Raw genomic sequence first — 72,089 nt, 5'->3', positions numbered from 1 at the left:
TGGTGAGTCCAGATTATGTAAGGGATTGGCCCAGGATTGATCCCAGATTAAAACAGTACTAAGAACAAGATGCATGTGCTCTGAACAGAATACTGCAGCCGGGGCTGAAGAAAGATTTTTGAGTTTTCATTATTACAGAAATGTGGCTGTGAAGTCTTATATTGCATTTTAGAAGTAATCATGGGCACTTGGTGAGATAGTAGGAAAACTTCTGGATTTCTAAATGGCAAAATGAAGATTTATTTGGTCTTTATGCTGGCATTTCTATTCTATTCTATTCTATTCTATTCTATTCTATTCTATTCTATTCTATTCTATTCTATTCTATTCTATTCTATTGCATTCCATTGCATTCCATTCTATTTACATTTCACTTTTGAACATCTGAAGAGTCCTGACTAAGTTTGAGGAATGATTTAGGCTTATCACTCCAGAGCCTAGTCCTGTATTCCTTGCACACCCAACCACCAAATTTCTGCTGAGATGGCTGAGAGTTTCTTGTGTATAAAGAATGCAAAATTAGGTTCCAAAGAAATGTTTGGACAGAGCCACTGTGAGCCTTTACTCCTTTTGTAAAGACTTTTGTCTTGGTTTCAACCTAATGCCTGAATTCTCTTCTTCCCTGACGTTCATTATTAATGAAAAATGCATCAGGATTCATTTGCACTGTTGAGCAATTCCAAGAGATTTTATTAGACATTTTTATGTGCAGGGACTATTTTGGAGAATATATGAGCTCTTATGTTCAGTGCTTGCTCTAGTTTCTCTTTCTGGCAGTTATGAAAATTATTTACCGTAGTCTTCCAGACTGTGGTTAGAAAACAGGCAACAAAAACACAGGGTGAAATCCTGGCTCCATTGAAACAGAAAGGAACTCTGCTACAGACTTCAGCAAAGCTTATGTCTCCACAGCACACTTTTCTTTGGTTCTTGCTAGAATGAGAACTGCCTCATGTACTCTTGTGCTGTCAACTTACTCAAAGTCTAATTCCTTTCTGAGGTCTTTTTTATTAGAAATTCAGGTTAATTAAAAAATTACATTTTAAAAGCAATGCAAAATACACCCCAAAACGTGGCAGAAAAATCTTATTTGTGTTTAACAGCTTTTGAAATATTTTCAGTACTGCACTTTTCAAGCTATCAAATAGGAATTTGATACTCACTCCAAAGAGAATTTGACTTACCCTGCCTTGGTAAGATTACTTATCTGCAAATCCGTTGTAGCTAATCACATTTACCCTTTGTCTCAACCGGTGGTCAATGATGATGTTTTTGACTTTGCTGCACAGCATATTAAGCTGCATTGCACCTCAAAATCCCTAACATATTAACAGAGCTGTCCCCAAAGAACTGATACCATCCCCACGGATGCTGGTCTCAACAAAAATCACAGGTACAGCTCTGCACATGGGATTCCTGTGAAGTAGCAAACAGAAAAGCATGTTGTCTGTTTGCAGAGAGTCCTGGCCCTCAAGAGAAGTAGAGGCGTTAACCCAGATTACAACATATATGAGACACCGTGACACTGTGAGCAGGCACAGTTTAAACTGAAAAGATTCAGAATTTTTGGTTTAGTTCAAGAAACGCAAATATTTTAAGTCATTCCAACCCCACACCCCCCACTATTTTTGCTTTTCAATTTTAAATTGATTTGGTATTTGGATTATTTTTTCATCTTGTGAAAAAAAAAGTTTAGGATATGCAGTTCCCACTAAATAATGCTTAGGTGGAAAATCCCCAATCAGTTTTACTGACATTTGACACTGCAAGTTGACTGACATGACTTAACATATCTATATGGAACTGTTCAGCTCCTGGGTTTTTTTTAATTCAATGCAGTCACTCCTTTACTTCTTTGTCTGTGAGTGTCCTGACAAAGCCTACTCTAAACAGTGAGATTTCAACTAATCTTGTCATGTTCAATCTTGTCATGTTCATGTCTCACATCATTGCTAAATTTAAATCATATTATAAATGGTAAATATTTTGTATTTTATTAATCTTAAGCTGCCAGAGTTACATAGGAATAGCTCCAGAAACCTGCTGTACAGTTGTACATTAGATCTTCTTGCCTTTCCTTAGTGATCACCAAGTTGCTGTCAGGGAACACGTTCAGATAATTTCCATCGAATGGTTTGATACCCTATAAAGAAGAAAGGAAAGTTGCAATGAATCATGAAAAACATTTTCATTATCCAAGAATAAACTGGATTCAGTTATTGAATGAGACAGTTCAGTGTTATTGTATCCTGCAAAATTTCACTGAATTGTAGCTAACAGTATCTTATGCCCAGAACTAAGCATGAGGAGGAATGTGATTTATGAAGCAAAAGCAATAATAAATATTCTGAACTTTTTGGATTTCAAAAATGCATTGAGATCAACATTGGATTCCATTTACCAAAATAATTGCAGCCCTAGTCTATCTGACAGCACCTTATCTCTTATATACAGAGGGGAAAGAAATAACAATAGAACTAACAGGTATGGTTTGTCATGGAAGACCAAATGTATTATTTCTATCCTAGCTTTAAAAGTGAATACAGAGCTGTGACACAGGCATTGCATCTAATCTAAAAGCAGTGACTTATATAGCTGCAGGCATATTGTTAGAATTTGGCCTTTTATCACATCTCCCCTTTCCATTTTTTTCAATCCCAATCAAAAGGCTCATTGATTTTGTTTGCCTATGGTAGGGAGACTCCAATAAACAATGAGGAAAAAAATGCTCTCTTAAAAAAATAAATAATCAGCTAGTGCAGTGCAGTGAGGTGAATGCTTAAAATGTTAAGACCATCAGTTCTTCAAGGGAGTAATTCTGTAAATATTACTTGGTCAATGAAGTCAACAGGACCTTTCAAATAAGTAAAAATTTTGTTTGAATCCCACCTTTGAACTTGCCATCAAAGTTATTTTCTTACCAGCTATTCAGTAACAATTATTAAATTCACCCATGAAGCTGTTTGCAAGTTGAGTGTAGTTACCCAGGTACAGTATTTTACAAGAATACATAGATCAGCAGCCTCTTCTCAGATGAGATTATGCTTATTAGAGTGAAGCATCTTGGGGAGGAGAAAGATAATAGTTTAGGAGAAACAATAGGGAGGAATTTGGGCAATATTTTTGGTATGAAACCAATATTACATAGTTCACTGTTGGATTTTCTTTTTCATTACACTGAAACTTGCAAAACCCGTACCTCAAGATCTCCAAGTATATCGCTCAACTCTAAAGATTTCAAAAGACATCCTTTGACCTTATCAATGCTGCTTTTAACCATTGCATGGTTGCAAACAGAGGCGGTCTTCATTTCAGGCACAGGTGCTATGAAAAAGGATTGTCTCAAGGCTCATGTGTGTGCTTTTCAGCTTGCCTTGAGATATCACATACAGGAGACCAAACTAGTTACGGAAAACTCCCGAGAAGTTGCAGTCACATTGTTTCCATCTACACTGGTATAAGTGACCTTACAAGGTGCTGTAAAGTCTCTCCGCTCTTCATTCCATTTTCAACCTTGGAATATTATTATTTAGCCTAAGACAAAAATAATTTCATTTTTCTGGTTCTTCTTTCTCCTTCTGTAAAGATGAGATGGATCTAAAATACTTAAGTTCCCTTTAAATGCTTATAAAATCATAACTACAAAATAATATTTTATTATATGCTCAGCATTATTTATCCTTATAGTATATTATTTCCTACCCATAAACCTGCTCTGGCTGATCTGGGCAAGCCAGTTATATAGGCCATGAATGAAAACCATTTTTCATACGTGGGAAGTGAATGATTGTTTTTTGCTCTGTCTTATAACGGGTGACTCAGGTCCAGTTCTCTCACAGAAGTGTTATGAAGTTTGTTCTGGTAGGAGTGCTCAGATAGTCATATCTTACCAGTTCAGGAAGCATGGATGAAAAATGTTTAAATTGAAGCCATTGCATCCTGGAAAAATGATCTCAGAGGCAGAATACTGGTATCAGATGGATAACAGGTCTTATCCTGTGTAACAGTTTTTATCTTTCTTTGCTCTGTTGCACAAAATATCGGAAAAGACATAAAATCCATAGAGGACATAGTTCTGTCTTTTTATTTACTCTATGAAGTGCTATTCATACATATGACACTAATATTAATGAAATGACTCACCAGTAAATAGGCAACATAATTTTGAAATCAGCATCGTTCTTAAAAATCCCAGCAATACAAAAACCAGAACTATATCATTGTTGCAAGGGATGAGGGAGAAAAATAAATGCTATACTCATAGCTGTTTAAAATTATAGGGAGTTGTTTGACATGATAGATGCTGTGCTTACTATGAAAAAAATAGCCTTTTTAATTCATAGGCATCTAGTAGGAAAACTGCATAAAGTGTCTGAAAGAATAAGATAAAAACTTTTTATCTCACTCCTTCTGAAGTCTCTTGATGTATTGATTTGGATTAGATCCTGAGTATATTGCATGATAATCAGATTTGTGTTTATTCTTTCATATACTATGCAAGTCATCAGAATTCAAAATCAGCTATGCTTAGTTTTAAGAACATAGTCTTCTAGTAAACCAGCAGCTACCCTAAACCATTTACTGGAGAGAATTGTTACTAAGGAGAGATCCATTACATTTTTATAGAGAGAAATCATAAGTCCATACTTCACACTTCTGGGAAGGCATTAACAATAAACTAGATAGGAAATCATTCAAAATGACATGAAGGAAAATAATGATCACTAGAAAACCTTGAAGAGGCTGAGAGTTACACTTGTAAAAATTACAATAAGAATACATCCTTTACAAATGTCTTGTAAAAGGAAAGGTTTATTATCTTTGTTGTATTTTGAGCACCTCGTTTTTCTGGTGATCGTTTGAAAATGTTCAAGATTTTTAGCAACTCTGCTCCTACTGAAAGTTCTTTTTTATTATAAATTTTTTGAGCTTGGAGGAAATAATAGGTCATTTTTCACATTTTTGACAGGGACACAGGAAAGAATAGGATAATAAAAATTGGGAAGTTGCTTTTTATTGATAACATATCTCATATTTACATCCCACTTTCTTTATTCTTTCAGTAACCAATGAAAGAGAGAGACATGTTTACATACACAGCTATCATCCATTTCTGTAAAACTCAACAGCTGTTCAGTACTACACAGCTATTGTGCTTTAGTCAGGGGCAGGAAATAAATGTTTTGACTGGATCTGCCAAATAACTTTAGTTAATTAAAATATGCATATCTGAGATTTAATATGGACAGGTATATAACTTCTATTTGCGCTAAAAATTCAGAAAATTCTTTCACAGCTTCAGGAGGATAGAAGTGTGTCCTTATGTCTCAGTCGAGATGACACACAGCTATGGGAGAGGTTCATGGCCAGCTTCCATCTTACTGTTTGGCTTGCCATGACCCTTTCTAGCTTATGAGACATTCATAGAAGAAACTGAATACCTGCAGCTGAAAAGAGCACAAGACTTCTGGAAAAAAAAAGGAAAAGAGTCATCTTTGTATTAATTCATTTATATGAATATACACCAATATATTCCTCCTCTATTTATGTGCAGGTTGCCCCTTACTGTCAGAGGGAACTCCATAAGAGAATATGCCCTTTGGTGTCTATAGTGCTTTTCCAATCACAAAATCAGCATGTGCATAAAACCACTTAGCTATAGTATTCTCAGTTCTTATAACTTTCAAGGAATATTCAGAAAAATTGTTATTTACGTGTCTAAACGTAATTTGCCTACCTAATTAAGTAATTGTGAGTAAGTTTCAGGGTAGAAATTATAACTTTAGGGCTGGGTAAGAACATAACATAATCTGTTTGAAAACACAAAAGGAATTTGTATAGAGTAGCTAAAGCTCATATATAAATATCTGTAGTACCCACTTGGTAGATGAGTTAACAAATCAGCAGGATCCAGGGGTCCTGTTCTTTCTCACGGACTAATACGCTTGCCCTCACTTTAACCTCACGACACTCTAAACTAGAACTACGAAAGTCAATAGCTCTGAAGTCAATAGCTACAATGAAGTGCACTGAGGTCAATAGCATCATACTACTGTAAAGTTGGCATGATCACGAGAAGAATCTGTCTCAGTATCTTTAACTGTCAGCTGTCTCTTTTCTTCTACCTCCTTCAGCTGACAATGACTACATGAGGCTTAGACTCCCAGGAAAAGCCATCTAGCACAGATGGGGACAAAGGAAAGCCAGAAGGACAAATGTTACGGTCAGGCTGATAAATCTCTGCTGAGACAGGTGAATAAGAAGATGATCTACCAGAGAGGTGATCATAAGTCAGTAAAGAAACTTTTTTGAGGCTACATAGAGAGTATCTATTAGTTAATTGCTGAAGAGATTGTATGATGGAATTTCCAGTTGTGGTTTTATAAATACACATGGGTGCTTCCACTCTTCTTAGACCACAATACCTTTCTGAGCAACTTCTCCTTTAAATTGTAGTAATTCTAGTCTGCAAAAATAAAGAAAAAAATCTAAGAATACAATACAAGTCATATTCTGACAGAGTTACGAGTAAATTGGCTCCAGAAAATAACTTTTTAAAATGTTAAAATCAGAAGTAAGACAAGAGAGAATAAAAACACAACAAAATTATAATCACTTATGTATAAAGGATAGTTTGAGAAAAGTAATTCTGGACAGCTTACTTTGGTAAATGTCACCTGTCTACAGAATGGCTGATGACTTTGAGCATCTCCATGTGATTTAAGGGCAACTGAAGGCTACTGGTTACATTAGAAATTTAATACTTCACAGCATTAAGTTCGTAAATTTTTCTCCATCTATTTCTACTCCCCTAACTCTGATATAATTAACACATTTCGCCAGATATTGGGGATATGCTGATGGTTACTCTCTTTTTAAGTTTATAATGGGTACACTGCAAGACTTGAAGGGGGCAAGTCACTCACTATGCCAAGTATTTCTTGTGAAGATCTTTACAGTGACTCAGCTAACACTGCGAGCAAACCTCAGTTCTGGTATATGGATGAGGCTACATGGACTTTAGTGGAGTCAGAGTTACGTAGCTGATGGTCTGACCATATCTGTTAACAAGAGGTGCATAAGAATCATAATATCTTCGCTATTCTGGATCTTCAATAGACTTTCCCATTACTATATACTGGGAACATTAGCAATTTTTATTGTATATTATCACACTATAAATTACAGTTAAGCAGGATAGAATTTCACAATGAAAAATATAAAAATTGCTCTAGTCTGACAATAACTTCAATGATATAAAGAGAAGTATGTATGAAACTTTCACAATGTCTATTCTCTGTGTGCAATCAAATTATTTGTGTACTGTATAATTAATATGTTCGGAGATTTTGGTAAAGAGGCTTAGCTTCTAATCCTTTTCTAAAGATAAGAGATGACAGGAGTGAAATGCAGATTTGAGGTCTTATTTTATGTTTGTACAACAGTATCAAGCACTTTTCACTGTGGATGAATATTTTTTAAAAAAACAGAAACCAACAAAAAATCCAGAAATCCCCATAGGGTAATGATTACATTATCAATGCAAGCAAATTCCTCAGCACAGTGCTGAAATAATTCAGCATAACAGCAGCTCAGTACTGTCTGAATTCATGGTATAGCAGATGAGGTGTTGAAATACCTTATTTTCCCATAGGAAATTTGGATATCTAATAGATGCAGAACTAAATGCTCAAAATCCATTTATTTAAGGAAAAAACTTCCCAGTTTCAGAGGCTGCAAAGGCCCCAGATACTGCTGAGCTTCCAGTGGAGATAGTGAGAAAGACAGACAGACCCCAGAGCCTCTCATGGCCTGTGGCATCACACTCTTCCTGCAAAGATGAGACGTCACGACTGTGGCCTGCAAAGTGTGTGAAGCTAGGGGCCATAAACTCAGAGATGGGATAAGAAAAGGCCAGTGCCAGAGAAAATCCTGAGAGCTGTGAGAGCTGAGGTCTGACTGATTCTTGCATTTCCACCTATACATTTACTCAGGTTTTAGAGTGGTGTGAAAATTTCTAACAATGCTATACATGCATTTTTCTGTGAAGTGCATATAGATATATTGGGCTCTGTTGTTGGAGCTCACATTTTCATAGTCAAAATCAGTTTGTAGAAATAGGCAAGCTTCTCAGTGAATTAATGAAATCTGATTTCTTACTGATTCACTTACTACATCCTTCTACTTTCTCTTATCATAATAAAGCAGCTCTCTCCCAAGCTCCCTCTGACCATATTTTTTTTCAACAATTTCCCTTGACAAGCATATATTCTGAACTATACCTCCCTGCCCACCATCCCTTTTGCAGGGAACCTGGTGATCACAATTCAGGCTCGTGCTGAGAGGCTCCCAGCTAACTGCATGCCGCCTGGGGAGGTGGAGAGTAAGCCAGAAAGAACCCCTATTTTCTTACCCTGACTGGAGGGTGAACATGGGTCCTACTGCTCTTGTTAGCTGCAGATTTTCTCTGTATCTCTGTAAATCTAGACGCAGTTGGACAATAGATGTAAAGGTTGTTTGGTAGGGATTGACAGACTAATGTGCAGATGGACATCTAGCCTGTATAAACCGTATTTCCATAGGGAATAGCTCTTAAACTTTTCTCAGGTTTTGACTGTCTTTAAAAACAAGCCACTGATTCTCCCCAGAAAAGTCTAGTTTAGTTTTGAACATGAAATAGGAGGAAAGTCATAGGAAAAGTATCTATTCTATGAGATTTCCAAAGCTGTTCTCCAAACTCAAAAAGTATTGTTTGGATAGCCCCAGGTGATCACTGAACTTCAGTGAATTTGAAGGTTGCCCATCTTTGAAATATTGCCTGCCTTTAATGAAGGCGGCATTTAACAACCTTTTTATAGAAACTCTCCATAAGTTTTAGTCAGTTAATAGTTCCTTTTTCCCATGATCATTTGAGTATGAGGAAGGCTGAGCAAGACACATTGCATTTATTTGGTAAATACAGATCCACAGCTACAGTCTACGTTTGCCCCTTAACCTCTGTCATACACTGAAAAAAATATTACGTGGCCTATTCTATGTAATTGTGACAATGCTGAATATTATTATGTTTTGTGTAAGTTTCTGTGTAAAAAAAGCCTATTATCATTGCAGCCAAGTTCTGAATGGCCCTGCTGAGCTTATATCCCACAGGTTAATATATAGTTCATTTGATTTGACTGTTGCAACCCTCATTCCATCAATCTATGAATTAGTCACCCAATGGCTATATGCCACTAATTAAGACACGATGGGATAAAGCAAGAAGTTTAATAGCTGAAGGTAATGGGAGCAACCAAGATTCAGCCAAATGACGGAAAGTTTACTCAGTTTGCATTTGGCTGTACACTATAATTTCTACTATCTAAAAGCTATATTTGCAATACTAAATGTACCTACATAAAACAAAAAAAATCTCAATACAAAAGCATAAAGTTGTTGAGAACAATGAATGCATTAATTAGATGCACAGAGTCCACACTAATATTCTATTATCTGAAAATAATCTATACCATAGAAGAATTTTGTTTTACAATATGTAGGTGAAAAGTTACTATACTTTGTCATTCTAGAGAACATGCCTCCCCAAAGAGCTTGAATGAGAAACAAAACCAAGCAGCTGTCCACATTTTGGCAATATTTGTCTGAGAGGGATGAAACTTATTATAGTTTCTTTTGAAAAATTTACATCCCCAGTGTTTACTTTGAGGTTGAGACTCAAGAAGACAAAGAAAATCTAAGCACTGGACTGGAAATATTTAGTAATTTCAGGTCAAAACACAGTGGTGGATTTTATTCAGTCTTTTTGCTTATGCTCATTGAAATTACTCTTCAGGATCTAGCAAATGCCATAACTTTCTACAAAGCAAATCTCAGTCATTTGCTAAAAAGACTCTTGTTCAATGAGTAGCTGCATTAAACTAATTTTGGAGAATGTCCCAACCATGTCATTTTCATTCATTGCTTCTGTCTTTACAAAAAAGTCTATCATGGTACTCTGAAAAACAATTGTGAAATTAAAGTTTTTCGATAATTCTGAAAATAAGAGAGAAAGAGATTATAAATTCAGGTTTGTAAACACTGTTACTGTTGGAGTGCACTATGTCCTGTTTTAAACTCAGTAAGATATCTTGTCACAGCAAATGATACTTTATTTTGCCTATTCACGTGTTGCAAATAACTACATCTTTCACTAATGCACAGCAGTAAGTAGCTGCATATTTCTGTTGAATTTCTGCCCTGTGCAGACCAAAACCCATTACTTTTCTGGTACCCTCTCTTTACCTCCCTGTTTCAGCAAGGCTGCCAGATTCATAGTTCTTTCCAAGTGCAAGAAAACAAGTATCTGCTGTTTGAGATGACAGTGACTTCTGTCTGGTCCATTATCACATCATAAATTGTGTCTTCCTTAGGATGCCAGAAGAATGCCAATCATTATGAGAGCTGTTTGATTTCCTTTGCTTTAGACAACTGACTTAAGAAACGAGTCTCTTATGTAAGAGTATTTCTGGACAGTACAGTAACAGTAAAATTAAGGTAAGTGATTCTTTTTATCATGAATTTCACTCAAATCTCAGCACTAAGAACCAGCCTGCAAACCAGGTGAATTGTGCTTGATAGCAGAGTATTAAATATAGATTTCACACTTTTGCCAATACACTGGCCTTTAAAATTATTCTTTTGATTTGCCCCACTTTCTTGCATCTAGTCTTTAGCACTACCTAATATCCAAAATACATTTAGTTGTACTTTAGAAAGACAGCATGTTCTGTGCACTTTTGAGGTGAAGAACTCTCATGAGGACCACAGGAGTGAAGTGCTGACAGACACCATCTTGTGAGATGTCATTTTGCCCACCTCCCTGGGCTGAGGTGCCATAACTACATTTAAGCTATTTGTCCAAACTCTGTTTTAAAATTTGTAGTCTAAGACATTTGATAGAGCACCTTGGTAGCCTCGTTCTCTGGTTCACTAATCTTCTGATGAGAAAGCTTTTTTTGGATATCAAATATAAATTATTTTTGCTGAAAATTAAAAATGAAAAGAAATTAATAAGTGCTTGACATAATCCCTAAAGATAGTGTCTCCTTATTCTATCACCAAAGTCATTAATGAAATGTTGACTAGAATAAAGGAAAGGACAGGCATCTTTAGGGACCTCCACTTGAAAGTCCACTTTACCAATGAATTGGTCATATCTACTCTAAGTTTACTATTTGTTTTTTTTCTTTTAGTCGTGCACTTACAGGATGGCAATTTCATAAAAAAGCATTTCCCATTAGTTGTTTAAAAACATTACTAATGGTAAAAAAAGGGAGTTTTTATCACCTCTTCCTTCTTATCCAGTATATTGTATATTGGTTACAGTGTCAAGAAGCAAGAACTTGTTTTGACATAATTAGTTCTTCATATATCTCAGCTGTTATCACCTAATTATCCCCCAGCTACTTTGAAATCAGTTGTTAAAAATCTATTCTTCCCAGATAGCAAAGATTTTTAATTTTATTAAGCGAGTTTTACCAGATGTATATATAACAGCACATCAGGAAATTTTATGCAAAATTTACACCACATTACAGAATACAGCTTTCTGGAAATATATTCTCTCTTAAAATTTGCATTATGCGGAACTACATCACTGTGTACAAAGGCCATTAATAAAATAGGAGAATTGTTGTGGCGGTTTAATGTGTGTTTTATTTTTACTTTTTCTTTTTAGGACTCCTGTTAGTACATTTCCTTTTAACAGGTGCTAATGTACTAGGCTTTCAGCAAAACAAATTAGAGAGGAATTCTTATTACTTTTATGGGATTGCTGAAGACTTTTTTTCTCATTTAAGAAATGACATATTTAGTCAATTTAAAATTATCATCAGTTTGTTACAAAAAAAATATGCAACTGTGATGTCAAGCCAAAGGTTGGGTGAACACATGGGAATTGTATATGTGAAGTTTTCATCAAGGCGCTGTTCATTAAATTTAGTATTTTCTTCCTTGTATTTATGAGGACTCTGAGCCTTGTTTTCACTGGACTCTGTGAATTTGCCATTGACTTCCCAGGTAGCAGGAGTGGGGCCTTAGTATGTTAGTGTAAGTGGTTGAATTTCAGAGATGACTGCTTCACATGCTGAGGACCACTGTGAGATTTAAACCTCCTTCACTCCCACTTTGGATTTCTGTGAAATGTACTGCAGTTCTAACAAGGGACATGTTTCTACCACAGCATTTTGATCGCTTGTGAGCATTTCAGCAAGGATGTCTTCTCAATAGCTGGTAGCACAATAAAGACCACAAATAATGGTCAACATTTCTTGAAATGTGTAATATTTCTTTCTCAATGATCCTTTCTGGCCGACCCCTTCCTCCCCTCCCCCCCCTTGCTTACTGCAGGGAAATAGTATGGTGTTCACCAAGTTTCATATCTCTTGTTATCTGCACACTTACTGATGTCCTTGCCTTCTGTTCAGGCTCAAGGACATTTTCTCACTGTGTTCAAATGTCTTTCTGGCGGCTGATTACTTTGGCATTTTCCTATTCCGTATCTGGCAGGGTTTCAGTGTATGTTTTTGCAAGGATAAGTGAAGTTTCAATGAAGTTAAATGAAAAGAAACACAAGTTAATGAATTGTGCAGCTTTGACTTCGTGGTCATCCAGTTAAGTATTAAGATGCAAATGTTGTCTGGAATATTACAGAACAGCTGAACTAAAATGATGCAAATTGCTCTTGTGGTTTGTCAGGTACAGCCCTGAATTATTTTTATATTCTGTCTCTAATATTGCAGCATTTCTGCACTTCCTATACGGTAAACTATATCATAAATGCAAGACACAAAAAAGGTATAGAATCATACAATGTCCTGAGGTGGAAGGGACCCACAAGGATCACCAAGTCCAACTCCTGTCCCTGCACAGGACAACCCCAAGTTCACACCATGTCTCTGAGAGCCTTGTCCAAGTGCTTCTTGAATATCATCAGGCTTGGTGCCGTGATGCCTCCCTGGGGAGCCTGTTCCAGTGCCCCACCACCCTCTGGGGGAAGAACCTTCTCCTAATATCCAGCCTGACCCTCCCCTGGCACATCTCCCTGCCATTCCCTCGGGTCCTGTTGTCGGTCACCAGAGAGAAGAGATCAGCGCCTGCCCCTCCTCCTCCCCTTGGGAGGAAGCTGCAGACCGCGATGAGGGCTGCCCTCAGCCTCCTCTTCTCCAGGCTGAAAAAACCAAGTGACTTCAATTGCTCCTCATACAGTTTCCCCTCTAAACCCTTCACCAACTTCATGGCCCTTCTCTGGACACTCTCCAGTAGCTTTATATCCTTAATGTCCTGTGGTGCCCAAACCTGCACCCAGCACTCAAGGTGAGGCCGCCCCAGCGCGGGGCAGAGCGGGACAATCCCTTCCCTCGCCTGGCCGCGATGCAGGGCTCGATGCCCCCCAGGGCACGGTTGGCCCTCTCGGCTGCCAGGGCACGCTGGTGGCTCATGTTCAACTTGCCATTGACCAGAACCCCCAGGTCCCTCCCTGCAGAGCTGCTCTCCAGCCCCTCGTTCCCCAGCCTGCCTGTGCATCCAGGCTTGCCGAGCCCCAGGTGCAAAATCTGGCACTTGCCCTTGTTAAACTTCATACGGTTGGGGATTGCCCAGCCCCCCAGACTGTCCAGTTCCCTCTGCAGGGCCTCTCTGCCCTCGAGAGTGTCAACAGCTCCTCCCAATTTCATATAGAAATGAATTGGAAGAATCTGTTACTTTAAATTCTCTTGCCAAGTTAGAATTATCTGTTAGATCAAATTCTATTGCAAATTTATAATGATTACCTATGATCTTTCTTTTGTTGAATTAAATCTGAATTTTCACAGCCATAATATGTTCCATAAGTCCACAATCTAACAATTTGTCAAGTTTTTCTTGATTTTCTCGTGCCTGCCTGTAATTTATTTGCAGCTTTTACAGTAATTTCTCTTGTAAAACCCAATCAAATCATGCCAGCCCATGGTGTTTGTAGACCACAAAGTTTTCATGCTTACTCTTCATCCTGTCTTAGCTACTAATTTAGTTTGTTTGTTGTTGTGTATATACATGCATATATACAGAACCACAAACATATTTCAAACATTTATTTCTGTTTTCCTATAATATGAAGATATCCATATATATTCTTTTTTTCAAGGTGCTGGTATGGTTGTCATCCATAGAGTATATGACCTCTGTTTCTAAGCACAGTCTCAGTGAGATAAGCATAGTTTCATACACAGTTTCTCTTTCCTCATCCGCACTCAGTCCAAAATGGTCATTAGACACATTTCAAATTGCTGCATATTTTCAACCCTGATGTTCTGCAGTATTGTTTATTTCTTCAGGGTTGAAAGACAAAATTCATTACAATTTTTTTACTTTTCTGATTACTTGTTTTGACTGATTGAAAATTATCTGTTAACTCAAGGTTTAGTTGGAAAAGATGACATAAAAAGCAGCAACTAGGAAAGATGCTCTCCCAGACTTGCTATTTACGAATGGAGAAGGACTCATGGGCGGTGTGATGGTAGGTGGCTTTCTTGGCCACAGTGATCATGAAACGGTTGAGTCTAAAATTTTCAGTGTAATAAGAAAAAAGGACAGCAGAGTTGTTACCCTGGACTTCAGAAGAGCAAACTTTAAGCTATTCAGGGAGCTATTTAGCAGTGTACCCTTGGAATCTGCTTTTGAGGGCTTAGGAGTCCACAAATGCAGGTCAGTCTTTAAGAACCACCTTTTATAAGCACAGAAGTAGGCAATTCCACTGTCATAAGTCAAGCAAGTGGGGCAGAAGACCAGCTTGGCTGAACAGGGAACTCCTTGTGGAGCTCAAGAGGGAAAAAAATATATATAAACCCTGGAAACAAGGAACTCGGGCTTTGCAGGAAGAGTAGAGCGCTGTGGTTTGTTTGTACAGGGAGAAGACACAAAAGACCAAAGCTCAATTAAAGTTGAAATGTTGTTTCAGGTATAAAGAAGGGCTTTTTAAAGTATGTTAATAGCAAGAAGAGGTCTGAAGAAAACATTGGACCAACACTTCTTGAAGATAGTAATCTGACTAACAGGGATGAAGAAAAAGTCGAGGCATTCAATGTATTTTTTGCCTCAGTCTTTAATAATACTGATAGTCCTTGGGCTGCCTGGTCCCGAGTCAGAGGACCATGACTGTCGGAACAGTGACTTTCCATTTGTGGACACTGAAATTTTAAGGGAGCAGCTGTACCAGCTGAATGTTCACAAGTCCATGGGGCCTAACGGGATTCATCCCAGAGTACTGAAGGAACTCGCAGATGTTATGGAACTCCCTCTGTCATCTACCAAAGGTCTTGGGAGTCTGGGGAGGTTCCTGCTGACTGGAAGCTAGTCAATGTTTTTCCAGTCTACCTAGGAAGACCTAGGGAACTACAGATCTGTTAGTCCAACCTCAGTTCCTGGAAAAATTATGGAGAAGATTATGCTATTGAAAGGCATTAAAGAATAATGCAATCATCAGGCACAGTCAACATGGGTTCACAAAAGAAAAGTCCTGTTTAACTAATTTGGTGTCCTTCTATGGTAAGGTCACCCACCTTGTGGATGAAGAGAAGGTGGTGGATGTAGTTCTTCTGGATTTCAGTAAGGCTTTTGCTACCATTCCTCAGAGCATCCTATCAGACAAGCTGTCCAACTGTGGGATGAGTGGGTTCATGGTGTGCTGGGTGAAGAACTGGCTGAAGGGCAGAGCTCAAAGGGTTGTAGTGAATGGGGCTACCTCTGGTTGGTAACTGGTCATCAGCAGTGTTCCTCAGGGTTCAGTTCTGGGGCCTGTTCTGTTCAATATATTTACCAACGATCTGGATGCAGGGGTTGAATGCACCATTAACAAGGTTGCTGATGATACCAAACAGGGAGGTGCTCTTGACTCTTTTGAGGGACAGGAGGCCTTGCAGAGGGATCTAGATAGATTGGAGCAATCTAGATAGATTGAAACTTAACAAGTCCAAGTGCCAGATTCTGCACCTGGGACAGAGTATCTCCAGGCACAACTATAAACTGGGGGAGGAGTGGCAGGAGAGCAGCCCTGCGGAAAGGGACCGGGGGGTGCTGGTTGACAGCAGGCTCAATACGAGTCAGCAGTGTGTCCTGGCAGCCAAGAGGGCAAACAGTGTCCTGGAGTGCATTAAATACAACATAACCAGCTGTCAAAAGATGCAGTTATCCCTCTTTATTCAGCATTGGTGCGGCCTCACCTCAAATACTTGTGCAGTTCTGTGCCCCACAATTTAAGAAGGATCTGAAGGTCCTTGAATGTGTCTGGAGGAGGGCAACACAGCTGGTGAGTGGGCTGATAGGAATGTCCTATGAGGAGTGGCTAAGGACTTTGGGCTTGTCTAGTTTGGAGAGAAGGCGGCTGAGGGGTGACCTCATTGCTCTCTATGGCTTCCTAAGGAGGAGAAGTGGAGAGGGAGATGCTGATCTCTTCTCCCTGGTATCCAGTGACAGGACACAAGAGAACAGTTGAAAGCTGTGCCAGGGGAGGTTTAGACTGGACATCTGGAAGCATTTCTTTACCCAGAGGGTGGTCAAACACTGAACAGGATTTTGCAGTGGGTTGACCCTGGCTGGATGCCAGGTGCCCACCAAAGCCCATCTATCACTCCCGCTCCTCAGCTGGACAAGGGAGAGAAAATATAATGAAAGGCTCATGGGTCAAGATAAGGACAGGGAGAGATGGCTCACCAATTACCATCATGGTCAAAACAGACTTGACTTGGGGAAATTAGCTTAATATATTAACAATCAAATCACAGTACGGTTATAAGAAATAAAACCAAATCTTAGAACACCTTCCTCACACCCCTCCCTTCCTCCTGGGCTTAATTTTACTCACAATTTTCTCTACCACTTCCTCCCCCCAGCAGCACAGGGGGATGGGCAATGGGAGTTGCGGTCACTTCAACATGTGATGTTTCCGCCACTCCTTCCTCCTCAGGGGAGGACTCCCCACAGGCTACAGTTCTTTACAAAACTGCTCCAGTGTGGGTCCCCCGTGGGGTCACAAGTCCTGCCAGCAAACATGCTCCAGCGTGGGCTTCTCTCTCCACAGCTGCCAGGAACCTGCTCCAGCACAGGCTTCCCATGGGGTCACAGCTTCCTTCAGGCATATTCACCAGCTGTGGTGTGGGGTCCTCCACGGGCTGCAGGTGGATATCTGCTCCACTGTTAACCTCCCTGGGCTGCAGGGCACAGCCTGCCTCACCATGGTCTTCCCCAATGGCTGCAGGGGAATCTCTGCTCTGGCACCTGAAGCACCTCCTCCCCCTCCTCCTTCACTGACCTTGGTGTCTGCAGAGTTCTTCCTCTCACATATTCTCACTCCTCTCTCTGACTGCAATTGCACAGGGGTTTTTTGTTCCCCCTTCTTAAATACACTATCCCAGAGGTGCTACCACCATCGCTGATTGGCTCAGCCTTGGCCAGTGGCGGGTCTGTCTTGGAGCTGTCTGGCACTGATTCTATTGGACATGGGCAAAGCTTCTAGCAGCTTCCTGCAGAGCCACCCCTGTAGCCCCCGCCACTACCAAAACCTTGCCACGCAAACCTGATACAGCTTCCTATAAAGGTGGTTGATGCCCCAAGCCTGTCAATGTTTAAGAGGCATTTGGGCAATGCCCTCAACAATATGCTTTCGGTCAGCCCTCAATTGGTCAGGCAGTTGGACTAGATGATCATTTTATGTCCCTTACAACTGAAGTTGTCTATTCTGTTTTAATGACATTTTTCATTCACTCATGAAAATTCTAAATTTCCAGATTTCAATCAAAAATTCAGAATCTGGAAAATGTAGAGCAACCTTTATTTAGGTTTTTTGCTCTTGCTGAAAATAGTTTGGTGTTGTGTGATTCAGTATTTTTATTCTTTATAATCTCATTTTGTTGTTTCATTATTGACACTGTAGGCTCCTTCCAAGGGTTCCTCTTAAGAAGAGATACAGAACATCCAAGTAATGCACCTGCAGATCATTATCCCTTTCTTTTTGAAACATGAGTGACAAAGAGTCAGCAGGCTGGATCAAGCATTAAAATCATATAATAGTCAACCCACCTATATTCGGACAAGTCCTGTGGGTTTTCAAGCACTTTGAAGGGGATATGGACATCATTACATTGGGAAAGTGGTAGATATTGCTGGTACTTTCACTCTGGATGTATGCTGTAATAGCAATTCTGTGCAAATTTTTTTGATTGTTTAAGTCCCTAGAGGAAAGGACTATTTACATTTCTTTCCCCAGCATGAAGATGGACAAACGGTAATGTGTTTTGCTGGTTTTAATCAGAGCTACTGAAGTTTCATGGATTACACACTGACTAAAACTGCTAAACTAAAATTATATAAATGAAGGAAAATGGAAATTACTTTCCACAGAAATTAAATCCAGAGCCCGAATATATCCAAGGCTGAGGTGGTGATAGAGATATGTATTGAAATTTCACAATAATAACAGAAAAGTAGTAATAGCCTGTATTTTTAAAGTACAAGAAGAGGCTGGTTGCCATGAAAACACACTGTTGTGGGGTTTTGGTTTGGGTTTTTTGTTTGTTTTTTTGGGTTTGGTTGTTTGGTTGTTGTGTTGTTGGGTTTTTAAAATCAATATTGTGCATAGCTAGGTAACTTTCAACTCTTTTTATTTGGAAAGGGTTGGTAGACAGGAAAACAGTTATTTCCTCAGTGGCTGGCAATGGCTGTGTTTGGTGTTCGCAGTGATTTCAGCAGCACCCCAGTGTAGTAATCCCAACGGTGACCATCATATAAACGTGTTGAGATAGAGACGTAAGATCTGTTCAGCCTATCTTAGAGAGCTCTGTTAGGTCTCTAATAGAACTAGTAGTTTCAGATTTTAATACAAGGATTTATCTACTTGATTGTAACCATAACTTGGATCTACCATGTACACTACATTTGTGTGTACACCAAATAATAAAACATAAATTGGATTTGTACTAATTTAACCACTGTATTTAGGGACTGCACTGGTGCATATGGCTTTCTTCATTCCTCTCTTTCTCATCCATTCCCAACATCAATATGGTTTGCTGCTGTCTTGCAATGCAAAGTGATTATTCTGCAGTGAAGCTCCTGGGTTTGATCTGTGATAGCTATCTGCACGTACCAGCATTGTCTGTTATATAATTCCTCCAATTATTGGCATTGTCTTTGAAAATAAATGTGTTTTTATTTTCAAATGTGAGCTATTTTATGGAGTTATTTTATGGAGCTATTTTAGCATAAGCAAGATTTCTTGCTTTAAAAAAAAATATGGGAAAATATGTGAACACTAGATAAAGAAATTGAAAATATAGGATCATGGAAGCATTTAAAATTAAGTCAAATTAACCCAGACAGAGTGAGTCTGTATCAAAGACTGCATAAGGGAACCTCATTAATTTTCACATTTGTAAGAAGTTCTCCATTATCTTTTTTGAAAAAAAAAAGATGCAGTCATTTATTCAAATATGAAGAGCCCTATCTAATGGGTTTAGTTCCCTACAAAGTGTTTATGCCCTTGTTAATGTAAAAATTAAAAGAAGGTAGTAGTTCTGAGAAGCTCCAGGGATGAGGTGATTAGGGGATATATGATCTTGCAGCTCCAAAGTCATAATTTGCCCTGGATGCTACAATCATCACCTGAAAGCCACCCACTGACTTCATGCCACAACAGCAGCATTTGTTCAGGGCAACTAACCAGTAGCAAAGTTGTAAATGATTTTTCACATTAAACTACCCTGTTTTTTTTTCTTCTGTTGCAACCTATGGTTATTCTCAAAGGGTCATTTCATGGGGGTGGTCACTAGGGAAATGCTCTATGGAGAACCTGAATGAACACAAATTCAGGGGCAAGAGGAAATAATTTGCTGGCAACTTGACGCAGCAGTAATTGTAAGTATTTGAATGATAACTTGAGTTATGATAGCCAGCCTACAACACTTTTGTAGAAAGATTAATGCTGGAAAAAGCTACAAAGGTAAGATCATATGGATACAAGATTCAAGGGAAAAGTACTTCATATGCATCATGGGGAAAGAGGAAATTTTCATCAGGGATGTTAAAAATGCATAATGTTTGCCTTGTATGGGAAACCCCTCTGTTATATCCTTTTATACCTCCTCATACTTTCCAGTATACCTTGCCAGCTCAAGATATCATAGGTTGTCCTAAGCAGCCTCCACAATTCCTCCAGGTAAATACCTGCATCCTGCTGAGTGGGCGGTGACCAGAGCTACTACAGAAGATAAAGTTTGACTTTGATGAAGAGCCAAGCCCCCAGGTAGTATTATAAAGAGCTCATCTAAATGTAATAAGGTCACTGTGATGGTCAAATCACTCAGGCTACAATTATAAGGCAACAATTTGAAGTCCATCTTCAAGTACCTCAAAAATGTCATGAATTTCCTCCAGCCTGTGATGCTTTCTTTCAGGATGAATGAAATGGAATATAAATACAACCTGGGGCTACTTTGGCTGCTTTGCTAGCAGAGTTTGTAGTCATGACTGATGGCAGCCTGGATGATGTTACTGTATGTAGTCCCTTTGAGCTTGAAACCTTAATTCTTCCCAAGGCAGGATCTGGGGTGACAATGTCAGAACACAATCACTGCTAAGACCATTCATCCCTTAAGCAACAAACTCTTAAGTTAGGCCTAGTGAATGGTCTCAGGTAGCTATATGCTCAAGAAAATCTTGACAATTAGCAAGCTTCAAATGACACACACTAAATAAGAAAAGCCAGAATTAGCCAGGACATACATGTATCTCTCAAATCATTTCCCACTACCCCTCATGAGTCAGTATTGCCTTCAAGGTAATTTAACTCACTGTCTTGTCTTCCCTGTTGATAAAAAAATAATCTCTTCCTCTGAGACACCTAATGGATGATCCCCTGAAATACATGCCTAAATAATTATCTGTCTAGGAGACTCTTATACAGTGAGTCATCATTCACTGTCACTATAAAGGGCTTGTTCTAATTTTGAGACCCTCATTAGAATTAAAATATCAAACAAAGTATATGCCTCTGACAGCTAGTCCACCAGAATTGCAGGAGTAATTCTGTAAAGCAAGGAGAAAACAAAAACAAGTGTTTTGAAGCCACAAATCTAGAATATCCAAAATTTCCAGCACAGAGCAAAGTCAGAGTTCAAGGCACAGAACATTTGAGTTCAACCCTCTTGGAGGAATTTTCTCTTACTAATTCTCTGTAAGCAGAAGAGAAAAATGTTGAGAAAAGCAAAGATGCAAAATATATTACTCTAGTGCAAACTTCAACAGTACCTCCAGGGAAGGAACAGAATGTAAGTTACTAGATACAAAAAGCAATAGTTTTTCTTTTTTATTATTGTTGTGGAAGAGAAGGTAGGTTTGGGATTACAGGAGTTCTTATAGGATAATTTATTGGTTCCTATGCAGACTAGCAGGGAAGAAAAAAGGTGGAAAATAATCTAACAAGAATGTTGAGTGCTTTCCAGCTTCCACAGGCAGCTGAAGTCAGCTTCTCATACTCTTTCTTCTAACCATCTTTGTATTGGATTTTTTTCAGAAGACACATTTGTAGTAGGCTAAAATTAGAAAAATATGTCTTGCAACAAGCAAAAATGGAGCTCAGTATGAGATTAGACTCCAGAAGTCAAAGTCAGAGCAGGGTAGGGGGAAGAAAACAACAAACTCTTGAGGGATTGGAATCTCCATAGAAGAAAACTGCTATTTGTGCCTAATTCCAATCACTAGGGAGCAATGCTTGGTTAGTAGGATTTGTTTAAACCATACATCAGAACAACTCTTTGAAAGCAAATATGGCTTTTGACTAAAAAAAAATTTGTTCTGGAAATGTAAGCGGAAAAGTTTTCAGAGCACAAATCTCAGTCTGTAGATGAGAATAGTTGTTACTTAGTAGAGTTAGACAAGTCAGGGCTTTTCCTCAGAATATAAGGGAGCAATGCAGAGGAAGGTTAGAGTACAACTTGAAGATGTTAAATGTGTGGGTTTCCTGCTTACACAGCAATTGTGAAAAAGGAATTACGCCAGCATAGTTCTGAAAGTCAGTTTATGCTAAATATATGCAAGCTGCATAACCTAGTTTATATATATGCTGCTGTTCTCATTGACTGGATTAATTGGTTGCGCAGAGCTTTACATGAGCACAGCTGCTCCTGCCACAGAGGTACCTGTGGGAGCAGGCAGGACCTCCCTGCCACTGTGGGAAGAAAAAAACACTGGTTCTTTGTCAGAGTATGTTTTGGATTTAGACTGAGCTGTAAGTCAGATGCCATCAGCAGCTCATGGTGCTGATTTTCTCCCAAGTTCCCACTGTTTAATCTCGGTGTGAGAAACCCCCCTGCTTCATGTTTGTTACCCTGTTAGCTGCTATTTGGCAAGGATTTACCCAGTGTTCCATCACCTGCTGACTGTGGGTCAAGAAAAAACAAAAAAGAACAACCCGTACTCCCAAAACTATCATACTTATGTCCCTGTCTCATGTCTCTGTGCACTGCTTTGATCTGAGGCTTGGCAGGCCTTGTTTCAGTGTCCCACACCTGTAACTCTGCCTCCACATTACTTCTTTGATTACTCTCATTCTCTTCCTCAGCTGTAACCATCTTCTTTCCATCTCCAGAAGAGGTTCATGTGTACCAATAGTCAGTGAAAGAGATACAGGAACAGTTGCTAAGACATATATAGCTTGGTTATTGGAAAATAAAAATACTTGTGCCTTTATTGTCTTTATACCTGCCTGTAATGTTTTCCTGCTCCCTCTTTGCATTCTATATGTGACGCCCATACACACAGACCCCAAAAAAATACATTAAAGGTTTAAATAAGTACAAGAAATTTGGGGAACCTCCCATGGATGTTTAGCACTGCAGCAAATTACTGTCTCCTCTGTATCATATTGCAGATACTGATGTAGCTCTACCATGGCTTTGCTCAAAGAAAGAAGTCCCTGTTTTAACCATGTCATATTTAGGGTGTATCCCTCTTGCAGTCTGCACCTGCTCCCAGCTCCATGCACAGCAGCAGCAGCTCAGCGGTTTCTTTTCTGCTACCTGAACAACAACTGCTCACAGTTCCTGACATTTTCCTTCCCATCAAGAAAACCGTTCTTTGCTTTGACGACAGGTACAGGAAAAGATGGGCCCGCACTGTGGCATTGGGGCTCTAGAAATGGTTAGCTGCAGCATGGAGGGCACCAGGGTTCGGGCATCCATACAGGGGGCAAATGAGCTGGCACTTTGCTTAGACATCTTGTCTAACCCAAAGCCTGGAAAGATGCCCTAGTGCTGTGAAAGATGCCTGTCAGCAGTGGAAGAGTCAGGGTGTGCAGGGGGGTGGCTGTTCTTGGTGACTTCCCCCATCCCAGTCCTCATCACCATCCCTCCCAGTCCCTCTGCAATACCCTCCCCTGGAAGTCCCAGTTCACAAACCCACCCAGCCCATCAATCCCATCCTGTGGCAGCAGCCATCAGGCCCTCATCACCAGGCCCTCCATGCTCATCTCAGCCTGTCCTGCTGAGCTGCTCTGCCATGGGCATACTGCTGGGGCTCTGGGCTTCCTTCCTACCTGGAAGGGCACAGGCTGTACCGTGAGTGACTCTGCATGAGGTGCCTTCCCAGGAAAAGTCATTATGTAGCACTTTACCCCAGCAGCAATTGCTGGCAGGATTATCATTCCTGATATATCAACATTGTCTGTTGCATAAACACTGCCCCTTTGCATGCGGAACTGGCCCCGCCGTGCCCAGCATCGCGCCAGCATCTGCCATGCTGCCATATGTGGAACTAGGAATCACTCAGGAGTCACTGTACTCCGGCAAGGACAAAACCCCTTGCCTAGGGCTCATCATTTTTGATGTTGTGAATGAGACATCTGCTCTGTAGTGGCAATACAGTAGACAATACTTTATTATATTTTATACATATATGCACATGTATATAATAAATATCCATTATATAACAAAGCAGCCAGTATTAGCTACTTTTTAACAAGTTCCGTTTTCACCGTGGTGCAAAAATTAGGTTTACATAAAGATTATCAATTAGTATGATCATCAGAGAATGTGTTATTGCTTTAAAGAATACTGTAGAGGTGGTTGTAAGTTTGTCTTCTGTAGTATTTGGTTCAATGGATGCATGATGCCACCAGGGTCTTTCAGACATTTTATGACATTTCCTTTCCTTTTGGAGGCTTCTGTAATATCTTATATTAAAAAATTAGCTCCTAAAATATTTTTATTACAACCCAGACTAATGTCACATCCAACTATCCCTGATTGTTATCAAACAGTACGAGTTGCCAGCTCTGCTGAAAGGTATGTGAAGTTTCAGCAACTTCTGAGTCAGGCTGTAAAATTTGTGGGGTTATGTGGAGATTGTGCCCAATCAACAATGAATGTGAATGCGCAGCTTTGGGCAAAATGTGAACATCTAAATGTATCTGCATTGACATTGAAGAAAAATGTCCACTTCAGTCCCTTATAAGGTGAGTTTGATACAACTGAAATATACAGCTATAAAAATGATGAGAAATTACTTCTTCTTTGAATAAATTAAGAATGAAAAGAAACATTATTTTTCTGTATTCTATGGCTGGATTTGTTTTCTACTGTTATACTTCATCTGTACTCAGTCCTGTCTAGTACAGAAGTGGCAAAAAGAGTGCCATCTCGTGGATAAAGAAGACCTGTACTCATAATAAAACATGAGCTCGAGTTTTCTCGGCTGGTTTGAATAGAATCATTTACAGTGTACAAATATGACCCAGTAAAGCACACTGCACGCAAAAGCATTTGGTGTTTTTTTGACACTTCTTCCATTCTGACAACAACAACCCTACTGGGAGTGTACCAGAGGGCAGGTAGAACCCAAACATATATTCCCCTGGTGTATTTTGAATTATGCTTATGGTAATATGTAGTAGATATGCACTTGGTTGGTTTATTAATAGAGAACAATTTCCCATAGTGGAAAATGTACCATTTTTATCATGGTATGTTAATTATAATATTTTGGATGCCAGTAAAGATCAGTCACAACTTATATTTAGAGAGAGTCTGAATGATTAAGAACATTCCTGTAGCTTATGTTTTAATCCAATTTTGGAACAGAGACAAAATCAGTAATGCCTGCCTATTAATAGATGATAACAAATTTAAGGCATGTTTCTGTGCAATCTGTCCATAAATTTTGTTTAAAAAAACAGAGATGAATTGCCATACCATAACATTCAGTACACTCTATCTGTAGAATCATGAACACACAGATAGATTTCTCTGTGCTCTCTAAATATTGGCCAGCTCCAGTAAATGGCTAAACTATAAACTGAAATATGATCCTCTCCTCAGATTTTGTCTGTGGTTGCACCCTTATCAGTACTATATTGGTTCCATGTCAGATCACAGAATCACAGAATCATAGAATAGTTTGGTTTGGAAGGGATCTAGTCCAACCCCTCTGCAGTGAGCAGGGACATCTTGAACAAGATCAGGTTGCTCAGAGCCCTGTCCAGCCTGGCTGTGAATGTTTCTAGGGATGGGGCATCGACCACCTCTCTGGGCAACCTGGGCCAGTGCTTCACCACCTTAATTGTAAAACATTTCTTCCTTATATCTAGTCTAAATCTACCCTCCTTTAGTTTAAAACCAATTCCCTGGTTGGCCAGGCAGCACTTGCCCTTGGTGAAGCCATGCTGGCTGCTTCAAATCACTGCCCTGTCCTCCATATGCCTTAGCATAGCTTCTAGGAGGATCTGTTCCATGATCTTGCCAGGCACAGAGGTGAGGCTGACAGGTCGGTAGTTCCCTTGGTCCTCCTTTCTACCCTTTCTGAAGATGGGCACAATGTTTCCCTTCTTCCAGTCACCAGGACTTCACCTGACTGCCATGACTTTTCCAATACCATGGAGAGTGGCTTGGCAACTGTATCAGCCAATTCCCTCAGGGCTCTGGGATGCATCTCGTCAGGTCCCATTGGCTTGTGTATGTTCAGGTTCCTCAGGTGGTCACAAACCTGATCTTTTACAGTGGAGGGGCCTTTGCTCCCCCCGTCCCAGTCTTGTGACCCATCCACTTGAGAGGTGGGGGAAGAGAGGTTGCCAATGAAGACTGAGGTAACAAAGTTGTTTAGTACTTCAGCCTTCTTGTACGTTGCTACCAGTTTGCCAGTCTTTTTCATCAGGGTGGGTACACCTTATTTGACCTTCCTTTTCTGGCTGACATACCTGTAGAAGTCCTTCTTACTATTCTTTGCATCCCTTGCCAAATTCAGCTGCAGCCGCACTTTGGCCTTCTTGACCCCATCCCTACACAAGCAGGCAGTGTCCCTGTACTCTTCTCAGGATACTGTCCCTGCTTCCACTGCCCGTGCATTTCCTTCTTGCTCTTTAGTTTGACCAGGATGTCTCGACCTTCCCTAACAGGAGGGTCTGTCCAACATATTGAACCCTCTGTTCCTCTCAGAAGGGAATAATCTACAACTATAACCCATCTTTTCTGCCTCATGGAGGTGGTCATGATACAGGGCATAGGCCTTTCTGACCCTGGCAACACCTCTGGTGTAGATGGACCGTCACCCACATCATCCATTGACAGGCCTTTCACATCTAGAACCTCATACCTGTTGTACAGAGGCACCTGGGAAGGTGAGGTGGGCAAGGAGGGAGTTCACCTGCAGCCCTGAGAGTGGACTTGCCTCCATTCACTCCTCCCCAAAAGTACAAAACAAAGATCACCCAAAGGTACAAAAACAATCCAGATCAGGTGTACGCAGAGTTGTATGCATTTCTCTTAAATTATGGCACATGATACAGAGCTTATGCTGGCTCTGAGATTTTATTTTGGTTCATGCTGCCTGTGGGAAGACAGACGACACCTGATCAGGCATAAAGTTAAAGAGGCATGGATGGTTAATGTCTGAACGGTCAGCATGATGTTTAGTCTAATGGAAATGTCCTGAGCAAACTTGAACCAGCAAAGGGAGCCAAACACTTTGCAAGGTGGGAACAGGACTCTGCATTCTGTTGCTGCAGTGTTTCTGGATGTTTGAAGGTCTGAGGCTGTACTATCAGACCATGGCCAAAGGAGCATCTTAATTTGCCATTTCACATGTACATCCTCTGAGAACTTGTTAAACATCATATTTTCCTGTCACTCACTTTGCCCCTTTGCATCAGTTGTGCTAATACAACTGTTTGGCCTTGTGTACTAAAGCAGACCGGGGGAGTGATCAGGCTAAAAATCCTGTTCACTCTGCGTGTGTGTGTGTGTACATATGTGTACATGCATGCATGCAAGCAGATGCTCCAGCTTGGAGTAGGGAGGATAAAGAAATTGCTCCTTTTGACATCTACTGGCCCAGCTACATCTTCTAACTGCATTGTGAGATGCCAAATAGACCCAATTAATTAATCTGTGATTCTTTTGCCTTAAATTGTTGTTGAGTGAAGGACAGACAGGCTGGCTTGTGAGAAACAAGGGCACTGCAGTTTAGCCCACTGAAATTCTCAGGTTCCTAATGAAACTTTTAACAAATTAATCTCACTACAAAACTTGCAGCGTAAACAAAGCAGAGTAGCCTAAGTTACTAAACTCATCTAGGTGCTTTGCTCCTAATTTAGAAGGATGTTAAGTGAAAACTGAAAAATTACTGTGCAGCTTTATGTTTTATGCCTCTTCTGTGACTTTATGCTGCAAAACATTCAGCTGATTCACTGAGGAATGAAACATTGCACTCATCCAGAGTCAGGCCAGCTCCCCTCTTGGCTAGTGGCAAGGGTACCTTTGCCAGCCTGCTCATGGGGAGTGCTGTCTTTACTTTTACAGGGAGGGTGGAATGATTTTTATGTTCTCCTATGCCACAGTAAAGACAAGGCCATGGATCCAAGCAAACCTACAAAAACTAAAATACCTGTGCCAGGTCTCAAAGCTCTTTCAAGGGCGAATGTCTAGCTCACAACGAGCACTGTGGGGCTCTGGGCTGTTTGGTTTAGGTATGTGGAACAAGCCATTTCCTGCTTAAAACATGACTTTAACAAAGCTGCTCTCCCCTGTTGTTCATGGCCAGCCCCAAGAAGCTGCTCTGTTTGTAATAGACATGATAGCTCTTCATCCTCCTTCCCATGCCTACTCACCTTCCAGCTCTGGAGTCCAGGCCATGCTGCCTTAGCTCCACAGTCTCCAGTTCTGTCTCTGGAGTGAGCTGTTGTTTATTTGCCAGAAGGTCCCTGCAATTTCAAGTTGATTAGCTGCATGGCCATCAGTCAGCGACAGAACCATGTTGCTCCCTGTCCCAGAGCCCAAATCTTGACTGAGGAGACTCTGCAAGATCTGAGCAAGTTGAAGATAGATAGATAGATAGATAGATAGATAGATAGATAGATAGATAGATAGATAGATAGATAGGTTCTTATCAGACAGATCCACAAAGAGTTACCAAACACTGAATAATATCTGAAGGCTATACACTTGAAAAATAGGCTCTGGGTAATTGTGTTCATGAATGAAACATTACAGATTAAGTTGTGAATAGTAGCTTTTCTCCCTTCTCATTAATAGGGGGAGTTTCCACCTCTGTTTACACCATGTGTGTTGGATTCTTTCAGATGATCATCAACTTGTTTTTGCTGACAGTCAAATTTGGGTCAATATATACTCTTAAATCAAACACAGAGCTCTTCTAACAGTTCCATTAAGCAGCACCAGGGAGCTGTTTAGCAGATTTCTAATTCCTCCAGACCTGTTAACAAGTGACTCTGTATAAGGGACAATATTAACAGTTCCTTGGTGGATTTCAGAAATTGAGTATACAAAACCATAAGAAAGTTTGTGGGACCTCCTAGACATATGCTGTGTCTAGTCTTACTGATGCAGTTTTGTGAAAAGCAGTGAAGCAGACAAAATCTGTCAACAACTATTCATCAAAATGCCTGATTTGTTAAATATTGCATATAGATTGCCTGCTGAATAATAAGAAGCCAATTCGGGAACTTGCTTCAGTCTAATTCAGAGCTCCTCCTGATCAGATATTAATGTCTGGACTTTCAAGTATATTCGACCAAGTCATTATTTTAATTTCATTGCTGCCTTCTTACAAGTTCCTATCTAATTAACAATGATTGTGCTATTTGGAAAGCTCTCAATTTTTTACCCCATGGAGCAGCTTAGAAGTAATGCTAGCTGTCTTAGCAGATCAGTCACTAGTTTTGATAACTCAGGTGATTAGTACATTGAAATGCAGCTACCTTATTACAGATTCAGAATTGTTGAAACATAATTCACAATGTATTGAAAAGCTCTTTAGAAAACATTGATATTTTATGCATTCCTCAGTTTGTCAGCTCTGGTAGAAGAAACAAAGAAAATAGTCAAGGAATGTTCTTCCTTAGTGAAATTACAGAAGAAAACACTTTTCACCAATTAATCTATTCCCTGTCCTTGACGAAAAAAGTGTGAGTTTGATCCAGCTCCTACTCCATCAGAGAGAGCAAAAGCAGAGACTGCAACAGTAGACAGTGCATATTCCTTCACGGGAATTAATGCATGAGTTAAATAGACAGTAATGTTTTCCAAATCACTGAAGTTGCATTTTCAAAAAAGGCACTTTAAAGAGGCTAAATCTTACTGAAGCATTTTGGGGCAGAGGTTAATGCCCTTAAATACTTTTCATATATCTATACAGGCAGCTTAGTCTGTTCTTAAACTCTAAACAAGGCTTTAAGACAGATCCGTGATGATCTCTGACTCAATTGGAGTTTCAGCTCAGTTGCCGATGAGTGTTGGCCTGTTGCCCAAGGCTAGAGGAATGGCCCTCCGGTAAGTGTGGAGCATGTGCTGTTGTGAAAAGGCCTAGGTTCCCAAATAGGGGTGGCTGCAGAAAGCAGGTTTAGTCACATAAATGTGACATGAGCATGTTCACTTACTGAGTCCAATGTTTTCAGTGACCCAAATGCACAACTTTGCTTCCAGAGATTTTCCAGACCTCTAACTCCAGTTTCTCTACAAGGCAGGGAATAACGGCACTGGGATAATGACAATCAAACTTGGAGCAGCTCTGAGGGCTCTTCAGCTGGAAAGGATAGATATTTGCATTCACTTCAGCTGACTCCCAGCACAATTCCTCCATCTCTCAGAGGTAACAGGATGAAGTACTTGCAGATAACACTCTTCCCCCAGCCCTTGGCAGTCCAGCATGTTCTGTTCCATTTTCCCAGGCAATGGGAAGGTGTTTACAAATAGCACAGCTTTACATTAGTTGAATCTGTGATCTGCAATAGTATTGTAGACTCCAGTTTTAACTAAGAGTTTTTTGTTATTTCAAATCGGTTATTGTACAGATAGTTTCTCCCTTCCCTTAAAAAACAAACAATGCCCCCAAACAAACAAACAAAAAACCACAAAAAAAAAACCCAGAACACCAGGAAGAATTAATAATGATTTAAAATGGACCTAGAAGTGGGATGGGAAATGGGTTGCTAACGTTAACTACCTCCTGCTGTCAGGAGGAGCTTAAGGCATGGTAAGATACAATCCAGGGCCATGAATCTGTGTTGATTGATCCTCCACACCAATGGGGAGCAAACACAGCCCTCTGGAAGGAGAGCCAGAGCTTTTGTTTTCTTAGATCCAAAAATGCACGTTAGGTTCTTTTGATGTGTTCAAGTGTCAGGTTAAGAGATTTAGTAGCAGATGCAAAACTGGAGCAGCTCTGCCTCTAGCAGGAGCAAAATGTCCTTCCTCTCCCCATCACCTCCTACCCACCTGGATGCCTTGCACATGGACTACGTATCATATACGTGCCAGCTCTGTACACTGGCAATGCATACCCACTTGCTGTCTGCTCATTGCCTAATTCAAGTCACAGGGAGGGTCTCAGGCCCACCCCTGTGTGGTGATATGCAGATACCCACTGTGTTTTGCACACAGGTGAAACATTTCAGGGCATTTTCCAGACAGATGTTATACTATTTCAAAGGTACAAGATCAGACTAATTTCTGCAGTGTGAAAAACTTATCATTTTTAAGGTGCCATTAAGCAAACAGTAACTCACCAAAGAGATGACTGCTTGCCCTTTCTCAAAACCTGATTTTGTTACCGTTCATTGCAGTGAAAATAATTATTTCGAAGGATGCAAAACTAGTCTTTCTGGATATTAATATGGGCTTCCTCTATGCATCCAAACAGACCTTTGGCAGCTTCACTGGGGCAGTGAAGTCATTGATTAACCTATTCATAATGATAGGAAGCTGCAAGATTGTAATAGAGATGAGAATTTCACTTAACAAACGGTCTTATCAGGTGCTAGTCGGTATATCTGTATTTGCTGCTTCACTCTTCAGAAAAACAGGCTGGAGAGAATACAAGAGAGATGCTGAAATAAAATCTAAGAAATGTAAGCTCAAAGTACGTCAGAGATGCAGTGAACCATAATGGTCTTCAAACCACAGGCCTTACTCTCTCACTGCACGTGTGTTTTGATGGTTCTGATTTACAAATTGTTTGGAAAAAGAGAGGATTAAAGTCTGTTATTTGTCACTTGAAACCTTCAAAGTAGTTCACAAAGAAAAGTGATGTGATTTTCTAGTCAAGACAGATGAGCATGAAGGCAGACACGTGCAGCTATATAGCAGGAACTGTGGCTTGAACATTAGTAGCCAGGAATTTGAGAACTGAAACCCTTTATCAGATAATACCACCCTATCCAGTGTTTATTTATACAAATAAGGCAATTAAGGCAAGAAAACACACACCTAATTCTCATTAATTTAATGAAATTACACACCTGAATAAGAGTTAAGCAACTAGAGACACTTGCAGATCAGTCTGTTCTAACAGTTATTGCATTAAGAAGGTCCTCACTCCTGAGTTTTAAAAATAGGCTCAAGCTCTGTCCCTCAGTGTTTCCTTCTGACAGAGAGTAATAAGGATTTAAAAACAGAGAAGCTTGGTGATTCGTAACATGTGTTATAAAGAACATAATAATCTGAGATGAGCGTTACATCATGTGTAATATTTATTGTCAGAACAAGTGGAAATGTATTCTAAATTTTACATTTCAGCTATGAACTTTGGCAATTTTTCAAATGTTAATAATTCAAATGTTAATGATGGGATCCACCCAAGAGTACTGAGTGAGTTGGTGGAAGTGCTCACCAAGCCACTCTCCATCATTTATCAGCAGTCCTGGCTAACCGGGGAGGTCCCAGTTTGCTGGAGATTAACAAGTGTGACACCCATCTCCAAGAAGGGCTGGAAGGAGTATCAGGGGAACTACAGGCCTGTCAGTCTGACCTTGGTGTCAGTGAAGGTTATGAAGCAGGTTATCCTGCGGCATGTATAGGAGAACCAGGTGATAAGGCCCAGTCAGCATGGGTTTAGGAAAACCAGGTCTTGCTTGACTAGCCTGATCCCCTTCTATGACAACGTGACCAGCTTGGTGGATGAGGGAAAAGCTGTGGATGTTGTCTACCTGGATTTTAGTAAGACTTTTGACACCATTTCCCACACCATTCTCCTAGAGAAGCTGGATGCTCATGGTTTGGACAGGTGAACTCTTTGCTGGGCAAAACAACTGGCTGAATGGCCGAGCCCAGAGAGTGGTGGTGAATGGTGTTAAACCCAGTTGACAGCCAGTCACGAGCGCTGTTCCCCAGGGCTCAGTGTTGGTGCCAGTCTTGTTTAATATCTTTATCAGTGATCTGAATGGGCGGATCGAGTGCACCCTCAGTAAGTTTGCAGATGACACCAAATGGGGTGGGAGTGTTGATCTGCTTGAGGGTAGAAGGGATCCCTACAGAGGATCCTGGAACAAGCTGGATCAATGGGCCAAGGCAAATTGTATAAGATTCAACAAGGCTAAGTGCTGGGTCTAATGCTTGGGCCACAACTAAGCCATGCAATGCTATAGGCTTGGGGAAGAGTGGCTAGAAAGCTGCCGGGTGGAAAAGGACCTGGGGGTGTTGGTTGACAGCTGGCTGAACATGAGCCAGCAGCGTGCCCAGGTGGCCAAGGAGGCCAACAGCATCCTGGCTTGTATCAGCAATAGTGTGGCCAGCAGGAGCAGGGCAGGGATCGTGTCCCTGTGCTCTGCACTGGTGAGGCCACCCCTCAAATCCTGTGTTCAGTTTTGGGCCCCTCAGTACAAGAAGGACATTGAGGTGCTGGAGCATGGCCAGAGAAGGGCAATGAAACTGGTGAAAGGTCTGGAGAGCAGGTCTTATGAGGAGCAGCTGAGGGATGTGGTGTTGATTTGTCTGGAGGAGAGGAGGCTCAGGTGAGACCTTATTGCTCTCTCCAACTACCTGAAAGGAGATTGTAGCAAGGTGGGTGTTTGTCCCTTCTCCCAAGCTACTAGCAATTGGACAAGAGGAAATGGCCTGAAGTTGCACCGGGGGAGGTTTAGATTGGATATTAGGAAAGATTCCTTCCCCAGAAGGGTTGTCAAGCATTGGAACAGGCTGCCCAGGGAAGTGGTTTTGTCACCATCCCTGGAGGTATTTAAAAGACCTGTAGATGTGGCATTTAGGGACATGGTTTGGTGGTGGACTTGGTAGTGCTAGGTTAATGGTTGGACTTGATGATCTTAAAGGGTTTTTCCAACCTAAACAATTCCATGATTCTACTATTCTATGATTTTGGGAGGATTCCATGCAAAACCGTCAATGTGTTTTCTGTATTGCATTTGCTTGCTTGTTCCAGTTTGTGTTTGTCCATTTGCTTTCTTAATTCTTTTCAGATGCAGAAAGATTTTAAAAAGTATAAAGCCAGCAAAAGCTTCAATTTTCCATTTATATGTGGTAGCTCTGTTCTGCTTTGGTCTGGAGAAAGCATCTGAGAACCTCATCTTTAATGTTCTTTATCAAAGAACTGCACAGTGATGCCACCACAATGTAATAGTCCCAGGATAAATATTTTGGAGTAGGTTTTCTTACTCTGTTCTCCTGTACTTCAAATCTGACATTTCTACCTTAGGATTATCAGCTCTGCTGATTCTTAAGTGTTGCTGGAAATTAGTTTTTAAAAAATAACATTTCTTTTAAATATACTTATTTTAATTAAAAAGTAAGTCATCAGGGAAATACAAGAAAATGATTAAATGTTGCGTAGGGATTTTTCATATGATAGAGATGTCACTTCATGAAAGAAATCCAAAGCTGACAGATTTTGGCAGAACAAAGGCCACAAAATTCAGCTGTTAGCCTCTAGGATGCATTTGAGGAATATGGACTCTCAACTCTGAATATAATAATAATACTGGTTTTGGTAGGTTCAGGAATGTCCACATTCTAACATCTATTCAGTAAATCTCTAGAACTGAAATAGTCTTCTGTGATTCAGAAAACAAACACATGAACAAAAACATAAATATAAGATTTTAATGAGATATGGCCTCAAAGCCATAAGCAGAACAATAATCATAGGGTAGAATCATAAAATCATTAAGGTTAGGAAAGACCTCTAGGATCATCAAGTCCAACTGTCAACCCAACACTACCATGTCTCCTAAACCATGTCCTGAAGTGCCACATCTACACATCTGTGAGTAACTACTTCCAAAAACTGGGTAAAAAAATAGTCTGACTGAGCATTATGAGTTTGACTACATTGTTTTGTAGGCTGGCTCCTAAACTGCACTTTTTAATGCCCAACCATATGTTCTGGTTTCGGCTGGGATAGAGTTTATTTTCTTCATAGTAGCTAGCATGGGCCTACGTTTTGGATTTATGCTAAAACCAGAGCTGATTATATAGAGATGTTTTAGTTGTTGCTACGTAGCACTTACACTGGTCAAGGACTTTTTCAGCTCCCCATGTTCTGCCAGGGGCAGAAGGAGCTGGGAGGGGACACAGCCGGGACAGCTGACCCCAGCTGACCAACGGGATGTCCCACACCATATGGCATCACGCTCAGTATATAAAGCTGGGGGAAGAAGAAGGAAGAGGAGCACAATCAGAGCGATGCCATTTGTCTTCCCAAGTCACTGTTACGTGTGATGGAGCCCTGCTTTCCTGGAGGTGGCTGAACCCCTGCCTGCCCATGGGAAGGAGTGAATGAGTTCCTTGTTTTGCTTTGCTTCCACGCGCAGCTTTTCCTTTACCTGTTAAACCGTCTTCATCTCAACCCATGATTTTTCTCACTTTTACTCTCCCGATTCTCTCCCCTGTCCCGCTAGGGGGAGTGAGCGAGTGGCTGCGTGAGGTTTGGTTGCTGGACAGCATTAAACCACAACACCATATTTGGGTGCAGGTAGAGAAATGCTATTAAATGTTGGTAAGCAATTCTGGAAAAATTAGATGTTAAGCTGAAACTTGAAGTACAGATTCACTCCCACTGACTACTGACCACTGACCTCAGCTGAAACTTGGACCTTTGTATGCACGTATCCATATTGACCTGCCAGCTACACATCAGTTTTAAAGGGCCAAAGAGCCTTTTCATCTTCTATTATAGTTCATTGTGCACCTGTCAAAACTAGCTACAACCTCAGGAGGGAAACCATACTTGAACAGCATTTCATGGTGTTAGATAACTGGTTTTCATACTTAAAGTATGAGCTAATGCTGGTTTGCACACAGAAGTAAAGCTTATTTTCAAAACAGTCATTACACCATGGAAGTTTTTGCTAAAATAGGAAAGCATCAGAAGCCTTCATTTTAAACAAAACTGAATCTGATTTCTTTGGCTTCAGTGAAAGATGCATTAGACCTTGACTTTGTCCAAAAATTACTTCAACAACCTCAATGAAAACCACAGAGTTACTAACAGGAACACTGTCAAGGAAATATAGTTACATCCCCTGCAACCTCAATGAAAGTTTCCTTCAATAAATGCAATAATGGCAATGATCTTGGAAATAGAAGAAACAGCACAAAATAGTGTAAGAAAAAGACATGAAGTCAATACAGCATGTTTTCAGAACAAACTGAAAAGCGGAAAAATTAGATGTTAGTTCTCTTGGCATCTGTAAACACCAAGAAGACATCTCATTTGGGCTAACCACAAGGCAAAGCAGCCATATAAATCTACAGACTTTCTAAAGTAAATCTACAGACTTTCTTGGCCTTCTAAAGCATGGCATAAAATAGAAAGTAATCCTCTTTATTTTTTATTTAAAATATTACTTTAAAGCAGGGTGGACTTTTTTTCTCTCACTTTGTAGGATCTATTTTAATTTACTTATTTAAATGTTCTGCAATTACGGTGCTTTTGTATATTTTCCATGCAGAGCAACCAGAAAAGGAATCCCTTGAAGTTATGGTCTTTTAACCAACCAAAGAATAATCTTTTTTTTCCTTCTCCCTGAATTCTTCATACAATGTGTCTTAAAACAGATAAGACAGGTTCATTACCATTGTCATATGTCAGCTTCTGTTAGTTCCATTAATGGATAAAGGTCTCTATTAGTATTACTTATGCATTCCTAGCCATCGTCCCAAACTTGTTTTCTTCTTCTTCATCCTTCTGCAATGCTTCTTACTCGCTTTACTGATATGTGAATATCTTAATACCTTTATTGATATAAGAGTCACTTATTTAATAAAAGAAATTTCCCCTTATGTTCAGAGCATGCTGGCTTCAGATTTGCCTAGCAGGTTACAACTTCACATCTTGAAGAAGACCTGAAATATTGTATGTCAGAAAAGTATTCAGGTCATAGATCTTGAGATTAAGCAGAGACAATGTTTTTTATTTCTTCGGTTATACTGAATGTGTCTACAAGCATATCCTCCTTTCGGTACAAGAGGATTCCAATAAGGTTAGCAACATCCTTTGGACTACAATGTTTCCATCATTCAGGCATTGACTTAGGCTTTTTACATGAATCTGCCTTTGATTACTTCACTGTTTAGTAAATATGCATAAATGTTTCTTCTGAAAATGAGATTTCATGGACATGTGGAAAGAAAGTATATTTTTCCTTTTTAAATGTTAAAAGGTCCAACTGCAAGAAAATCCAGACCTTGTTCTAGTGGAAAGAAAAACTCTACAGAAGTTTATTTCTCCTTTACTTTTCTATATAAACTTTGAATAAAATTGAATTTACATGACTGTGAAGCTACAGAAGACATTGTAAAACATTTAACATATGCTGTTGCTGTGTGCTTAGTCCAGTTCATTCTCTCCTCATACCCCCCCCCATCTCTCTCTCACCCTGTAAGTGGCTGGGTACTCCCACTGCTAATCATACACCAGCTTTGACACATGCTGGAGCTCTTTATAAGTCAATTCAGTTCACTAATTTGGCTGAAAATTAACCTAACCAAGAGAAGAAAAAAATCATCATTTTGAGGTTAGTCATTTGGTTCAAGGAGGGCCCAGAGATGGCACAAGGGAAGAGTATGACAAGACCCTTTGGCAGGTAGCAGGGACATGATAAGGGGAAACAGGGAGGACAGACAGTCCTCCCTCTTTCATGAAACAACCTATAAATATAAAAATGAGCAGAACTTGGCCCTTCATCTCTGACATTGTCTTCTAAGCACCCATCTCAGTTTTATCTGTAGATGCTAGGCATGTCATGTAGCTAGAAGCTGGGACACGCTTAGGAGTGCTGTGATTACAAGAGTTGTGTCACATTGTCAGAATTCTCTTTCTTTTGATATACTTTGTAAATGGTAGGAAGTTTAAAAAAATAATTTGAAAGACTTCACTGCCCTAATTATTTTACCCACCTTAAAACCTAACTTTAAATTTTTAAAGGTATTTCTGGTTTTTTCCATCTTCCTTTTGATGGTTCAGCTCCTGTTTTCTGGTGCATCCATCCAGTGGAGAATGCAGCAGAACTGCCTTTATATATTGCTGTGCTGAAGTCTTTGCTAAGATGAGGAAGATTTCATTCCACCTGCTTTTGGAATGGTCTGGATTGGCTGCTCAGGCCTTGGAGACAATTATGTGAGGCAGCCAGCTAATGAGAGGCTATTCCCCCTTCCACCCAGATGGGGATGAAATTCTTAAAGAGGGCAAGACATCCATCTCAGCCACAATCTCTTTCCTGATCATTTTGATATGGTGTCCAAATGTTTGTTGTTAAATGTCTCTTTTTTGGCTAGTGGTTTGGCATCCCTTCCCTGAAGCTAGTTTATATCAGATCACCACTGGTGTTTAATCATTAGGTTAAAAAAATGTTGCTACTCAGTTGCTGAAGTAGCTTCAGTTTCTCTTCTTTCTTGAAAGTCCATGTTCCTACATTCCCTTGCAATTTTCTAGAGGCGATAGGAAAGATAGTGTAGGCCTGGTTTCTTAAAAACAATAATAAAAAAGTCTCATGAGCCTACGGAGGCCTTAATTGAAATTAATAGAAAATTTAAAAGTAGAGGAAATTAGGGCAACTGCAAAAGAAACCCCAGAAGCAAAAGCAGATTAAAGTAGAGCAGAGCAAACCCATGCAATATCTTAATTTGCTTCAGATATTTCCCCCTTCGTGTAACTTGTTCCCTAAATCAAACAACAAGTCTAAAGCACATGGTTTCTTCTGTAGATGCCTACTCATTCTACCACAGCGGTCTTTCAGCCGATGAGCAAAGGAACTGCAGTAGTTGTGGAGTGACAATCCCAGCGTGCCAAGAGACGAGTAGCTGGCAAGTTCCTCTGCGCTCGTTCCCTGCTCCACATTGTCACAGCTTGAAGATCTTTGTCCAAGAGCCAGCACCAGCTTGAACTTCAGCAGAAATAGAATATTTTTCATTCTAAAGATTGAACTACAATTATTTTATTCTCTTTTATCATACTTTTATTCTTGAACTTTCTAAGAAATAAAGAGACACTTCTGCTTGCAGGTAGCTTAATGAAGGGGTTATACCATGGACCTTTACACATGTGAGAAGCCCCGTTTAAGTCTGTGGAATTTCAGAAGATGATAAGACATGTGAGAAAAATGTGGAAGAGTGAGAACTCAAATTAGACTATTCTAAATTCACATTCTGTTTATGTCAAGTGACCTCAACCCATCCAATCCTGACTAGAAGCCTAACAGATATGGTTTTCATAGAATAAAAGATTTCCCCTGCTCCACTGTTGAAGACAAAGTCATTAGGAGGAAACAAAGAAACAAGCCTTGTAACACAATACATTTTTTCCCCCTTCTTAGAGTACGTCTTTTCTTCCTATCCTCCATCATTTCCAACCACAATCACATTTCTTTAAATTTTCTCTGCAATACATGGGCATAGTTCTTTTATTCAGTTAATAGGCCATTCACTTAGGGAGGATGAAGTGTTATTTCATGATTCGGTGTATGCAATAATGTCAGAGTTTTCTAGCACGAAATCCTTATTCTAAATACATTTCTTTTCTTGAGAAATCAGTTTAGTGAGCAGTTTCCACAGGACATTTGGGTAGGACAACAGCAATTACTTCTAGGTTTTGCATTTAATCTTATATCATACAACGTTAGGGAAAAATATCCTAGGTAAGTTCTTAATCCATTATTTTTTAATTAGTTTCTTTGTCTTCTGATTTCACACTTTTCATTATCTCAGGGGGCAGGAGGATAGGTCAAGCTTGGCTTTAGCCTCAGATAGTGAGCTGAAGGGTGAACAACCCTTGGGTAAATGAGAACAGAGAAAGAAAATAAGTCAAGCACAAGACGTCTTGCAATTTAGTGACATTAAATGGCTACCTATTGTGCCCTGACAGTAAAATCTGGCAAGAGTAGTGTTATGGAGCTGGACATCCTCGCAGGCTGAGTTTACATAGAGAATTAGTCAGAAGACCTGCTACCAGCAGCATGCCCACTTTAACAAAAATTCAAGACAACGACTCATTGCAAACGAGTAGAAGATGGAATTAAAATTCCCTGCCAATCCCCGTTGAAGGGATGCATGCATTTCAGCAGTTTCTCGGAGCAGATGATGGGTTACTTGTTGCACATTGAAGAAGGCTATTGGATAAAATGGAGTAAGTTAGGTGGAAACAATACAGACCCAGCCAGAGACATGTATCTGACAGCATTTCTTCCACTTTATTTAGCACAGAACTCTTTCACATCGGTTCTGTCTTGAGTGTATTGCACACTTGCCCTGTTTCCTATCACAGTGTACCTTTAAAAGGATGCACATGTGGGCACTCGCTCTCGTACATACAGAGTTTTCAAGGATGCCCTCCCTCCCCCTTTTCTGACTGACAGTCTGGCAAAACACACAGAAGACAGGGACAATGGGTGGAGTTATTGCCTGTTTTTCCTCCTCAAAGGGCTATGTCCTATCAGTTGAAGCCCTATTATAAGACAGTGCTCACAGTCATTGTTGTATTCTGCTGTGTTGGATGTTGTTTGCCGAGTATGGCAGTTGTTACTGATTTATCTGAGAGCAGAAACATGCTGTAGACTTGTTAAACCAAAATTGTTTAACCATGGAAGCTCCAGAAACAGACAGAGCCAACTCAAACCTTTGCTTTCCTGTTCAAAGAACCGTTAACCAGCTTTCCATGTGTTCAAAAAAATCAGTTTCTTCTGTGCCTGGGCCCTGTGTGAAGGGCCACAATATTAACTTTTGGGCTATTTTTACCAGTCTTTGAGAAATGGAAGGAGTAACACGTAGTGCTTATTATAAATTATAAAGTAGAGCCTGATCCAAAGGGATACCCATTCATTTCTGAAGAGTTTTTACCTGAGTTCCTGCTCCTGGCATGAACCTTTTCAAACAAAACAACCCAAATACACTTGTGTGCACACTGCTTCTCTCCCAGGTGGGTTTTCAGTAGCTGGGTACGCAAGGCTTGACCATGCCAATACAGATGTCAGCACATGAAGAAGGAAAGCGTGTTCCTGTGCTGGTCACGGCAATTGCAAGTCCTTGTCTTGGACTTCTGATTTCAAGAGCCATGGGTGTGCGGGTCACCAGTATCTCTAGTTCGTTCAAACCACAGGGGACTAACCCTTATTTCATTTTCAGGACAACAACAAACAAATGGGAAAGAGAACAGAGAAGTGCATTTCACTGCCTGTGGAAAAGCATTTAGGATGCCCATGCATCCATAGGTAGCATAAAGGCAGGATGTTGGCAATTGTATGAAAGACACGTCCTCCCCGCCACTTACATGTCCACATGCAGCCTGAGTTCAGATACTGTATCTTAAATTGTACTTGAAAATGCCCAGGAATGAGTAGGATGTTGAGCTCCTGTTTCCTATCAGTTCATTTCTCACTCAGAAAATCACTGTGGATGAAAAAAAACAAAGCAACAGAACTCCCCTCGACTTCAGCTGAAGTCTTATTTGCATGTGTGCCGAACAGCTTGAGGAGAATGCTCTCCAAGGTTTCGTGCTGTGAGCAGTAGATTCAGCATCTCGACTGGCCTCTGCATTTTGATGATTCTGTTACAGGAAGGTTTTTCTCCTGGCAGACTTTGAACACACATAAAGCACAATTTCAGTCTCAAGTTCCTGCATCAGCCCAGAAGTAAATTGGGAGAGGTAGGTGACCAAGCACTACGGTTTAGAAGAAAAGTATTGTTTAGAAGCTCTCACAAAAAATGTGAAAGGAAACAAAATATAAATAGGCTGCTTTACATTCTGCACAGATTGCATGATGAATTTCAGTAGCCAAGAGTAAAAACTACCTTTCTCTCCTGAGAACTTAGCTATGGTAATGACATTGATAAGCTAATTGTACCATTACTGAATGCCACCCTGTGAGTGTCTCCTTGGGTGGGAAGCAGTAAATCTCGCATTTCTACTTTCTCTTCAGATATGTCTCTTTGCAGAAAATCATGTTACTAATCTGTCTTCTTGTTAGCTTTTGCTCTCCTTTTGCTAAACTGAAGAAGGAAAAATGCGTGCTCCTGTGGCAAACAACAGACAGAGAAAAAATTCAAAGGAGATGAATGAGGTTCCATCACAGCAAGAAATTTAAGAAAAGGTTAGCGATGACAATAATGGGCATGGTGTGTAGCCTGAAGTGATCTTGGAAACTTCAGGGAACCAGACCAGATAATCCAACCTGCCCTTTCTGCTTCCACTCTTCCATTTACTATGTACCATCAGGCTACACAGAGCATTTCTACCGATGGTGAAAGAACTTCTCGCCAGATCTCAAAGAACCGGGTACAACCAAGCGATTCTAGGATGTAACCCCTTAAAGTGCTTTATTCCTTAAGTACGTCATGGTCTTGGATCACAGTCTTGACCTTAAGCTTGTGCTTATGTTATATTTAAAATTAGCTTCAGATTGGTTTGGTTTGTTGTCCTGACATATAAGCCTAAAATCTTAGTGAGTTTGACATGTTGTAGGTTAGGACAAGTGGCTTAGAAACCACTTAAATAAGATTGGGAGGAGGAGTTATTTTTTGTGACTGTAAATTAGAAATAAATATAAAAAATACTACATACTAAAAGCCTAATAATGAAATTGTGTTGCATAACTAAGTTTCCTTCTCAGATGAGTTCTACAACACCATAAACATGTCATTGTTAATAGCCACTTATAAGAGAAACATAAAGAATTATTTAGTTACAGTGCAATTTCAGTTCTTTTAAATATGTATTTGTTTCACAGTTTACTTGGTTAAAGTATGAACTTTCATTATGCTCCTTATTTGATCTTTGATTTGGTCTCTAAGCAGTTGTTTGAATGGTGGTGGGAGTAGGGATCTGTCTTTGATACTGCCTATATGCTCTTTCACCTACTAAATAAGCAAGGAATTAGTTTAACATCCAGCCTAATGTAGGTGGTTAAACAAAACTGACACCTGGATCTTTACACCTGCATTTCTGAGCCTGTTGTTATAAACCACATGCCTGACTTATAAACCACGTATCTTCCTAAATGAATTTTATTGTAGATCTTTGCTCTCTATTCCATAAGTCCATTTAAATAGTTTAAAATTAGAGTAAAAATTCAGCTTAAACAACATACAAATCCTTCTAACCTGGGCCCTTTATATGTATGCATTCGCTTTGATGTGAACAGTAGTTTGTTAATGGTTCAATAATTAAGAGTTTACATTTTAAAGACTTCGATTTTTAGTTGGGTGAATATTAATCATGGATCACTTTCAGTTGTGATATGCAAATTATTGATGTCTCAGCCGCATTTGTTTTCAGGTATCAGTCTATCCGCATAATGCAAAATAACATTCTGCAATTATTTCAATTAGATACAGTCAGCCTTTGGAGCAAGCAATCTATTTCATTTCTCTAAATGAAGAAAGCAGTTGCTGTTTTCCATTCCCTGATGTTTAATGCCCAGAACTAGCACTCACAACTGGTACGTGTGCAATACGTAAACAGTTTTCTAACTGAATTGTGTTAGCATTCACGGTAAAGGACAAGCAGCTGAACTCCCCTTGCAAGACTTCATTTGGTTAGCTGACGACTCTGCCTTGGAAAGCGATGTCACCTTGTTTGGGGGTATTCATTACCATTTTAAAGTAGATTTTGAAAGGTAGAGGAAATAGGAGTTCTAAATTAGCAGAACCTGTATTGCACAAGTGCATAACATTAGAGGATTTTTTTTCATCAGACTGCAGTTGTTACCTAAGCAGAGGAGGAATTTCACCTAGCCGCAAAGAAGGAGATACACAAATAGCTGTGTTGTCTAAAGAACGGGTCGGGTATGTCTCCTCACAGCGAATTTATTCCACAATTGCAATTCACATTAAATGCAGCAAATGTTACCACCCTGCCCACTCAGTTTCCACCTCTACTTTTGTTTCACGCGGCGGGGGGCGGGGGGGGGGAGCGCCTTCTTGCCTTCCCTTCGCCGCCCCGCTCTCCCCAGCCGCGGAGCCGAGCACCCAGGCGCTGGGCGGGGGCGGGGTGGCCCCGTCCCGGCGCTGCCCCGGGCTGCACTTGTAGCTGCTGCGCGCCGCCCATGGCAGCCCCGCGGCCCCCGGCGCGGCCCCGCGGCCCCGCCGCTCCCGCCGCCCCGGGGGGCGCCTCCCGCCCCGCCGCGCCCGCCTGAGCCCCGCATCTCCCCGCGGAAGGCAGCGGCGGCGCGACTCCGGGCGTGCGGGAGAGGCTTTCGCGGTTGCGGGGCGCCGGCGTTGCTCCCCCGGAGCGGCGCCTCCTCCCCCGCCGAAGCAGCGCCCGGGCGCTCGGTGCGTGCGTGCATGTGTGTGCGAGTGTGCGTGTGGCGGAGGGGAGGGGGCTCTCTGCGTGCAGGGGGTGGGCGAGAGCAGTGCGATGGGAGCGGGCGCCCGTGTGCAGAGGGATCCTCTCCCCGCATGTGTGCGGGGGAGCGCGGTGTCGGGGCAGGGCTCAGCGAGGCGGTTGCTGCATGCGGCGGAGCCCGCCGGGGCACTGCAGCGCCGGGCTCCGCCGGGCTCCGCGCCTCGGCCGGGGCTGCTCGCCCGGGCGGCCGCCCGGCTGCCCCCGCCGCTCGCCGGGTGCGCGGCGCCGCGGAGGGGAGACCTCGCGGGGAGAGCGGCGGAGCGCAGCGGAGCGGGGCCGCGGCGACCCCGGCCGCCGAGGTAGGGACGGTGCCGGGCTCGCCGCGGAGCGCCGCCGGGAGCATCGCCGGGGGCGGCCGCCCCGCCGGGCGTGTGAGTGCGGGCGGGGAGGGGGGGCACGGCGGGGCTGCGCCTACGTCGGCGTTTTAATTTCTTTTAATTCTTCCGAAGGTTTTGTTTTCGTTGCTCTAATAATTACCGCTGTTATTTTAAAGGGGGAAGGGGGGGGGGGGGGGCGGCTTGACGAGGCGACAGTGGCTTCCTGCCGGAGCCGCTCTGCCATCGCGCCCGCCTCTCCGCGCCAGCCGGCCGCCTCCCGGAGCCCCGCTGCCCGTCCTCTGCGGGAGGGACAGGGGCCGGGGGCCCGCATAAGCCGGTGGAGGTGTGGGAGGGACGCGGGTGGGCAGGATTTGTGCGGTGGGGCCGGGGGAAGGGGGTGTGTGAGTGTGCTGCGGGCTGGACTTTGCAAAGGTGCCGAAGGAGGGTGGGGAGCGTTTGCTGCGGGGAGCGCGGTTGTGCCTTGTTGCAAGGGGAGGGTGGGAGAGAGGCTGGGCTGCTCCTCCGCGCTGCGCCTGTTCCCGGCCGGGCATGGCATGTGCGTGCGGTGTGAGTGCGCCCGCGTCCCTCCCGCCTTCCCCCGCCCGGAGGCAGAGGGCGACGGGGCGCCCACGGCGGAGCGGAGCCGGCACCCGCCGAGCCGGCTGCGGCAAAACATTGCGGTAGCGCCTGCACTCCCGGCCGGGCTCGCCGACCCGCCGCCAGCCCCGCGCAGCGCCCGCAGCCCCGGCGCTGAGGAAGAAGAGGGGACTCGAGCGTGGGCGAGGCAGGGATGCGGGGGGCCGGCGCCTGGGAGGGGGAGGGAGGTGGAGCGGTAGGGGCTGCCACTGGGGGCTCGCTCGCCGCGGCCGGGGCCGGGAGGCTGCGGGGATCAGCAGCGGCTGCTCTGCTCCCTCTTCTCCCCATGGTCCCTCTCCGCGGCCTCCTTGACCCCTTCAGCCATCCCTTGCCCTCTTCCTTCCTTGCCTCCTCTCAGCTTTCCCTCTCCCTCTCGTCCTTCTGTCCTCCCTCCCTTCCTGCCTGCCTCCTCTGCCCTCCCAGGCCCCCGGGCGCATCCTCCCCTCCTTGCAGCTCCCTCCAGCCCGATTCTCCTCCCTCCAGCTGGCTCCTGCTTTCTCCACTTCCATCCTCGCTCCCTCCTGCCAACTCGGTGGCTTCCCACAGCAGGAAATGAAAGGGACAAGCTGGGAAATGGGGGGAATGTGGAAAGTGGGGGGGAGCAATGTATTGATTATTGACTGATTTGTTTAACAAAAAAAAACCCAACTCAAAACAAAAAAAAAACCTGCCTTCTAACTCAGAGGAAATGCTGTGGCTTCAGTTCTGCATAAAAAATGGCAGCTCAGCTGACCTGACTATATGTGAAGGGTTCTTGAAAGCCACCTCTGTATTAGTGCAGGGATAAGAGCAAATTACATAGTGTTGGGGTTTTTTTGTTCGTTTGTTTGTTTGTTTTTAAAGTTATTCTCAGGTTTCAGTAGTGTCAGGGTGGTGAATCGTGACTGTTTTGCCCCGCAAGTCAGAGTACTGTTGTTACTCCTGGGGATGGGGCTCTATGTGTATGCATGCTTCCTCTGTATCTGTGTGCTTCCGTTGGCCACCTGGAGCTGATCTTGTTTTGTGGATAGTTCATTGTATTTCTGCCATCAGTTTACCACCTATGTACTTAAACTAGGTATAATAAGTGACAGAAACAATGTGTGTGCATGCCTGTGTATCCCTTGAGTGAATCTCGCTATTATCTCAGTGGTAACCTGTAGGTGTTGATGCTATAGATATATACATTGACTACTGGCATTGCTTTTTGTGTCTGCGTCTTCATCCCTTCAATATTGTGCTATCCCAACCCAGATGTTTGGGCATGCAAAACACCATTTGTGATTAACATCCCTGAAATGCATGGCAACATATGAGCAGTGCAGGACTGAGCAGAGTAAATATGCATAAAATAGGAATCTCCTCTGGTTATTTTACTTTGTGAGTTATGCATGTTTGGCACGTACAAGAGAGAAATGTGTTTGACAGACCTCAGACTTATTTGTGTTTGTCTACAGAGATTTACATTCCGTATTTGAAATCGTTGTAGCTCACGTGTATTTGTTCGGTTGTTAAAATCTTTCATGTTATTTTAAATTCAGTGCTTGTGGTTTCTCTATAATCCTTGGCAAGTACAGTAGCTCAGTGGAATACAATTTTTAACCCAAATGATGTTTTGGAACAATGATAACTGAAAAATGTTTCTTTTTTCTTTCCTTCTTTCTTCTTTAGATCCTTTATCTTTGTTCAGGAGCCTAAGGTTGCTTGCTGATCACAAGAAGATGTTTCTGTGGCTCTTTCTGGTTCTGTCATCTCCAGTTTCTTCTACAACTGCAGATGCTGATATATCTGTGGAAATTTGCAATGTTTGCTCCTGTGTGTCAGTTGAGAATGTACTCTATGTCAACTGTGAGAAGGTTGCAGTCTACAGACCAAATCAGCTTAAACCACCGTGGTCTAATTTTTACCACCTCAACTTTCAAAACAACCTGCTAATTATTCTATATCCAAATACCTTTCTTAATTTTACACATGCAGTGTCCCTGCAACTGGGTAATAATAAGTTACAGAACATTGAGGGAGGGGCCTTTATGGGTCTTAGTGCATTAAAACAGTTGCACTTGAACAACAATGAATTAAAGATTCTCCGAGCTGACACTTTCCTTGGCATAGAGAACTTGGAGTATCTCCAGGCTGACTACAATTTAATCAAGTTTATTGAACGGGGAGCCTTCAATAAGCTTCACAAGCTGAAAGTCTTGATCCTTAATGACAATCTGATTTCATTTCTTCCTGATAACATTTTTCGATTTGCTTCTCTAACCCATCTGGATATACGAGGGAATCGAATACAGAAGCTTCCATACATTGGAGTTCTGGAACACATTGGTCGAATTGTTGAATTGCAGCTGGAAGACAACCCCTGGAATTGTACTTGTGATTTGCTGCCTTTGAAAGCATGGCTGGAGAACATGCCCTATAACATCTACATTGGAGAAGCTATCTGTGAAACACCCAGTGACCTGTATGGAAGGCTGCTGAAAGAAACCAACAAGCAAGAGCTGTGCTCCATGGGGACAGGGAGTGATTTTGACGTGCGCATTCTGCCTCCCTCGCAACTGGAGCCTGGTTACAGCACACCGAACGGCCACACCACTCAAACATCAGTGCACAGATTAGTCACAAAGCCGCCAAAGACTACAAATCCTTCGAAGATCTCGGGGATAGTAGCAGGCAAAGCGCTATCGAATCGCAGTCTCAGTCAAATCGTGTCTTACCAGACCAGGGTGCCTCCGTTAACTCCTTGTCCAGTCCCCTGCGTTTGCAAAACACATCCGTCAGACTTGGGATTAAGTGTAAATTGCCAAGAAAGAAATATAGAGTCAATGGCTGAACTAATACCAAAACCTTTAAATGCCAAGAAACTGCATGTAAATGGCAATTATATTAAGGATGTGGACACTACAGATTTCATTGAGTTTGAGGGGCTGGATTTGTTACATTTAGGCAGCAATCGTATTTCAGCAATCAAAGGAGAAGTTTTCCGCAACCTTACAAATTTACGGAGGTTATATCTCAATGGCAATCAGATAGAGCGTCTGAGCCCAGAAATGTTTGCTGGCCTCCACAACTTGCAATATCTGTATTTGGAATACAATGTTATCAGAGAAATCCTAGCAGGCACCTTTGACTTAATGCCAAATTTGCAGTTGCTCTACCTGAACAACAATCTTCTACGAAGCTTGCCAGCGTACATTTTTGCTGGTGCACCACTTGCTAGACTGAATCTGAGGAACAATCATTTCATGTATTTACCTGTAAGTGGCGTTCTTGATCAGCTAAAATCTCTTACCCAAATTGATTTGGAAGGTAATCCATGGGACTGCACTTGTGATTTGGTTGCTTTAAAACTATGGCTTGAAAAGCTAAATGAAGGTATTGTGGTGAAGGAATTGAAATGTGAAACACCTGTACAGTTTGCTAACATTGAACTTAAGTCTCTGAAAAATGAGATCCTCTGTCCTAAACTTTTAAACAAGCCATCTGCTCTGCTCACTAGTCCTGTGCCCGCTGTTACTTTTACAACACCGCTGGGACCAGTTCGGAGTCCTCCTGGTGGCCCAGTTCCATTGTCCATCCTAATCTTAAGCATATTAGTTGTGCTTATTTTAACAGTGTTTGTGGCTTTTTGTCTTCTTGTTTTTGTGCTTCGGCGCAACAAAAAACCAACTGTAAAGCATGAAGGGATTGGAAATCAAGAATGCAGTTCTATGCAACTGCAGCTAAGAAAGCACGATCACAAGTCAAACAAAAAAGATGGACTAGGTGCAGAGGCCTTCATTCCTCAAACCATTGAGCAGATGAGCAAAAGTCATACCTGTGGCTTAAAAGAGTCTGAAACGGGCTTCACGTTTGCTGATCCACCAGGGCAAAAAGTCATTCTGAGAAATATTAATGACAAGGAGAAAGATTTATTGCATGTCGATACCAGAAAAAGACTTAGCACAATCGACGAACTGGATGAGTTATTTCCTGGGAGGGATTCCAATGTATTTATTCAAAATTTTCTTGAGAGTAAAAAAGAATACAACAGCATAGGGGTCAGTGGCTTTGAAATACGTTATCCAGAGAAACAACAAGACAAAAAACCCAAGAAATCTCTAATAGGTGGTAATCACAGTAAAATTGTAGTAGAACAAAGAAAAAGTGAATATTTTGAACTAAAAGCTAAACTTCAGGGTTCACCTGACTACCTACAAGTCCTTGAAGAACAAACAGCTTTGAATAAAATATAGGTCATGCAATCTTATTGCCTACAGAGGACATTTATTTAATGATGAAAGTGCCTTTTGTTGACTTTTAACTTCCAAATACTATATTATATTGATAGGCATAGAGGCAGGTGTATCCAAGGGTGTCTGATTAACTGTAGCTGCATATGATTTGTCAAGTAGAGGAGAATTTCCTTAATAGATTTTACTACATAAAGCTCATGCCCTGTGGAATCCTGTAGGGATACTGCAAACTCTATTGCCAAAGGGATGCTTTATACACATTACACTGAATTTAACCTCAAGAGGCATATATGTTTTGTACCTTAAATGCAAAACCATCGTCTCCTTGTGATTTGTTAGAACAAACACAAGAAACCTGGTACTGGTATTTGTACCTCAGCTGGGTCCTTCATCCTGCACGTGGATTTAAGTTGGTGGAACTGGAGTAATCCTTTGATTTGTGGTGTTGTAATGGCACTGTTTAAAGATTATCTGAAAAGTAACAAGCATGCAAAGAGAGAACATTCGATAGTATGTGTAAATTGGTTACATTTATGGCCTGCGTCTTGAAACCACTGGAGTTATAATGTTAAATTGTGCAAATATTTGTTTAAAATATACCATGCATTACATACCTATGAAATAAATTTGACCACTTGAAGCATACATGTCTATACATAAAATTAAAAAAAAAGAAGAAAGAAAACAGTTCAAACTGACTTCTGCAGTATTTGTGGCATCTGAAGAAAATATTTGATGTTTATGCAGAATGTTATAAGACTCATCTCCAATTAAAACTAGAGTTCCTTCTCAGTTACGTGAAACACTTGCAACCCCAACAGGTTGTCCAAAATTGTCAAAGTGCTTACTGTGTGAGCGTAGCAGAAATTATTTTTGTAATATAATTCATATTTATGAAATACTTTGTATACTAAATAGGAAAAATATGTACTCCTTAATATGTATTTAATATGCCTGACTTGTTTTCCTGATCACAATGCATTAATCATTCAGTATAAATAAAAACAGAACAATATACCAAACAGAAACTGGGGATGTAATGTATAGCATTATCCAGAATTAAGTGATCGGATATAATAATAATAAAATTGTTCTGTACTATTCTTGTGAAATTAGCATATTATCTTATTTCAGATTTGTTACCAATGGTGCATTTTAAAATAGATTCATTAGTTTTTAGTATTGTGTCTCAGGCAATTATTTGCTGTCAATTGTCTTGCTTTTCAGGGCTCTACAGCTTAATCTCAATAGTTGTCACTACAAGTATTTACAGGAATTCATGGTAAGGGTGATATTTTAATTGTATACGCATAAGTTTTCTGTTCTTATTATCTGTCTGGCTGCTGTCAGAAAAACCGGATCAGAACAGTGAACAACATGGCAAATCATGTCTATTTAAAACCACAGTGTAAAGTGAATATAGTGGTCTCAGTTCAGAGTGTTGTGTAGCTCGTATCTAGAGAGTAAAAACCTGCCTTTGTGAAAGCTGAATCTAAATAGCTTGGGAAAAAAAGTAGTCAGAAGAATGGAAAATGCCCCTGTATCTCACTGATAGACAGTACCTTGAGGTGAGAATGGAGATACCTTGGTAAAGCATCATACAGCAAATCTATACTGCAAGATTAATGGAAGTTCTTTGACTTGAAAAGGAATTTTTTCATTCAGTTCAATGAGCTTTGGATAAGACCCTCTATTTCCTTTGCTTCCAGAACCACCTCCCCACCTTTTATAATGAATACGTAAATCAGTTAAGATCAGTAGTATATACACATGAACATTTTTCATTGATTTGAAACTAGCAAGTGTTACAGCAAGACCCAGTAATACTGTGGAGAAGGCTGTGTCAGCTATTTCCATTATAAACCTCTAATTTCAGGGCTTTATGATACTGCTGTGAAAATTTTTATTCTGGAATGATACTGGGCAAACAGCCTGCAGTATATTTTTAACAAAGTTTACAAAAAAAAAAAAAAAGCACTGCTTCTTTATTTAAGGGAAAGGAAAACAAGACAACATTTTTCTACTGTCAGGCATTTGTTTATGCTCTTGTAACTTAGAAAGACGGTTGTTTTATTATTTTTCTCCATAGTACAAAGTATATACATAACTTCAGATAATAAAATTATAACAGAGAAATTAGTGGCTGAGTTTCTTTCAAAAAGCTGCTGCTATTCATGCACAATTATTGACTTCATTCAGGATGTCATAGGGATTTTCAGGACATGGGTACTATGTACGTATGCATTTCCAGCATAAAAAGTTCTGCGTTGCCCAGTGATGCAATACATGGCCAAGGCTTGAATAAGAACGTTTGAGCTTATTGTGTCAAGAGTCTGTGGATTAAGGAGTGTTAAAGATGCACTGACATGATGGCTATAATGGCTCCATCAGCAGGCTGAGAATGATGGGTCACTGTGCCTGCTCTGCGCTGTGTGGTTTTGAGAACGTGTCAAGATTCACTGGGATTTACCAAAGCATAAGGCTTCTGACGCACTTCAGTGCATTGTCAGAGCCTGTCATGTCTCATACCCTTCTCTCAAGAGGCATGCATTAAAAATATCAAAAATAACAAATAAGCTAATACTTTTAAGTGATGTGAAAACTGATGTGCTTATGTCTTGCATTGCCCTGTGTTAACAGAAAAATGATAAATGATCATATCATACCTTCCTCGGCTAAAAAATTGAGAGGTTTTTTTGTTTGTTTTTTTGCTTGTTTTGGTTTACATTTTTTCTGTGTGTTTTTTAATTTTTTTTTTTATTTTTTTTTTTTTTTTTGTGATGAGGTCTTCTGTTCACTGATTAAAAGAGGAAAAACTGAACCATTTTGTTGTACCATTACATGGGGTCACATTTTCCTGCTCACTGAGGTCCCAGTCCAGTAAAGCATTTAAGCTCATCCTAAATCATGTGCCGAGGTACTATTCATGAGCTAATAATTAAACACCTGCCCAAGAATGAGGCTTAAATAGAGTTTTGTCATTGACTTCAAAAAGAGCCAGCTCAGAAACATTGTGTATAATACATAGAGCCCAGTGACTCTTTTGGGATTATGCAGTTGAGTGTAGGTTCACCAGCGTCAATAAAGGCCTTCCTGTAGAAATTGTTCCTAAGTGTTTTACATATATGGTGCAATATGTAGGCATAGTAGTGTGCGAGAAGAATGCAGAGGCTGGCAAAACACTATATTTCTGTGAACTTGTTACTTTGAATGACAACCTTAATGTCAGTTTATTTCCTCCATGTTTTGAAACAGTGTTATGTGTCTGCACAGCAGTTTTAGTGTAATGTCCATTCAAATCTATAGTCTGTCTGGGAAGGTGACTCTTCGGATGTGGTTTAACAGATCTCTCTGTTCATTATATTGGTTTGAGTGGCCATGCTTGTAAAATGGCTGTTAAGACCCATAGACATACACTAAATCAGTGAAGGTGTTAACAGATTATGTTGTCTTCATTGTATTATGAAGAAGTTTCCATTTTAAATAAAATCAATAAAGTGTAATCATTTCCTAGAAAAAATTTGTGCAATTTTATCAGAAAGCAACTACCATGGTGCAAGAATGCGAGACCATTAGACTATTTATATTTTGCATTTAGTGTTCAAGATTGACAATAATATAGGAATGTAGTATAAAAATAATTTTTTAAATTTTTTTTTTTTTAAAAAGCCATAATGACAATATAAATTATAGAAGGCATGGCCTTGTGAATAATGTTAACAAATGTTTCAGAATCAACAGAACACATCCAGAACTTGATAGTGGTACAATATCTGTATCTTTTGCATGATTTGTACATTGAATTTGTATGAAATGAGCACAGTGAGATTTTTTTTTTCGTTGCATCCAAAGAGTTGGGAAGGAAATATAACAGAATGTATTTATAATAACTCTATTTTGAAATAAAGTAAACAAAATGTATTGGTTTTACCCTGCTTCAATCATTACTATTTTAGGTTATTTTATAATTAAGACAGTTACTTATAACCTCCAGTCCAATGTAAAACACAGAAAGCTATTGGTTTTGAATTTTGTTTGCCTTCAGCAACATCAAAATATTAGCCAGTGTTGACTTAAAAACTTGTATGAAATACTAATAAAATTGTTTGGTACTGTTGTATTTCTGAAACTGGATTTTAAGTGCCTCTAATATTCTCTTTCGGATCATTTGTATGTGGATGAAAGAGACTCTATAAAGTACTTAAACAGTAATGTTTTCTAATCACCTTGATAATTTCTTATTATTTATGAAAGTTTTTCCTATCTTCTGTTGTCTAACAAAATCCTCCTTGCCTCGGTTATACAAACAGTCCCTCCAAAGTCAGTGAAATTTTTTCATTATTTAACACAAGCAGAATAGTTTTTAGCTGGATTCTGAGATCTTCAGCACAGAAGTGCTTAGGGGAACAATCACATATGCTAGGGGCATTTGTTTTGATTCTACTCCCTTCTTAATCATTTTGAATAAGGCAATTTTTCAGAGGAAAGAAAAGTTAGTTTATCCTTAGCAAAAAGAAAAATACCAACCCATATGCCATTTCAGTCTGTTAGGTTAGTTATAAAATGAAAGGTGAAAAGGCATCTTTAGGTGGAAGTTTAACTAACTAATTTAGATTTTGTAGTAAAAAATGTTTTACAAAGCCTAATACAAATCATCTTGGGAGGGGAGAAGAACAGGAACAGAATTGCATCTAGATTGAACATTCCCTGTTTTGTAGGACTTAACATGCATTGTAATGGTGGTGAATGAGAATCAGAATGTGATATGGACTAGAAAATCAGGTCTTGATACTGATTTTTTTTCACTGCCAATTGCAGTGTAACATTAGAAGCAGACCCACAGCATTAACTGAAAAAGGCCTATGTATATATTACACAGAATTTCTTTCTAAAGAAAAACTTGAGAATCAAGAATAAGTATTCATCTTTCGAATGTAATATGTGTTCACTGATTTCCTGAATGTAGAGGAACTCGGTAGTTTTCTGTTAACATGTATTTCCATTATTTAGTCTTTATTTCTAATTGCAATTCATTCATCCTTATGTATTTGGACTGATGCTGTGTTGGAAAATAAAATTAGGAATGTTAATACTCAGGGACAAACTCATCTCAGAAATTTACTGATGTAAACCCAGACTAACTCAACAGACTTCAATGGATTCAGATCAGTCTTACCCTAGTGAACACAAAAGCAGAAATTTTCCATATTAGGTGAGGAACTGCTCTGTCATTGAAATAAAAAACAAGCTAAGTAATTTTTTCTTGAAATAAAACATAATCTTGCTTTTTGTACTATTGATTTCTGTGGTAAAGCCTTTATTGGTGTCAAATAACCATACGGCAGAATATAGAGTAGGTGCAGTCCTGTGTCTGTTTGATGTCAGTGGAACTCTACAAGGGTTCAAGAGCTGTGGGCATCCTGTAGATGTAGTATGGATACTGTACTGTGGCTGCTGGTTAAATACATAGACGTGGGGTATGCATCACATAAAATAAAAATGCTATCTCAAAAATAAAATTTATTTTCTCCCTATAATGGAACACTTACCCTGCTCTTCCGTCTCTAAAGCAGGGACTTTATTGTAAGTATCTTTATTTTCCTATTAATTTTATTCATGTTTTATTCATGATCATTAGATAATTTCTTTATTGTCTGATAACAGTACATTTTGAGCAGCCTGTTATTTTTAAAATACCAGTCATTAGTAACAGACAGATGCTGTATTATATTGATTTTTCATTCTCTTGCTGGGAATTTTTGTAGTCATTTAACACTAAACAATTTCTTAAAAGCACAAATAACAATCATAAGAAAAAGAGACCTAGCTGGTACTAAGTCTGAATATTTTGTATGTGTGTATGTGAATATATATACACACATCCATGCATGTGTACTCAAAGGCTTAAAATATTGTAAATTAACTCTGAGGGGTACAAAAGTGTTACATCATTGTCACTTTGGTCTTTGTTTAACCAGAAAAAAAAAAGGTGATCTCTGTATGGTTTAGTAGTCATTTTGAATACATACAATAACAAAGAAGTCTTCCTCAGTTTCCCTTATCCACAAGCATTTCATTTCTTGATTTAATTTCATGTAATTTCCTGGAAATGTGTGCATTATGACCTTCCAGGGCATTCTTCCACTTCATGCTCTCACTTCACCTTCAGTATGCCCAATCCCTCACAGCTGAGTGTTTGTCTAGACATTGGTTAATAGCAGTTTCCAAAGAGACAAAGGAGTAGGATTTGTCAATTTGCAAAAAAACAGCTTAAAAAGGCAAATTATAGGAGACTTTCCAGGACGGTTTCTGAGTCATGTCAGATATACGATCTGAAACAGAGAGGAGTAAGAAATTGTTTAAGCTTCCATTAGGAAGATTCATGCTGGGCTTTTGAAGCTGGACAACCATGGCTTTTCTTGACTGTAAGGTGTACAGCATAAAGTAAATGTGATTCAGTCGACTGAATCCTGACAGTCCAACTGTGGGCTAAATCCTGCAGACACCTGCATCCACTTACCCGAGCTGTGTTTTGGTGTCATTATTCTCTGAACAGTCTTGGACAAATTATTTATGTTAAACCAGATGTGATATATATTTCTTAATGAGGTTTTTAAGTGAGGTGTGGATACATTTGTGTGTACATTGGATGCTGTTTGGGTATGGAGGTTAGTCCATAGCTAATGTTTGCTGAGCACTTTCTTTGGTAGAGTCTCTCTTCATGAGCTGCATTAGTGCTCACATCTGAATATGAGCTGCTGCGCAGTAAGTACGTCTCAATGAGCAGAGTCAGAAAGGGCAGAGCGTTTTGACAGATTTTGAGCTCTTCGCTGCAAGAAGCTACAGGAAACGTGTACCATACAGCAGATTTCCTTGCTCCCTGGGAGGATTTCATAGACTCTGTGAGTCCTTCTCAGCAGGGTATTCTTCTTGTCTGTACACTGCAAATAAGACTCCTGGTCGCCAGTCTGGTATATGCGCAGTCTGTGTTTGCTTATACTCAAAAATAATGTTGTAGAAAAGTGTCAGAGAACAACTTACTTTTTTTTTTTTTTTTTTTTTGAAAAGCAAAATGACCTGAATTAGATTTTTTCAGAATCAAAAAAGAAAAATACAGATATTTTAAGGAATGGTCACATTGTTGGGTAATATCTGTATTTAGGAAGTGTTTTACTAAGAGAGAAAGCAAGCAGTTGGGTTTATATTTTTAGCATGCAGCTTTTCAACTTGATCCATTTTTGGGTTAGAATATGCCCTGGGAGCCGAGGAACTCACATGTGCAGCTCAGGGCACAATTTAGCTGCAAAGATACATCCTAACTCTCTTGCTGCCTTTTGTGTGGTAGAACTTAAATGCAAGGTTTTGAATGTTCCTTCTCTGCTTTATGGAAGTTAGACCAGTTAGCATTCTCTGGGAGCAGTCTTTAAGCTCCTGTTGAGGTGTGTCTGCAATATGGTGAAGTTAGCAACAAAAGTACAAATGTCATACAAGGAGTGATGTCTCTGGATGGGGTTAACACTTTGAAATAATTGGGGTTCTTACAGGGTTTTTTCTTAAATATTGCCATGTGGGTGCACTGTTTTATCCTTGTGAAGATCTTTACTTTTGGGATCAGTTCAATAAATTGGTAGTTTTACAAATGTGATCAGGAGATTGTGTCCAAATGTCCAGCAAAACTTTGCTTTTAATTCCCGTGGTTTTCAAAGATGTAAAGAAAGAATTACAATGTCATGAATAACCTATATTTAAGATCTTTTGTTCAATGAAGATTACTTCTGCCTTAACTGGGTAAAAGATTTAGAAAGTACTTTGAGAGGATTGGGATACTGCCAACAAATAAGGTCCATATTCTGTAATCCTTTCTCAAGAATATAAGTTATGGAAGAACTAAGAGGTTTCAACTTTTAAGTAGCTTCCCCTAGAATTTGGAGTTTCCCTTTAGTGATGCCATGACCGTGATTTTATTGTTTTGTTGCAGTAGTCACATACACAGTTAGCAACTGGCAGAAGTAATGGTCAACAAGAACGAGTGTGACGCAGCCTCTCTGTGTAGCTGTGTCAAGTTATTTATACCACTTCAGCATATGACAGCAATGATAGCAGGGATTACATATTGTAGTGTGTACATAAGGATTCCCTGACATTTGTAACATGCTTTCAAAATGAAAGTGGTATGTAAATGATGAGTGTTATCAGCATACAATCGATTTCAAAAAGGGAATATCATTGTAGTGTACATAGTACTGTATTGTTCAGATTGAGAAATATCACTGAATGAATAAACTGGGGTTTCCTTTCTGTATACTTTTCTCCTTCAGCCATTAGATAGATCTGTTTTCTCTATACAGAGCAATACAGCTCTGATGCATATGCAAGAAAATATATAAGGCTAAAAAAGACAAGCAAATATGTTCCTCCAAAGAGAACATCTGCATTATAATAATAAAATCACCCATTTTTTTCAGTTATATTGCGATCTCTGGCAGTTTTTGCTTATGCTGGCAAGTTGTGGGACCGAGATATAGAATTGGAGTCGATTCCTATTTCCTTTCTCCACACAAATACTCCCTCTGACATAACACATGCGTGAGGTCAGTTTGCCTAGTGTCTCTGAGTGCCATATGGGGTTGAAGCAACAACATGCATTCATACCTACTTATGCAGGCATTTGCCATGGGCCTCACAAATAAGACATCCCCAGAGACAAGAGAAGCATGGCAGCGACCTTTGCTAAAGTGTCTTCTCCTATACTCTCTGAAGCAGATCGCTGTGGCATAGCCCAGAACATCCATGGCTTGGGCCAAGGAACAAGGTTGTAGCAGGGCTCAGTAACATCCTCGTTTTGACATTGCAAGGAAGCAAAGTAACAGGACCAGAACAGCACAGCAGCTTTGTAATGAAGAATGTAAGACTCCCTCTTTGACTGTCTGCTACTTCAATATATGGGCTAGTCTGTTTTGCAAGAGGAAAAGCAATTTTCACTTCTGGGTCCAGTCTAAACTCTGAAGTCATCCTCCACAGTACAACTAGACCATATTTTCTGTCAAATTTGTGGAGAAGTATGTTTTTTCCCTGTCTGTAAATAGCGTACAGTGAAACTTGCATGATACTTCTAATGATACTGTAATGTACTACCTATAATGCATGTTCACGTGCAAAATTGTCATCTCCATGCAGTATTGCTACACGTCACTGGCAGTAGATGGGGACGACCATTTTTTACCTCAAAGCCTATTGTGGTGGCCAGACTTGGATTGTTTTGCCTGATAATTACACATGCTTCTGGCAGAATAATTTTTTTCTGAATCACAACACTGTTTCTCATTAACACAGAGAGAAGGCTTTCACCTTTTTGTCATCATTCTTCTGTGCAGTAGAAATTCCTTTAATCCATTTCCAACCCATAAAGAACAATGAAAAATCCTCTACAGGAAAACTCTACTTTATGTAACACACTGAAGATGGCACTGTAGTAACAACTTCACACTGTGGATTATAAGATATGCTTGTGTTTGTCGCCGGGAATTTATTATTTTTTTATTTATTTAGCTCAGCTAACATAAAGCCAAAGGTCAGTTTAACGCAGCACAACTCGACACTGCTACTGTAATTAAGGCTGGAGAAGTGTTTCTGTCACTTAGACTTATCTGCAAAGAGATTCCAGCTCAACCCAAACTACATGGAATAGTTTGTAGTTGATCCTTCTAGAAAGGGTTTTTTGTTAAAGAAACCAAAGGAAAGTAATAAAGAAAATCCTTTATGTTAAGGGTATCACTTCTCCATATTTGTAACCTTTACAGGCCATATTAAGGCACATTAACACTGCAGCAGGTCTCTAAACACCTAATGGACCTCAGGGCAAGGCTTTATGGTATCAGCTGCATTATACAAACCTTCCAAAATTTCATTTCCTATAGAGTTTGGAGGCTTTTATTAATGTGAAACAGGAGCTTCAAATCCAACAAACACACACACACAATGCCAGTGATGGGTAAGAATCACAATTAGGTTAATGATAATTTTTAGTAAGAATAAAGAAAACCAAATTTAAACTGATACATAGAGGTCTGAAATGATGTTTTTATCCATTTCTTAACCCGCTCCTTTTAAGCCCTTCACTCATACCAGCTGGGAGTTTTGGTTTGTTTTGAAGTATGTGAGTAATTGGGCCCCTGTGCAGTAATTATTTCTCGCAGCTACTTCCATCATATGTACCTAAGCTATTTTGAGGGGATTAAAGATGGAAACCTTACATTCTTTTTAGGATTTGCTTTGCTCTTGAGAAGCATGTGGAACTATTTGTGTAAACTGTCACCACGGGGCTTTTTTTTCAGGTGTTGAGAAAAAAATGCAGGATTTATAACCCCACCGATTTCCATGAGAGACAGCAGCTGTCCCAAAGGACCTGATACTCTGTCAGCAAGCCAAATCTAGGAGGAGGGGGGGCTGACTTCTTCAAAACTCCCAGAATATGTACTTACATGCCAGACTGTAGAAAGAGAAGTGCTTAGGCTGTTTGAGAGGGGCTTGGCTTTCCTGTCTGTCAGGGGTGATGCAAAGCCAGCCAGGTATTGCATGGCTTTAGAAAAACCTCTGCAGAAAGCCCAGGTATCACTTCCAGCTAAAGGGCCTGACCCCATAGCTGCTGAACATCCCTTTCCGTGGGCTGTTCATCCAGCCGGCATGCCTGTTCCTTCTCCCAGCAGGGCTTTTTTCAGGAGCAGCAGCCTCAGCCCTGACGCAGTGGGCGGGAGGGAAAACAGCACTTCACTTCGCTTGGCACTGGCTCCGCTGATCGATTAATGAGCGGTGTTAACCTCCTCAGGCTGTCTTCGCTTGTGTTCCTCAGTGGGAAGGATGACAGCCACACAGGGCATGGGGAGAGGTGTTACATGAGAGGCTTGTAACAGAGACACAAAGAAACAGACACAGAAATGCTTGTTTGGGAAACTGGATCTGGCTGCATTGCACATCAGTGACAGAGAGAGGAAACCACTGTGCAGACCATCCTCAGGCTCTGGCTGTAAGCTGAGCTTCTAAACCCCAGTCTGCAGTATCATCACAGGTGAAGAGGTGAAGGATCCAGGAGCTTCTGGGACTTGGTACTTTTGGGGTTAGGGCTTGGAGTCTTCCTCCCCCACCCCAGAACAGGCATTCAGAAGTCTTCTGTGTGCAGCTCCTCAAAGATATGGGAGTGAAATAAGGAACTATGTTTAGGGCCTTGATCTTGGAATAAATCTGGTAGTAGCTCTTTAATTACCCCAGCAGGGTACTCCTCTTTTCACACAGCACTTCCCAGCTGCCTGAGCTCTGCATCCTTCCACCCTCCCCTCCTCTAGTTGGCTCAAAACTTCCTACAAAAGCTCTGCAGTTCCCTCTGCAAAGGAGGGTGCTAGTTTTGTTCTGGTGTGAATGAAATCAGGGGTTAATCACTTCTATTTGTGCCACCACAACCTCCAACTACAGTAAAACTGAATGTGGGTGGTGGAAACAGACACAAATAAGCTGAGAAGCTCATGGTGAGGTAAGGGGATATTTGAGAGATGCTGAAGGAGGAACTGAAACAACTTGAGTTTGGAGGTCTGGAGCTGGAATTTTTACTTAGAGGTGACTTTGGGGCCATGGGATTGCTTAGAGGCCTGTGAAGCACTTAGTAAGCAAATTAACGTGTTAGGTGGGAACAGGCAGAGCTGCTGCAAAAATAAGCACTCTAACTTGTATACTCATGTAAACTTTTAGAGATCTCTGTGATGCATTGGCCATTAATATTTAATTTATCACTTATTAAATATTTCATTTTGTATAGTTCTTTAATGGAAAGGTGATGGATTGTGTTGTGTACAAGTACCTGTATATAAAGATCTGGTAGATCTCTCTGTCTTTTAAAAAATAATTATATTTATATCCAGTTTGCAGGAGGTAAAATGCATTATGAAGAGCTTAGTCATGTGCAAATGTGTTGCCTTATTTTAGTTTAGAAAAAGGCAGGAGTAAACACCAGCAGGCAGTATTTGTATTGCAAAGGGAGAGTTGTTATGATCCTGTAGTGAAACTGCCACCTGGATCTTCACCATCCCCATCATCACATAAAACTTGAGCTGTTTGCTTCTACTTCCCGTGACTGATGGAGCAGTGATTATGTGAGGAGTTGAGATATTAGCACAGGTCCTAGTGCAAGGAGGACACAGAAGCTACGCAACATCCTTATGTGTGCTCCCCCCCACCGATGGGCAGTGCAGTTAAGTCTCTGCGCCCTTGGGAATTAAGGTCTTCATCTCTGTGCCTCCTTGTGACTTGTGCCACTCTAATATCTAGAGGGTGAAGCAGCCCAAGACACAAGCCGGTAGAGCCAAAACACTGTCAAAAAGCAGTGCTGTGCAATCTTCCTCCCCTCCTACCCCCAGCCCCACATATGAAAATGGCTGGTGAAGGCTGCATGCCATGGCCTCTTTCCTGTTTTGTGGTCACACATGGCCACCATCTTTGCCCTTTATGTCCCATACCACATGCACAAATACTGGCATATCTTGAAAGCAATCTCCCTCTCAGTTCTCAAGCCTTCCACTATGCAATAGACCACGAACACCCTCTTCCTCTTCCAGTAGTTTTTGCTCTTAATCCAGCAAAGCACTTTCTTGGGTCCTTAATAGCAAGCTTAAGGTTAAGCATTTGTTTAAGCATTTTGCTAAACTGTGTTTTGCTGAATCTCTGCCAAAGGAAAACAGATGGGCTAATTTACTCTCATGTTCTTCCATGAGCCTTCTGGAGAGCTGTAAGACCAGAAGTCATGACAAAAGGTGAACTCCAAAGCAAGCGAGGGGCAGAGGTAAGCAATTCCAGGCCACAAGATGACTCTGGGTTTCCTGGGAAGCTGTAGATTTGAGGATCGTGCTTGCTCTTCTTATCCCTCCTCTTCCAGGGAAGAGCACCACCATTTCTGCAAGGAGTATCACCCCACCTAGTCATCCCTAGTGTCATCCCAAGTACCTACAAGGAACAGAGCCAAGGAACAGAGTCTTCCACCATTAGTCACCAAGAAACAGCTGTAGCCGGGCTGTATGCGGTGAGCGGGGCTCTTCTTTCTGCCATATCATCCAGTTAGATGCTTGAAACAGAAGCCTGCTCCTCTTCTGGTGGCATTTCTGATGAGCCAGAGGGAACAAAAACTGTTGATGGATCCTTAAAACTATTCCCTTTTATTAAAGAGCAACCAGTATAGTTTGCCATGCTGTGCGACTGAAAGATTTTGGAGGCTGATGTCTACACGTTAGAATTTGGTATAAAATGCTGACCACAGTCTGTCACTCATGAAATAATGCGATAAGTTTAAGGTTTTGCAATATGTCACATACTTTAAAAAAGTGTTAAATAATGGCTTATACACCATATTAATTAAGCAAATTATTAGCCTAGGAACACAGATTTGCAGAGCTGTGTTTTTAAAGTAAATGTTTTTCACAAACTTGAAAATGTCGCTAATGCTGACATTCATGTTCAAATGCCCTGACTGTAGTAGAAGGTCTCAGAAAGGTATATGACTAAATGTAATACCATCCTAAGGAAAAACAGCAAATGAGCATGGAATTAAAAGCTTTAACATAATTCAAGGGTAGGCTGAATCAATACTGCATTGGCAATATTTATTGTTCCAATGTTTTATGCAGGGTTTTTTTTGTGTGCGTGGTTTGGTTTCTGTAACTGATGATACTCCTGGTATCCACAGGGAACCTAGCTTGTTACCAAAATGTGTCTGTTTATAGTAGTTTTAATGCCAAATGAAAAAGTACATGGAAGAAAGGAAGAGTGGAATTTGGACTTTAAAATGTCTCTCATGAATTATTTATACTATTTATTCTGCAAGATCAAATGATTTTTTTAAAAAAAGTATGACAGAAGTGCACAAGAGATTTCAGAGGTTGGATATGAGCAACAAATCTTTGCAAGGAAAGGAAAAACAATAAAACCATCTCCAAACCTCAAACAGAAAGTTTGCCTAAGAAGTATCAAAGAACAGTGTGTGAGACTGTAAAATGCAGACCCAAATCTATCATTTTATTTTTACAGCAAGGTGTTGTCAAGCTCTTCTCTGATCCAATACTAAATATCAATTTGCAAAATGGGGTGGCAGAACACGGATCACCTTCATTTTTAGCACACTATAGCCTGGGATGAGCCACTGCATGTATTAGCCTCTGTAAAAACAGTGAATTTCAGCCTCTTTCACACCACTTTATTTTCCTTAGCTAATTACCTCTGGTATGTGAATGGGAATTTTCTTGGTTTAATACAGTGAGCACCAAAAGGGTGTCTATAGAATGCCAGTCTTGCCCTCCTTCATTTTTTTTGTAACCACTCTAGAGGACAGCAGTGGACAGCTTTCTAAATGTCAGTGGATGTGTATTGAGGAAGGGAAGGGGTGCAACAGGATAAAAAAAATAGTCGCTTTTTGTCAGTTTGCTGAGTTTAGGCAACGTTGAGTCTGACTTCTCAGGAAAGCCTGGTCTAAAAAGTCTAGCAGAAGGCGCAGAAGATATCTAGGAAAGAGCTTGTTGCACTGAGTTCATATAGGTGTTTGAATGAAAGGGAACAAGAGCAACAGCTGTATTACCTTGCAGAACCAGGTGCTGGGGACTCTGTCCTGTTTCTTTCTATGTGCTTTTCAGACTCCAATGCCAGTATTGGCACTAACTTTCAAGCAGATCCGGCACTATTGGCTGGAAATAGTGTGAGGAGACTGCCATTCTGCAGAGAGCCTGAACAGGGGGAGCATTTCTTTTCAGGGTAGGTAGATCAAACATTACCAAATAAAAACGATCAAGGCAAATATGCCTTCTCCTTGCTGACATCAGCAGTAAGTCCGCTTGTATCTTATGACTTGCAGGACACAGCCTCTAGGCAGCTGTGTCACTCGGGAGCTCGCTGCTCCCTGACAAAGAGCTGAGAATGTTCCCAGCCTTGCCTTCACGGTCGGGGTGGAGAAGGTAGGCTCCACCCTCACTAGCACTGAGCGTGGAGACCCTCTGGCAGCATCTCCTGCATCTGCTGGAGTCAGTAGAGCTCCACTGATCTGAGTAGCCCTAGGATGACTTTTACCCATGGAACTAGGCTCTGCAGTGTCACCAGGGTTCATGGAAGTTCAGTGTGGTGGAAGAACAAGTATCATTTTTTCCAGTGGATACCATGGAAAGATGATGTGAATTTAGAAAATGCCTTATACTAGCTAAAGCCCATTCCTCTCCCCTTTTCTTGCTTACTCTGCATATAAACAGAGACCAACTGGGGTTGTACCGGCTGCCTAATTTATTCAGATATTCAGATTTGTAATCTAATGGCATCTCCTCATCAACTATGGTAGACTGCTTCAGACCCATGGTATTTGCTTCTGCAGCAACTCTCATTGGTGTAGAAACTAGTAGAGAAGCAGGATGTAATTCAAGAACTCTTTATATCTATGTAACCATGGATACCTAAATGATGTACCAGACCAGCGCTTACAAACTTTAGTGCATTGTTTCCAGAAATGTGAAGCACAGGTTGTGAGTTCTCCCTGGCACATATGTGCAGGAGATGGAAAGTAAAAATAATGCTCTTCTACTTTTATGAAATAGTGTTCTGCAGTGTGTTCTACTTTCAGCTGTTGTGACTATAGTAGGCATTGAAGGCTGTGGGTTTGTGGCTTTGATGTCTATGGTAGGCTTTGATGGCTGAATTTCATATTTAATGTCATGTGAGGGGGGCAACAAATTGCTGACATAGAAGCTTGTCTTCGTAGAGGCATCAGGTAATGAGTTGATTGATTAAAAAAATTGTCTCTGTAATATAGACACTAAACACCCCAGGGTTCTTCACTGTAAGTGTAAATAATAAACTCTCTCACAAAAATAGGATTTTTAAAGCAAAAATAAATGCATACGTAGCATGCCTTTTATTTGTACTGTATTTTATCTCCTTATGCCTGTTATATTTTAACACAATTCCATATGTAAGGCAGTTTGCTAAGGGTATGTTTCATTTAGCACTAGTTTGTAGAGATTTTTCTTTCTTCTCAGACAAAATGACTGGTTCTAGGATCAACAATTGCCATCTGTTTCTTTCTGTACTACTTCAGAGTACAACATACTATTGCCTCAGTTTCTACTTCCCTGGTTAATGTCTTCTTCATTCATTCACTCACTCATTCATTAATGCATTCATTCATTCATTTTAGCCATTCAGTTTCAAGCTAGGTTTAGAAAGGATGCCCAGCCAAGACTACAAAATGCCTCAGCAACAAGTAAAGATGCATGAACAAAATAATCTAGACCTTTCAGGAAAAAGTCACACAAAGCAACAAACTCTTTCATTCTCCTGATGCTTACCCAGAGAGTCATCAGTATCATCATTACCTGTTGTTTTTTTCTAGAGCTGGACAAACCATGGTAAGGGGGCAGGGAAGGGATAAAAAAATATGTATCTCAGGGAAAAATGTTCCACAAACTACACTAAATATTAAAATGTTTTGCTTTGCAATAAGCTTTAAATACTTTTTATGTGTTTATTGCTAAACCACTGGGAAAAATCTCATTTTTCATTGCTGAAAACCAAATAATCTGTTTCAGGTTGATATGTGTGCAAAAGCCTATAGGGAAATTTTTTTTATGAAATTGAAGATTTTCCACGTTTTTCCAGAGTTTTAAGAAAAAACAAACAACAAAAAGCAGTCCTGAAAAATGCTAACAACACTTAAGTACATTACTGATTTCAATAAGCACAAATGACAGTTTCCTCATCTTACCTAGTAAAATGGCCTCTAGGTAAGGTCAGCAGAGGCGTACGTGGTGGATGATCTAACGCTGAGGACTTGAGGGCCATTCTTGCATTTATGGTGTATTTCTTCTTTGGGTGTTCATGGTCACAACTTTATACCACGCTTTCCTCTGTATTTAATTTGGTATGGAAAAGCATATGAGCTAGTAGCTACAGAAGTCAACTTCTTCAAGTCATTTGATCAAAGCTGGAACTGCAGTAGCTGGAGGCCAGTGCTTGCAGAAGCGGCAGGGGATGGTTCCTGCTCCTGGTCCAGTCCTGGGCACGCTATTTTACAATCTGCTTAATGTAGACGTAAGTAGACTGTGGTCTGAGAAGGAGGCAAAAGATGAGGGACTGTCAGACAGTTGCTCTTGATGGGAGCATGACATTATCTGAAAAAAAAATTTTAAATGAAAGCACCAGGAGGCAGAAATTCCTCTTTTCCTCCAGAACGCAACTACGGACTTTATTCAGAGCTCTTGATGGAGCAGAAAGCTTTTCCTTAGCTTTAACGGCCTTTTAGAAAGTCCTGTTGGGTTAAATTTAAACACCATATGATCAGCAGCTCTCTTTGACTTGGAATTACACCAGGGTCGAAGGCAATTTGGGAGCTCCCGGCCAGCTGGTTGTACGGAGTAGGAGGTGAGAACGCACACGAGCGCACACGCCTGCAAATCCATGCACAGAGGTGAGGCCTTTTTTTTTTGCAAAATCTACTCTCTATCATACAAACGTGACAAGTGTAAAGATCTGTGAAGAAAGCATTTACTTCACAGCTGGTTTTTGTTAATCTGTGCCATGTAAACAGTGCAGCATTATGTAGTGCATGGCTACTGCTTGCTTAAGAGCAAAGCAAACTCCCCAAAATAGAGCGAGCTATGAACTCGGTGGGAAAATGGACCACGAAGGAAAGCCAGCATTTGATCCTTGCTACTGCAACAGGCTTATTCACTGGCTAAGTGAGGAACCGTCCTGCTGATGTACCTTTCCCACATTAGTGTTGTTTCTGTTAGATCTGCTACAGTGACCCATATGTCAGCTTAGCTTCCAAACAGCATTTTTATATTTGATTTTTAGTGATGTTTTCAGTTTTACAGTTACACCCACCAACTTGAAACCCATGACATAAGGCACTATTTAGAGTCTTTATGCTGTACATAGCAGTGTGGGGAATCTGCGGTAAAAGTATGTTCCTCTGCAATGCTTGCTTTTAGCAGGCACGTGATTCAGGTTTTGATAATGAACGTTACTTTGAACATGCTACTTTCTTTCCTTTTTTTTGGGGGGGGGGTTTAAACTAATGTTACAGCAGAACTGCAATATGCCTAATTTATAGCATGCTACTATGACTATTATAGTAATGATTGTTTATATTAGATCCTCTTTGTCCTTGGTCTGACTTACTCTGTAAGAAGCTTACATTTTATTAATTTAAAGCAACAACACCAATAAATACCCCTCTAACTTTCAAGCCAACCTCAGGTAAGCTTTATAACGCGGAAGTCAGATTAAACTGCATGCAAAAATACTCATTATTCAAGTCTGAAGATTTTACTGGAGTAAACCTTACTTTTTAAAACATAATTTTTGAATGCTTGAGGTTAACAAACTGGGATTGTTTTAAAATCATGTGAGCCCTGAAGCCAATACTTGACTATACAACTCCTACATTTAACTGTATGAGGGACATTCACTCGTCCAAATGTAGCTGGATTCTCCCGGAAGCATCTGTGATAAGTGTGAAGAAGGAAACCTGTGTGGTCAGACATGAGGGGGGAGGGAAGGGGTGAAGATGAAGTTTGGCTCACAGCTCCTGCATGGTCCCTGTTGCTGTGGAAACGACGGCCTTTGCAGTGCCTATTGCATCTATATACATTCAGAAGAGCCATCTCTTCTGTATACCATTAGTAGGAGTCTAAAACAAAGCCGATCAATTAAGGGCCTGAGCTATGAGGGGAAAGTGTAGACAATAACTTAAACTGTGTGCTGAAAAAGAGGTAATGAATCACCCTTTTATGTAGTGACATATAGTTACATCCAAACGCCATGCTGTGCTTCTTACGGAGAAGAAAAGGAAACAATGATAAAGATGGAACTGTGCTTTTAAATTCAACTGCTCACAACCTTTCACATGTCTTCCTTATCCTCATGAGCAAGCCAATCAGTAAAGAATATTCCCCCTCCATTCATCCGCTACCTTGTGAATATGTTCATATTATATGATTATTTCTTAAATTAACAAGACGCAAGCTCTGAGAAGTAGATGCTTCCACTTAAAGCACATTTCCTTCTGCTGTTTGCAGTTTGTTTGTATGAGCGACTGTCTGATTGTTACCCAGGCAACCAATGCAGGCGTGAATTTGATTATAGTTTCACAGATGTGGGCAGTGTTTCAAGCATTGTTTGGTGTTTCTGTCAGAAAGAGAATTCAGTTTGTTAACTTTTAAGAGTTTTTTTTGAAGGACAGCAGGAAAAAGGCAAAGAACTTAATCATTTTTAGTTGGGGTTGTCTCAGCTTGCTAGTTGCTACTTGTGTTTGGTAAATGGTTCCTCATTCTACATAAAAAAATGTGGAAAAAATCCAGTATTGACAGCAGGGAGATGTGTAAAAGTACAAGAATTTTTATTGTCTCCACTGAAGCAGATTAAATTATTATCATCGCTCTAGAAGATATCATTAAAATGTGAAGACTATTTGGTCATATTGTAATAATAAGAGTACCGGGAACATATTTTGATGCTTAGCTATGCACGGTCTGTCTTGTGAAGAGGCAGCATTGTATTTTAACTGATGGCAATGTGCTCAGTGCGTTTATTTCTCCAGTGGAACTTGCAGATGTAAACATCTGTTGAATGTGTAGCTAGAGGACAACAGTTTGACATTCTGCATGAGCTTTTTTGGTCCTGTTGCAAAAGCAGAAGGGCGAAGTAAACTTTAGAGATAAAATAAAATGAAAATGTCTCTCTCCTAAAACTCAGCATTTCAGATTTCAGATTGCAATTCAGTCTTGCAAAGACATAAGCCTAAATGGAAACGTTAAGCTCAGTTTCCAGGTACGAAATTCAAGGGAGTTGAGATTTTCTGTTCTATTTCAAGCTAAACCCTAGAATAAACAACAATAGCCATTCAACTGTAAGTGCTTGCTTGGGATTGCAATGACCAGCACCCTGAGAGCTGGAAACAAGTTTCCCCCCACTGCGCATTCAGTTATCTTGAGAGTTTTACACACTCTCCTGCAAATGTACATCAGAATTACCTCTCGTGAGCCAATGAACTCTTCTTTTATGACCCCATTCTTGAAAATGAATTGATTTGGCTGCTGGTGCACTATAATTCATACCTGGTGTGTGATTTTATAAGACTGTAACCTTCTTCTGGGAACATTTAGTCTGGCTTTTTAAGGAAACGCAACTCATGAGGACATTGTCCATCTACCTGTGAGTCAGTTCCTTGCTAGAAACTTTTGATTTTTTTTGGCAAACCCCAACCAAATTTGCAAATATCAACTAATTTGATAGCACAGAGAGATCTGGAAGATGTTAAATTCTTACACATTCTGTTAAAATTGGAAGCTGGGTAAATGGGAAAGAACCTTTAGTGAAACTAAAACAGGGAGTACTCCACTGCTCTCAGTTGAGTTTATAGCAGTCATATAACCAGTAAACCCTTGAGGCAACTCCTCGCTTCCATAGCACGAGGCAGAGCTGTCAGCATGGCAGGATGGCTGGTTTGGTGTAGAATAAACAGGGGAAGGGCCTGGGGACAAGAAGGAGCTGCTGTCAGACAGGAGAATAAAGCCAGGGGGACTGGGAACGTGCAGGGCAGAGCCACTGTGATAGAGCTTTGGGGAAACAGGAGTTATCGGGAGAGGTGGGGTGGGGGTGGTAATAGGACAGGAATTGTCTGGAAGCCAGACTTTATCATCCCTGCTGTTAGTAAGACAATTTGTTTTACCACATCATTCGGCTATGATTTGATCCTGATAGTCTGTAGGGCAAATGAAAGAAGCTGTTACAGATCAAAACTTCATTAATTAAATGACTCCTGCTGAGTTGAATGGCTGTTGGATTGGGATCCTGTTTGGTAAAAACAAGTAATAAGGGATCAAAGAAGAGAAAGAGTAATTGAGAATAATTAAAAATCCATAACCAGAAGGCTAGTTTGTCATGTAGCTCAACCTTCTTGATTGCTGGCCATTTAAAGGTCCAGCCAGTAAGCAAAAGATTCTTACAGGGTGAGCTGAGGTTTAAACTGAAAGGCTTAGGAGATATGCTGAATAATATAGTTTTAAAATGTAATGCTTCTTTTGTAGATTGTTGAAAATAACATAGGTACTTACAACCATTTGTTCTAATAAAATTAGCTCTTTTTTCTGAACGCCATCAACGCATGCTTTGATTTTCTGCAGATGTATTTCTTATTCACTCTTGTTAACTGAGAAACTGTGAAAGTTCTATCCTTCCAGCTGATTGCCATTAAGTGTTAATCCTCTGTGCTTTGTAATCAGATGGTATTGTTTCTGCACCTAAACTAGATAAGTAGGATCATTTCTTATAAGACAATTGCTAGAAAGACACACTTTTTTGGGTGTGGAAAAAAGGTCTTTTTGTTCCATGCATTACTGGGAAAATTGCATGTTCCTATTTCCACATTTATATTTTCTTTGGCAACTTTATATTTCAACAGAGAACAGCCATCTTCCAGTACAAGTGTGGTCAAAATCCTGTTTACATGATTGCTAAGAAGTAGGACAAATACTGAAACCTCTACCCCACTCTTCCCCAGAGAGTTAACCAGCCTCTCAAGCTCACTCACGCTGTTGCTCTCCATTTGCCTAGCAGTGGGTACCAATTGTGGCTGTTTGACCATTTTTGACCCTGTTAAAACAGAACATGTTATTTGAAGTGAAGAGGAAGAAGAGGAATTGACATAATTCAATACAATTTCATCACCTAGTAAATGAAATGGGAGTGGATTTTGCTTTCTCATTTGAATTCAGAGTACTTACTCCTCTGCATACAAAGATAATATTCTGGTTTAACTATCCAAATACACAGAGAAATAGACACACACACACCCTGAATTGTATAAATGTAAGAACAGAAATAGATTAATATTTTGTATTTTTCCTCATCCTCTAGACTGTCAGACATAGCACCATACGGGACTCTAAAAGCCCCTATACCTGTGTAGCTATGTGCATTTTATGCAGGGTGGCTATTAGTTTGACTTCACGGAAATGGACTCAGATAAAGAATGCTAAGTCACGTGTTGGTGATGCTGTATGTTCTCTAAGAAATGAACAAAGGAGCCCTGTCAGGGCTGTAGGTCTGGTATTCATACTGAGCAACAGATCACATTGTTGTAAATGTAAGGATACATGGGCAAAAGCTTGTCAGTCCTTATAAATTTTCAAGCCACATACAGGGAAACTGTATTTTTGTGCATTAAATTCCCTTCAGGAAATAAATTACAACCTATACTTTTCAACAGTAGCAATGGTGAAATTGGTTTTTATAGCACCTTTTTAATAAGAGTAATGTATGTGCTTGACCCACAAGCATATGCAGATGTGGAAACATTAAAAATACTAGAGAATAAAAAGCTGGAGGTTGGAAGCTATGACTGAGACTGGTTCAAATGCTCAGGCTACCGTATGATTTCATGGGAATGAGTGCTCACTAGCATCTTGCATTTAAGTAGCAGCATAAATTATCCAGTATTTAGCCCTTAGTATAAACTACTACAGCCTCAGCAACAGCCCTTCCCAACTCATTCTAGTGTCCTGAGCAGAGGCAATGCCACAACTGGATCTGTGAACTCTATGCAGGTTCAGCAGCACTATGAAAACTGTGGTGTTGCTTGAATTGGAAACTTTTCATCATAAAAATTCTTCAGTGTAACTCAGATATGGTATACTGTTGTCATCAGTAGATCTACTTTTACCTGTATGGTGTTTCAGCTATGTAAGGATGTAAAAGGTGTAAGAATCAATGT

General features: G+C 40.5%; 1 protein-coding gene across 1 annotated transcript; it reads left to right on the top strand.

The window, feature by feature from the left end:
• The first annotated feature begins 43,953 nt into the window (after positions 1-43,953).
• Positions 43,954-53,423, top strand: SLITRK4 (SLIT and NTRK like family member 4). The gene is made up of 2 exons (XM_075107024.1): positions 43,954-44,063; positions 46,740-53,423. Exon 2 carries the CDS (start codon positions 46,790-46,792, stop codon positions 49,301-49,303), a length of 2,514 nt encoding a protein of 837 aa, XP_074963125.1. The 5' UTR covers positions 43,954-44,063; positions 46,740-46,789; the 3' UTR covers positions 49,304-53,423.
• Positions 53,424-72,089: the final 18,666 nt, after the last annotated feature.

This window comes from Phalacrocorax aristotelis, chromosome 11 (genome assembly GCF_949628215.1).
Source record: "Phalacrocorax aristotelis chromosome 11, bGulAri2.1, whole genome shotgun sequence".
NCBI classification, from domain to species: Eukaryota; Metazoa; Chordata; class Aves; order Suliformes; family Phalacrocoracidae; genus Phalacrocorax; species Phalacrocorax aristotelis.
This window is presented reverse-complemented; position numbering and strand designations above follow the sequence as displayed.

Excerpts from the sequence above, each read along its gene's own strand:
- SLITRK4 (XM_075107024.1), top strand. The coding sequence starts at position 46,790 with ATGTTTCTGTGGCTCTTTCTGGTTCTGTCATCTCCAGTTTCTTCTACA.